This window comes from Sphaeramia orbicularis, unplaced genomic scaffold, assembly GCF_902148855.1.
Source record: "Sphaeramia orbicularis unplaced genomic scaffold, fSphaOr1.1, whole genome shotgun sequence".
NCBI classification, from domain to species: domain Eukaryota; kingdom Metazoa; phylum Chordata; class Actinopteri; order Kurtiformes; family Apogonidae; genus Sphaeramia; species Sphaeramia orbicularis.
In genome coordinates, this window is record NW_021941714.1 from 222 (window position 1) to 72,310 (window position 72,089).

At 38.8% G+C, this 72,089-nt stretch overlaps 1 protein-coding gene across 1 annotated transcript; it reads right to left on the reverse strand.

Moving 5' to 3' along the window:
* Positions 1-15,384: 15,384 nt before the first annotated feature.
* Positions 15,385-31,277, reverse strand: LOC115416869 (opsin-5-like; the record flags this gene model as incomplete). The annotated part of the gene is made up of 2 exons (XM_030130749.1): positions 31,131-31,277; positions 15,385-15,678 (listed from the first exon to the last, which is right to left on the reverse strand). Coding segments are annotated over exons 1-2 (367 nt in total), but the record flags the coding sequence as incomplete, so codon positions are not given.
* Positions 31,278-72,089: the final 40,812 nt, after the last annotated feature.

Sequence of the window (72,089 nt, forward strand, 5' to 3'; positions counted from 1 at the left end):
TCACACTAGAGTGTGAGAGCAGTGAAAATTCAACTGAAAATTCTCTGAATAAATCGCCCTCCCGGCCAAACCATACATCGCAAATGAATGATATTTTCCAAAAACGTAGCCATGGTTCCTGGGCTTCATATGAACCCATGTTTGAAGACCTAGCTCTTTTTAAAGAGAAATGACAGGCACTAGTTTGGAGGCTCATCCCTTCTTTCCTCCATTAACTCTCCATTGTAGCGGATTCCTTCTTGTCTTGGTCAGTTGACTGTTTTTAAACTGCTCTAACTCAGTCATTTTTCACAGTACGGAAAAAAAATCTACATCTGTGCATTCCCCAGGGCCTTCTGATGCCCACGGTCATTTCGGTTTTCACCTATCTTTTACGGTTTTCCCGTAATTAGCAATTTTCCGGGACCTGTTCTGAGTGAGTCACTCAGTCTATTCCTGCTGCTCTGTGTGTCTCTCTCTCTCTGTGTGTGTCAGTGCAGCGCCGTTGCTGCGGCAACAGCCCCTCTGCTCTGTGTCCCAGGTGTGTCCAATAAACTGAATCAGTCTGACATGTTTCTCCTCCCATAGCAACCCTGGAGAGTCCATAGCAACGCTGGGTGTGTGAGACAGTACTGATACCACTACTATTACTTTTACTACTATGATAACTACTACTACTACTAAAAATACAACCACTACTACTGAAAGTACTACTACTATTACTAAAAATATGACTACTATTACTACTACTACTCATAAAAATACTACTACTACTACTACAAATACTACTACTACTATGAAAACTACTTTTACTACTACTACTACTAAAAATACTACTACTAGTATTACTAAAAATACTACTACTACTACAACTACTACTACCACTACTACTAAAAATACTACTTCTCTTACTACTTCTCCTTCTACTTCTCCTCCTTTTACTGATAGAATAAACTGATTCAAACTGATTCTTTCTCATACACACACACACACACACACACACACAGAGTATAGAACACAGACAGTTGAAGCTCAGGTGTCAGGTGATCAGCATCAGCCAATCAGGTCACACATGACTACAACTAATGGGGAGAGGAAAAAATCAGCCAGAAAAGTCCACTTTTTTCCAGACGCTACTACTTCGCCATACTTTGACCTACAGACTTCATTTAAACTTTAAAACGCAGGCTTTTTTGTCCTCTCCGCATGAATGTACTTGGTATGAGGATGGGGTTTACGGTTTTCAATAGGTGAGTCTTCAAAAACCCCTGGGTTGAGTGAAAATTGTCCAAATTTCCTGAGTTAGAGTGTGTGATGTCATCACGCTAGAGTGGAAGAGCAGAGAAAATTCAACTGAAAATTCTCTGAATAAATCGCCCTCCTGGCCAAATGATACATCGCAGGTGAATGATCTTTTCCAAAAACATAGCCATGGTTCCTGGGCTTCATATGAACCCATGTTTGAAGACCTAGCTCTTTTTAAAGTGAAATGGAAGGCACTAGTTTGGAGGCTCATCCCTTCTTTCTCCCATTAACTCTCCATTGTAGCGGATTCCTTCTTGTCTTGGTCAGTTGACTGTTTTAAAACTGCCCTAACACGGTCATTTTTCACAGTACGAGAAAAAAACCTATATCTTTGTGTTCCCTAGGTCTCTCTGACTCTCACGGTCATTTCAGTTTTCTCCTATCTTTTACAGTTTTCCAGTAATTAGCAGTTTCTTGGGACCTGTTCTGCTCCAGTCTCAGCCTATTCCTTCTGCTCTGTTTCAGTTTCATTCTGTGTGTGTGTCAGTGCAGCGCCGTCGCTGTGGAAGCTACTACTACTAGTATTAAAAATACCACTACTTCTATTACTACTACTACAAATACTAGTATTACTTTTACTTCTACTACTTCTCCTTCTCCTCTTATTACTGATAGAATCAGTTTCAATCAGTTCTCTCTCTCTCTCTCTCACACACACACACACACATACACACTCACACACACATACACACACACACAGCTCTTCAGTTCTCAGCTGCAGACAGAATATAGAACACAGACAGTTGAAGCTCAGGTGTCAGGTGATCAGCATCAGCCAAACAGGTCACACATGACAGTATCTAATGAATACAGTCTCCTGTCATGTCTGCTGTGTTTCTCCAACATTTCTCAGTGTCATTCTCCAGCTACATGCTACTTCAGCCTGAACATGGACTCTAACTGGTGTGCCCCCCCCACCACCACCCCCGACCCCCGAGCCCCTCTCACGATTTCCGCGTGTGGAAATTGTCTAGTTAGGGGCTCGGGCATCGACACGAGCACCTCTCCCCCATTGCAAAGCAATGGGAGAGAGGTGCTCGTGGCGAAGCCACGAGCACCTATAGTTCTTCCGCTCGTTTATTAGGGGCTCGGGCATCGACACGAGCACCTCTCCCCCATTGCAAAGCAATGGGAGAGAGGTGCTCGTGGCGAAGCCACGAGCACCTATTGTTCTTCCGCGCGTTTATTATTATTAATATTATTCTTCATCTTCCGCCACTTTTCGCCGATTAATTCAGCCCGAACCGCTGGAAATAGACCAACACATGTTATTACAAAAATGTGCGTCCTGCTCGGGAATCGTGTGCTATGTTATAGGCGTTCCATTCCGATGCACGGATTTCGTTAAAATTGCGAAAAACCAGTCAAATTTCTCCATCCGAAATGAATGGGGCCATTTTCAAGTGGCTACCATTCCCAAACGATTTGTCCTAAAAATATTCTGTCAACGCAGAAATGTTCAGCTTGGCCCAAAGATTATCTGTGTCATCACGTGGTAACGATATCACTTACGGTTTTCGCACAAATATGCGAAGAAAAACCCCATTCATTTTAATGGGAGTGACAAAAAACTTGCCTTTTTTCCAACCACTACTACTTCGCCATACTTTCACCTAGAGACTTCATTTAAACTTTAAAACGCAGGCATTTTTGTCCTCTCCACACGAATGTACTTGCTATGAGGATGAGGTTTACGGTTTTCAATAGGTGAGTCTTCAAAAACCCCCAGGTTGACTCAAAATCCTCATTTCTAGAGTGTGTGGTCCCCATGGTAACGGCAGCTAGAGTGAGAAAGGAGTGAAAAATTCACCTGAAAATTCTCTGAATAAATCGCCCTCCCGGCCAAACGATACATCGCAGGCGAATGATATTTTCCAAAAACGTAGCCATGGTTCCTGGGCTTCATATGAACCCATGTTTGAAGACCTAGCTCTTTTTAAAGTGAAATGACAGGCACTAGTTTGGAGGCAATTCCCTTCTTTCCCCCATTAACTCTCCATTATAGCAGATTCCTTCTTGTCTTGCTCGGTTGGCTGTTTTTAAACTGCCCTAACTCAGTCATTTTTCACAGTACGGAAAAAAATCTACATCTGTGCATTCCCCAGGGCCTTCTGATGCCCACGGTCATTTCGGTTTTCACCTATCTTTTACGGTTTTCCCATAATTAGCAGTTTTCCGGGACCTGTTCTGAGTGAGTCACTCAGTCTATTCCTGCTGCTCTGTGTGTCTCTCTCTCTCTGTGTGTGTCAGTGCAGCGCCGTTGCTGCGGCAACAGCCCCTCTGCTCTGTGTCCCAGGTGTGTCCAATAAACCCAATCAGTCTGACATGTTTCTCCTCCCATAGCAACCCTGGAGAGTCCATAGCAACGCTGTGTGTCTGTTAAAGTACAGATACTACTACTAATACTACTACTGCTGTTAATACTATGATTACTACTACTATTAAAAATGCTACTACTGCTACTACTACTACTACTAAAAAATATTACTACTACTACTACAATTGCTACTACTACTAATACTACTACTACAACTAAAAATACTACTAATGTTACTACTACTACTAGAAATTCTACTACTACTACTACTGCTGCTACTACAACTACTACAAAAAATACTACTACTACTACTACTACTACTACTACTACTAAAAAATACTATTACTACTATTACAGGTGCTACTACTAAAAATACTACTACTACAAAAAATACTACTACTATTACTACTACAACTAAAAATACTACTACTACTACTACTGAAATTACTACTACTACTACCACTACTGCTACTAAAAATACTACTATTACTGTTACTTGTACTCCTTCTCCTCCTATTACTTTTAAACTGATTCAAACTGATTCCCTCTCATGCACAAACACACTCACACACTGACACACACACACACAAACACACACTCAAAAACTAACACACACTCACACACACACACACACACACACACACACACACACACACACACAGAGTATAGAACACAGACAGTTGAAGCTCAGGTGTCAGGTGATCAGCATCAGCCAATCAGGTCACACATGACTACAACTAATGGGGAGAGGAAAAAATCAGCCAGAAAAGTCCACTTTTTTCCAGACACTACTACTTCGCCATACTTTGACCTACAGACTTCATTGAAACTTTAAAACGCAGGCCTTTTTGTCCTCTCCGCACGAATGTACTTGGTATGAGGATGGGGTTTACGGTTTTCAATAGGTGAGTCTTCAAAAACCCCTGGGTTGAGTGAAAATTGTCCAAATTTCCTGAGTTAGAGTGTGTGATGTCATCACGCTAGAGTGGAAGAGCAGTGCAAATTCAACTGAAAATTCTCTGAATAAATCGCTTTCCTGGCCAAACGATACATCGCAGGCAAATGATCTTTTCCAAAAACGTAGCCATGGTTCCTGGGCTTCATATGAACCCATGTTTGAAGACCTAGCTCTTTTTAAAGTGAAATGACAGGCACTAGTTTGGAGGCTCATCCCTTCTTTCCTCCATTAACTCTCCATTGTAGTGGATTCCTTCTTGTCTTGGTCAGTTGACTGTTTTAAAACTGCCCTAACACGGTCATTTTTCACAGTACTGGAAAAAAAACCTATATCTTTGTGTTCCCCAGGTCTCTCTGACTCTCACGGTCATTTCAGTTTTCTCCTATCTTTTACAGTTTTCCAGTAATTAGTAGTTTCTTGGGACCTTTTCTGCTCCAGTCTCAGCCTATTCCTTCTGCTCTGTGTGTCAGTTTCATTCTGTGTGTGTCAGTGCAGCGCCGTCGCTGTGGAAGCTACTACTACTAGTATTAAAAATACCACTACTTCTATTACTACTACTACAAATACTAGTATTACTTTTACTTCTACTACTTCTCCTTCTCCTCTTATTACTGATAGAATCCGTTTCAATCAGTTCTCTCTCTCTCTCTCACACACACACACACACACATACACACTCACACACACATACACACACTCACAGCTCTTCAGTTCTCAGCTGCAGACAGAATATAGAACACAGACAGTTAAAGCTCAGGTGTCAGGTGATCAGCATCAGCCAAACAGGTCACACATGACAGTATCTAATGAATACAGTCTCCTGTCATGTCTGCTGTGTTTCTCCAACATTTCTCAGTGTCATTCTCCAGCTACATGCTACTTCAGCCTGAACATGGACTCTAACTGGTGTGCCCCCCCCACCACCACCCCCGACCCCCGAGCCCCTCTCACGATTTCCGCGTGTGGAAATTGTCTAGTTAGGGGCTCGGGCATCGACACGAGCACCTCTCCCCCATTGCAAAGCAATGGGAGAGAGGTGCTCGTGGCGAAGCCACGAGCACCTATAGTTCTTCCGCTCGTTTATTTTTATTATTATTATTTTTCATCTTACGGCCACATTTTCGCCGATTAATAGGGCCCGAACCGCTGGAAAGACCCCTGCACAATATACATTAAAACGTGCGGTTTCATCGGGAATAGTGTGCTATGTTATTTTCATAGAGATTCGTGAATGTTTCGCAGAGTTATTCGCGAAAAACACGCGAAAAAAGTCCCATAGAAATGAATGGGGAGATGAAAAAATCAGCCAGAAAAGTCCACTTTTTTCCAGACACTACTACTTCACCATACTTTCACCTACAGACTTCATTTAAACTTTAAAACGCAGGCATTTTTGTCCTCTCCGCACGAATGTACTTTGTATGAGGATGGGGTTTACGGTTTTCAATAGGTGAGTCTTCAAAAACCCCTGGGTTGAGTGAAAATTCTCAAAATTTCCTGAGTTAGAGTGGGTGATGTCATCACACTAGAGTGTGAGAGCAGTGAAAATTCACCTGAAAATTCTCTGAATAAATCGCCCTCCCGGCCAAACCATACATCGCAAGTGAATGATATTTTCCAAAAACGTAGCCATGGTTCCTGGGCTTCATATGAACCCATGTTTGAAGACCTAGCTCTTTTTAAAGAGAAATGAAAGGCACTAGTTTGGAGGCTCATCCCTTCTTTCCTCCATTAACTCTCCATTGTAGCGGATTCCTTCTTGTCTTGGTCAGTTGACTGTTTTTACACTGCTCTAACTCAGTCATTTCTCATAGTACGTGAAAAAAATCTACATCTGTGTGTTCCCCAGGTCCTTCTGACGCTCACGGTCATTTCGGTTTTCACCTATCTTGTACGGTTTTCCCATAATTAGCAGTTTTCCGGGACCTGTTCTGAGTGACTCACTCAGTCTATTCCTGCTGCTCTGTGTGTCTCTCTCTCTCTGTGTGTGTCAGTGCAGCACCGTTGCTGCGGCAACAGCCCCTCTGCTCTGTGTCCCAGGTGTGTCCAATAAACTGAATCAGTCTGACATGTTTCTCCTCCCATAGCAACCCTGGAGAGTCCATAGCAACGCTGGGTGTGTGAGACAGTACTGATACTACTACTATTACTATTACTACTATGATAACTACTACTACTACTAAAAATACAACCAGTACTACTGAAAGTACTACTACTATTACTAAAAATACGACTACTATTACTACTACTACTAATAAAAATACTACTACTACTACAAATACTACTACTACTATGAAAACTACTTCTACTACTACTACTACTAAAAATACTACTACTAGTATTACTAAAAATACTACTACTACTACTACAACTACTACTACCACTACTACTAAAAATACTACTTCTATTACTACTTCTCCTTCTACTTCTCCTCCTTTTACTGATAGAATAAACTGATTCAAACTGATTCTCTCTCATACACACACACACACACACACACACACACACAGAGTATAGAACACAGACAGTTGAAGCTCAGGTGTCAGGTGATCAGCATCAGCCAATCAGGTCACACATGACTACACCTAATGGGGAGAGGAAAAAATCAGCCAGAAAAGTCCACTTTTTTCCAGACACTACTACTTCGCCATACTTTGACCAAGAGACTTCATTGAAACTTTAAAACGCAGGCATTTTTGTCCTCTCCGCACGACTGTACTTGTTATGAGGATGGGGTTTACGGTTTTCAATAGGTGAGTCTTCAAAAACCCCTGGGTTGAGTGAAAATTGTCCAAATTTCCTGAGTTAGAGTGTGTGATGTCATCACACTAGAGTGGAAGAGCAGTGAAAATTCAACTGAAAATTCTGTAAATAAATCGCCTTCCCGGCAAAACCATACATCGCAGGCGAATGATATTTTCCAAAAACGTAGCCATGGTTCCTGGGCTTCATATGAACCCATGTTTGAAGACCTAGCTCTTTTTAAAGTGAAATGACAGGCACTAGTTTGGAGGCTCATCCCTTCTTTCTCCCATTGACTCTCCATTGTAGCAGATTCCTTCTTTTCTAGGTCAGTTGACTGTTTTTAAACTGCCCTAACTCAGTCATTTTTCACAGTACGAGAAAAAAACCTACATCTGTATGTTCCCCAGGTCTCTTTGACGCTCACGGTCATTTCAGTTTTCTCCTATCTTTTACGGTTTTCCTTTAATTTACAGTTTCTCGGGACCTGTTCTGCTCCAGTCTCAGCCTATTCCTGCTGCTCTGTGTCAGTTTCATTCTGTGTGTGTGTCAGTGCAGCGCCGTCGCTGTGGCAACTACTACTGATACAACTACTAAAAATACTACTACTACTAAAAATACTACTACAACTAAAAATACTACTACTACTTCTATTACTACTACTAATGGTGACGTCCGTCAGCTGCCAAACTTTGACACACAGATTGTCCATATAAAGTGAATGGGGGTTCAGAACACAGAATTCCCCTCCGACCATGAAGTCTTTGGTAACGTCGAACCGACATACCCCCCCGACCCCCGAGCCCCTCTCACGATTTCCGCGTGTGGAAATTGTCTAGTTTTTCATCTTCATCTTCCGGACACATTTTCGCCGATTAATAGGGCCCGAACCGCTGGAAAGACCCCTGCACAATATACATTAAAACGTGCGGTTTCATCGGGAATAGTGTGCTATGTTATTTTCATAGAGATTCGTGAATGTTTCGCAGAGTTATTCGCGAAAAACATGCGAAAAAAGTCCCATAGAAATGAATGGGGAGATGAAAAAATCTGCCAGAAAAGTCCACTTTTTTCCAGACACTACTACTTCACCATACTTTCACCTACAGACTTCATTCAAACTTTAAAACGCAGGCATTTTTGTCCTCTCCGCACGAATGTACTTGGTATGAGATGGTTTTACGGTTTTCAATAGGTGAGTCTTCAAAAACCCCTGGGTTGAGTGAAAATTCTCAAAATTTCCTGAGTTAGAGTGGGTGATGTCATCACGCTAGAGTGTGAGAGCAGCAAAAATTCAACTGAAAATTCTCTGAATAAATCGCCCTCCCGGCCAAACGATACATCGCAAGTGAATGATATTTTCCAAAAACGTAGCCATGGTTCCTGGGCTTCATATGAACCCATGTTTGAAGACATAGCTCTTTTTAAAGAGAAATGACAGGCACTAGTTTGGAGGCTCATCCCTTCTTTCCTCCATTAACTCTCCATTGTAGCGGATTCCTTCTTGTCTTGGTCAGTTGACTGTTTTTACACTGCTCTAACTCAGTCATTTCTCATAGTACGTGAAAAAAACCTACATCTGTGTGTTCCCCAGGTCCTTCTGACGCTCACGGTCATTTCGGTTTTCACCTATCTTGTACTGGTTTTCCCATAATTAGCAGTTTTCCGGGACCTGTTCTGAGTGCCTCACTCAGTCTATTCCTGCTGCTCTGTGTGTCTCTCTCTCTCTGTGTGTGTCAGTGCAGCGCCGTTGCTGCGGCAACAGCCCCTCTGCTCTGTGTCCCAGGTGTGTCCAATAAACCTGAATCAGTCTGACATGTTTCTCCTCCCATAGCAACCCTGGAGAGTCCATAGCAACGCTGGGTGTGTGAGACAGTACTGATACCTACTACTATTACTATTACTACTATGATAACTACTACTACTACTAAAAATACAACCACTACTACTGAAAGTACTACTACTATTACTAAAAATACGACTACTATTACTACTACTACTCATAAAAATACTACTACTACTACAAATACTACTACTACTATGAAAACTACTTTTACTACTACTACTACTAAAAATACTACTACTAGTATTACTAAAAATACTACTACTACTACAACTACTACTACCACTACTACTAAAAATACTACTTCTATTACTACTTCTCCTTCTACTTCTCCTCCTTTTACTGATAGAATAAACTGATTCAAACTGATTCTCTCTCATACACACACACACACACACACACACACACACACAGAGTATAGAACACAGACAGTTGAAGCTCAGGTGTCAGGTGATCAGCATCAGCCAATCAGGTCACACATGACAATATCTAATGAATACAGTCTCCTGTCATGTCTGCTGTGTTTCTCCAACATTTCTCAGTGTCATTGTCCAGCTACATGCTGCTTCAGCCTGAACATGGACTCAAACTGGCATGCCCCCCCCCCACCACCCCCGACCCCCGAGCCCCTCTCACGATTTCCGCGTGTGGAAATTGTCTAGTTATTAATATTATTCTTCATCTTCCGCCACTTTTCGCCGATTAATTCAGCCCGAACCGCTGGAAATAGACCAACACATGTTATTACAAAAATGTGCGTCCTGCTCGGGAATCGTGTGCTATGTTATAGGCGTTCCATTCCGATGCACGGATTTCGTTAAAATTGCGAAAAACCAGTCAAATTTCTCCATCCGAAATGAATGGGGCCATTTTCAAGTGGCTACCATTCCCAAACGATTTGTCCTAAAAATATTCTGTCAACGCAGAAATGTTCAGCTTGGCCCAAAGATTATCTGTGTCATCACGTGGTAACGATATCACTTACGGTTTTCGCACAAATATGCGAAGAAAAACCCCATTCATTTTTAATGGGAGTGACAAAAAACTTGCCTTTTTTCCAACCACTACTACTTCGCCATACTTTCACCTAGAGACTTCATTTAAACTTTAAAACGCAGGCATTTTTGTCCTCTCCACACGAATGTACTTGCTATGAGGATGAGGTTTACGGTTTTCAATAGGTGAGTCTTCAAAAACCCCCAGGTTGACTCAAAATCCTCATTTCTAGAGTGTGTGGTCCCCATGGTAACGGCAGCTAGAGTGAGAAAGGAGTGAAAAATTCACCTGAAAATTCTCTGAATAAATCGCCCTCCCGGCCAAACGATACATCGCAGGCGAATGATATTTTCCAAAAACGTAGCCATGGTTCCTGGGCTTCATATGAACCCATGTTTGAAGACCTAGCTCTTTTTAAAGTGAAATGACAGGCACTAGTTTGGAGGCAAGTCCCTTCTTTCCCCCATTAACTCTCCATTATAGCAGATTCCTTCTTGTCTTGCTCGGTTGGCTGTTTTTAAACTGCCCTAACTCAGTCATTTTTCACAGTACGGAAAAAAAATCTACATCTGTGCATTCCCCAGGGCCTTCTGATGCCCACGGTCATTTCGGTTTTCACCTATCTTTTACGGTTTTCCCATAATTAGCAGTTTTCCGGGACCTGTTCTGAGTGAGTCACTCAGTCTATTCCTGCTGCTCTGTGTGTCTCTCTCTCTCTGTGTGTGTCAGTGCAGCGCCGTTGCTGCGGCAACAGCCCCTCTGCTCTGTGTCCCAGGTGTGTCCAATAAACTGAATCAGTCTGACATGTTTCTCCTCCCATAGCAACCCTGGAGAGTCCATAGCAACGCTGTGTGTCTGTTAAAGTACAGATACTACTACTAATACTACTACTGCTGTTAATACTATGATTACTACTACTATTAAAAATGCTACTACTGCTACTACTACTACTACTAAAAAATATTACTACTACTACTACAATTGCTACTACTACTAATACTACTACTACAACTAAAAATACTACTAATGTTACTACTACTACTAGAAATTCTACTACTACTACTACTGCTGCTACTACAACTACTACAAAAAATACTACTACTACTACTACTACTACTACTACTACTACTACTACTAAAAAATACTATTACTACTATTACAGGTGCTACTACTAAAAATACTACTACTACAAAAAATACTACTACTATTACTACTACAACTAAAAATACTACTACTACTACTACTGAAATTACTACTACTACTACCACTACTGCTACTAAAAATACTACTATTACTGTTACTTGTACTCCTTCTCCTCCTATTACTTTTAAACTGTTTCAAACTGATTCCCTCTCATGCACAAACACACTCACACACTGACACACACAAACACACACTCAAAAACTAACACACACTCACACACACACACACACACACACACACACACACACACACACACACACACAGAGTATAGAACACAGACAGTTGAAGCTCAGGTGTCAGGTGATCAGCATCAGCCAATCAGGTCACACATGACTACAACTAATGGGGAGAGGAAAAAATCAGCCAGAAAAGTCCACTTTTTTCCAGACACTACTACTTCGCCATACTTTGACCTACAGACTTCATTGAAACTTTAAAACGCAGGCCTTTTTGTCCTCTCCGCACGAATGTACTTGGTATGAGGATGGGGTTTACGGTTTTCAATAGGTGAGTCTTCAAAAACCCCTGGGTTGAGTGAAAATTGTCCAAATTTCCTGAGTTAGAGTGTGTGATGTCATCACACTAGAGTGGAAGAGCAGAGAAAATTCAACTGAAAATTCTCTGAATAAATCGCTTTCCTGGCCAAACGATACATCGCAGGCAATGATCATTTTCCAAAAACGTAGCCATGGTTCCTGGGCTTCATATGAACCCATGTTTGAAGACCTAGCTCTTTTTAAAGTGAAATGACAGGCACTAGTTTGGAGGCTCATCCCTTCTTTCCTCCCATTAACTCTCCATTGTAGCGGATTCCTTCTTGTCTTGGTCAGTTGACTGTTTTAAAACTGCCCTAACTCAGTCATTTTTCACAGTACTGGAAAAAAAACCTACATCTGTGTGTTCCCCAGGTCCTTCTGACGCTCACGGTCATTTCAGTTTTCTCCTATCTTTTACGGTTTTCCTTTAATTAGCAGTTTCTCGGGACCTGTTCTGCTCCAGTCTCAGCCTATTCCTGCTGCTCTGTGTGTCAGTTTCATTCTGTGTGTGTCAGTGCAGCGCCGTCGCTGTGGAAGCTACTACTACTAGTATTAAAAATACCACTACTTCTATTACTACTACTACAAATACTAGTATTACTTTTACTTCTACTACTTCTCCTTCTCCTCTTATTACTGATAGAATCCGTTTCAATCAGTTCTCTCTCTCTCTCTCACACACACACACACACATACACACTCACACACACATACACACACTCACAGCTCTTCAGTTCTCAGCTGCAGACAGAATATAGAACACAGACAGTTAAAGCTCAGGTGTCAGGTGATCAGCATCAGCCAATCAGGTCACACATGACAGTATCTAATGAATTCAGTCTCCTGTCATGTCTGCTGTGTTTCTCCAACATTTCTCAGTGTCATTCTCCAGCTACATACTACTTCAGCCTGAACATGGACTCTAACTGGTGTGCCCCCCCCCACCACCACCCCCGACCCCCGAGCCCCTCTCACGATTTCCGCGTGTGGAAATTGTCTAGTTTATTTTTGCATTACTGGGTAATTCAGGTAATTCAGTGGTACTTTCTCAGTGCACATAACACGAAAACAAGAGTTAGTGTGTGTTCATCTAAAATGCCTTAAGTAAATATTGTCACTGGAAAGTCCTTTTGTAAACACTGGTGCTTGTGTTGTGGAGCAGCCAGTTGCACTTTTAGGCTGTTTTCAGACTGGGTATCTGAGTTTGTAACCCAATACCCAAAAGTCCACTTAATTTTATCAATGTGAATGCAAACAGTCCATGCGTGAGTACTGTACCCGAGTCCAGCTGAGAAGGTAGTCCTGGGTACAGACTGAGTGGATTCCAGCACAGAACATTGCAGCAATCTGTACCCGAGACCGTAAGTTACCTAATCACCACGAGACCACAGTACCCATATTGACCAAACTGCTGGGTGATATATCAGGGACAACAAAGGTCGCTCTTCTTCTCTTTGCCTCAAACAGGCTAACAGATAGAAATGTCTCGCTCGGTTGATGACGTAAGGGTTTGTCACTTCTCCGTTTGCTGGATAGCTACAGAATTCCTTCCACACCACCACCTACTGTGTCGACCCTGTAACACCCACTTGTACTCGGTACGTGCTTGTGAACACAGCATCTGTGGGAAAGGTGTGATCGTATCCACGTACAGCACAGATCCGGATACCCAGTCTACAAACACCCTTAGAAATCAGTGGAGGACTGATGTAATTTTATTGCCTGTGTTGTAATAGATTTTAGTGGCCACAACATCTGTTGTTAAAGTCACCTGAACTGTACCTTATGAAACTATGCATAATTGGACAGTCAAATGTATTTGCCCTACAGAAGAGACACATCTAAACATCTCTAGATATATATATACATATATACTATAACTGACTCTAAATGTCAGTTATAGTATCTACTTATGTTAAAAGTATGCATCACTGTAGAAGAATCTAGAAGGGTTAAAGAAGAAGCAATGATTGTTTGGTCTGCAAGAAAAATTAATTAGCGCATGACAGTCGAGATCAAAATTTTATTTCATTTTTAACACTAGTCATTTGCACAGTCTAAACAATGACCTTTGTTAGAATAAAAATCATATTTCTGATAGATAATACAGGGGTGTGATTCTTCTGGATAAATCCGGAAATCTGGCTTTTCCGACCTGAAAATGAGGCTCTCGTGAATCATGCTTCGCTGGAGCCTATCCCAGCTACTTATGGGCGAAGGTGGGGAACACCCTGGACGAGTCACCAGTTCATCGCAGGGCTGACACAGAGACAAACAGGCAATCACTCCCACATTCACACCTATTGGCAATTTAGCTTAACCGATTAACCCGGTGGTTCCCAACCTTATTTGTCTTGTGACCACATTTTAACATCACAAATTTCTGATGACCCTAGACATTCAAAACAGAGACTTTTTTTGGCTAAAATTAATTTGGTTTTGATCATGTTATAGTTTGCTATACAATGTTGCAAATAAACATTAATTTTAGACGACGTTTAGTCTATATAATGTATATTATTATGGACGGAGGCAGAAAAGTCAGGTGTAGATTACTGCACAAAGTGAGAATTTGATTTTCCTTGGTCAGGATATGTACAGTCAGTCCAGCTTGGATTTACAAGGCTGACAATTAATACTGAACAAACAATAACTCAAACTATGAATTATGAAAGAGCTGCAGCATCTGAAACTGACCACAGTGAACATTTGACAGATAAACAGAACCACAGTGCTTCAGTTTCAGCTTCAGAGTTTGTCATGTCTTTTATGTATTATGATTGTCTCTCTCAACTCACCATATATTTTTATTTGTAAGTTTGTTTGTTTTTTTGTTTTGTTTTTTTTATCAATCACTAGAAATTTCAGACGACCCCATTTGAATTCCAGGTGACCCCGCGTGGGGTCCTGACCCCAAGGTTGAAAAACACTGGATTAACCTATCAGTGCATGTCTTTGGGTGTTGGGAGGAAGCTGGAGTACCCAGAGAGAACCCACGCAGACATGGAGAGGACATGCAAACTCCACACAGAAAGGTCCCACCCCCATCGACTGGTGCTGAAATCGAACCCAGGACCTTCTTGTTGTGAGGCATGAGTGTGAATGAATCATGCATATCATGCAAATTCTATTTGCAGGGGGGCTACACGGGGTGGATGTTGGTAAGCAGACCACCCACCGGTGCCTCTGATTCATGTCTTCATGTCTAGTAGTCTATTCATTTGTCACGATGAAAGCGGAGCTCCACCAAAGAGCCTGCAGTCGTTGCGGAAGGTTATCTGATGTGTTCTAAGAATTTTGGACATGTGGTGCGCCGTATATTTTCCTGCTTTTTGTCCTTTGTCAATCGCATCTATGATAATACGGATCAGATGAAAGTTACATTTCTTGTGATGTCTGCTTATAGCTTTACTTTAGATGATAGGACTCTGACATTTGCTGTCTTATGTTACAGGAATTACTGCGATCTGTTAATAATCCTACCTGATTCTACAGATTACACTACCTGTCCTGGGAGGACTTCCTGTTACCAGGTACCTGACCATCCCCATCACAGCCAGAGTCATGATGCTGGTAACGCTGAAGATCATGCCCATCAGGCCATAGTAGAGGCAAGATGTGTCACCTCCAATCCAGGCGTGGTTAAAAGCTGAGGCAATAGACAGAGGGTACATACTCAGGGCCATGCCGATGTCCGTTACCGCCAAGTTCACTGTCAGCAGCTCTGGAGCTTTGAGCAGCATGAGACGACGGGCGGCATGTACCAGAACTGCTGCGTTACCAAAGACAGACACAACTGCTGCAAGAAACAGAGAGGAGGCAGGATAGAGAAGTTAGGCACTGACATTTGAAAACAGCACTTTTGTAATTACCTTTTTCAACCTTTGACAATTGAAAATGTCAGAAAGCAGCAGAAGCGACAGCAAAGTAAACCACCACGGCTCAGGGAGGAATTTATCAGTGGGTAGTCAACAAACCAGTGAGGGACGTCACATGGTTTGATGAACAGAACATCAACTACTCAGTGACCCTGTTTTTAGAAAGGTTGAGAAAGGAAAAACTAAAATCTTAATTCCATCAAACCTATTTTAACTGACAAAATATGTAAAAAAAAAAAAAAAAAAAAAAAGACACTTGTACGTTGTAAATATAAACATTTAGATTTTGATGCTTGTTGGGACAGGGACATATTGACTACTGTATTAGATCTTCTTCCCTCTTTATTACTCCATTCAGTCATTTGGAAACTGAGGACAGTAAGTGTTGCACATTTTCTCTATTTTTACTGTTTACAAGTTCATCTCAAATGGATTGAAAGGATAAAAAAAACACCAGTGCCACATGGCTGACCTGCATTCAGTAGACTCATCCTGCATGAGCTCTGACTGTGTGGCTTCAGAAACACTGACTGTCCAGTCATGAGTCCACAAATGTCTCAAAAATGTATATTTTTGAGACATTTGTGAACTGAGTCAGACAAAGACCACCACAGACTGCTGACATGCTCAAAACAGGATGAATGGATAAAAATATTACCTCCAAAAGTGCAATAATTAATGTCGTCAGTTCCCAAATGATAGAATAGAATAGAATAGAATAGAATAGAATAGAATAGAATAGAATAGAATAGAATAGAATAGAATAGAATAGAATAGAATAGTCTTTATTGTCACTGTAACATGAAACATGTACAATGAAATTAAAAAAGTGTCAAACAATAACAAAAATAATACAATAATAAAAGCAACACAGACACAAACACCACAATAGTAAATAGATGATTATAGAATCAAACACACACAGCCATTCATTCTATCATTGCATAAATGATCAATAAATGCAGAGTATAGAAGGTGATGTAACATAGTTTGTTACATAATTTTTGAGTGAGCAAGCACCAGAATTACATAGCTTTATATTCATAAATTGCAAAAAGGTTTAAGTGTATTAACAAATCACATATTTAAATTGTATTGTAAAAGCAATAATGCATGTCACACATGAGTGAAAACCACCCTGGGCAGGTCCGCACTTCATTGGAGGATTAATTTATAGTGATAGACAACTGTTCACTCACACGTCACAGCCACTGTCTGTTTGATTGTCCAGATTTTCTACCAGTTCTCTTTTCATTTATTCATTCATTTATTTATTTGTTTATTTTGAGCATTTACAGAATACATGCAAGTTAAAAAAATTCCAAAATCATTCATTTACACTCAAAAAGGAGTGGGACGAAGAAAAACGTATTTAATCCCACCCCCATTCTCATCATCAAATAACTTAACATAACGTTTTAAATGCTCACTCTTGTCCTCAGACTTCAAGGCAGAACAATGAACAAAACAGGCCTATACCAAATTAGAAAAATAAAAATAAAACTCATTCGACAATATTTATATTTTATCACTAAAATATGTCTGAAAAATAGAAACAAAGTACATTCCAGGTGGTGTTATCACAGGTAACAGTTAACTGTCAATTTACATTATAATAATTACATACCAACAATGTAAGTCCTTTATACTTCAAATGTTTTATGTATAGTGTGTTTGCTCTTGAATTTAGTTTTATTCTTACATTCTAGTTTTACTGTTTGTTGTGCTGCTGTTGCACTACAGTTTACCAGTTTGGGATCAATAAAGTTTGCCTATCTATCTATCTATCTATCTATCTATCTATCTATCTATCTATCTATCTATCTATCTATCTATCTATCTATCTATCTATCTATCTATCTATCTATCTATCTATCTATCTATCTATCTATCTATCTATCTATCTATCTATCTATCTATCTGTCTGTCTGTCTGTCTGTCTGTCTATCTGTCTGTCTGTCTGTCTGTCTGTCTGTCTATTTCCTGCATTTCTTTGAACTGTGAAGAAGCCAGAGTAACCAGAGAGAACTCACGCTGACACCGGGAGAACATGGCTGTCCTGCTGTGAGGCAGTCATGCTAAGAGCAACACCATCATGCTGCCAATTTCAGCTTGTGTCAGTCTGATGCAAGGGGTAGGTGTAAAAGACATTAACAGTAGCAACACGCGATCAGTTCCCATCTTCCATCTTCCAAAGACTACATCTGAAAATCTTTGCAAATGTAGGTCAGGTTCATGCTTGATGTCCCTTCACTTCTGTGCATGATCAAATAAAGCTCACATGTACAAATAATGCTGTTTTTCATTTCGCTGCAGATTTGCAGCTCTTCAAAAGGTCATTATCTGAGATGTAGTAGCATAAGGTAATAACACAACACTACAAATTTTCAGGTGGTTATACACAAAAGAAAGCATAATTGTGTTTGCTATATTCCATTTGTGCAGTTACATCCTTCTAAACCTCATACACTGGATCTTTAAACATAGATCAAACCACCTTTACAAAGACTTGCATATTCTCAAATGTTTTATTTTGAATTCTGATTGGTGGATTTTTTTTTAGCTTGAATTGTTGTAGCAATTAAGCTGTGGACCTTTATCATACGTGTTTTTTTAATTCCACCACCAGAGGATATAAACATCAAAAAATGTATATATTACAATTCGTTGCATTCAGTTGAAATGATCTTGAGTCACCTTTCGTCTCTTACGGCATCCTTAATATCACAGTGAGGCATTACATTTAAAGCAAAACTGCATTTCTAATCTCAATTAAACACTTGTGAAGAGGACAGTGTATACAGGGTGGGGAAGCAAAATTTACCATATTTTGAGGCAGGGATTGAAAGACAGTGTATGACCAATTAGTTTATTGAAAGTCATGAGAATTTATTTGCCACAAGAAAATTGACATAATAGAAAATGTTTTTATTCTATGTGTCCTCCTTCTTTCTCAATAACTGCCTTCACACGCTTCCTGAAACTTGTGCAAGTGTTCCTCAAATATTCGGGTGACAGCTTCTCCCATTCTTCTTTAATAGTATCTTTAAGAAAGTCGACATTGCTGTGTGATGTTCTATTGGTAGCATGTTCTAAAACGCCCCAAATAGCAGAATCCAGAGGGTTTAGATCTGGGCTAGAAGGCGGCCATAAACATAATTCCCAAAAATTGCTAAAGCTGGATTTGTTGCTGTTGTCAACAAGTGTTTTGGTGTTCTTGTGTAAGATTTTAACTTCAAATCATATTTTACTGCATTTCTAACGGTCTTGTTGTCTACCTCAAGTTCAATTGCCATTTTTCTCATGGATTTGGTTGGATCCTTTAGGATTTTGGATTTGAGAGCTTTAATAAAAGCTTTGGTACGTTTTTGTTGCTTCCTCCACTTCCAGACTTTCTCGTACTAGTTTTGCTCATAGTCATTCTCTTCTTTACATTATAAACAGTCTTTATGGACACTCCAACTATTTTTGAAATCTCCTTTGGTGTGACGAGTGCATTCAGCAAATCACACACTCTTTGACGTTGCTTTCCTGATTACTCATATGGGCAAAAGTTTGTGAAAAGGTATGGATAATAGTGTTAGGTATGATTATGACATCAATATATGTTTGGTTTCAAAACAATTGACGTAGTGCCTGCTGAGAAAAAACAACTAAATGTTCATTGTAAATTTTGCTTCCCCACCCTATATATCACACACTTTCATTCTTAGCAAACCAAGAAAAGCACCTTTATATCAAATGGTCCCTTTTCAACATGAACTACCATAAACGTTTATTTTAATATTTTTATCCCCTCTGGTAAAAACTGAACAGTTATGACTATTCTCCCTTCTGTGTGACAACGTGCAATCTATCCATTCCCATGCTCTTTGAATGTTTGCTCCTCATAACATACTGTGAACTGCTGATCTTGGTGTATTCTTTTTGCGTTTCCCTTGTGTTTCCTCAGGCAGATATATGCTGCATGTGACACATTATATAGCCTTGCAATATTACACTTGATGAAGTGTATTCATTTGCTGGTCAGATAGATCTACATCATTTAACACTAAAAAAAAAAAAAAAAAAACGGTGTACAATTTGACCGCATTAATATTGTCTTTAAAATGAATATGAATGTTCCATCTGTTCAGCATGTTTTGTACAGGATGTACAGACAAGATACAAATACACAATATCTGAAGATCTAAGTATGAAAACAATATATTCAGCATCATGAAGGAAAATGTACTTCCATTTTACACAGTCTTTTCTTTTGAGTGAATGTGAAGTGGAGGACATGTGATTGTCTGCGTGCAACATTAATGGAACACAGCATGCAAGCAAAACCAATGTATTATATCACTTCAGTCCAGAAATATCCAACACAGATGTACAATTTCCTCAAGGTAAAGTGCTTCAATGTTGGAAAATTAATCACAAATTTAAAGCAAATATTTCCCCATCAGAAAGATTAGACTAGTTAATGCCAGGTTCAACCTACTTTACATAATATGTCCCTCTTACATAAGCTTATGAGAATTTGATTGATTTGATGCTGACATGTATTGTGTTCATTTCAAAATAGTCCTTTTAATCTGTTAAAAAGCATCTGTGGTTTCGTCCCTCTGTAGCTCTAATCTTTTCTCCCAAAGTAACCTTGACACCAAGTTAACCCATGTTCATATTCCATTAAGATGTGTTCAGGGTTATTTCGATCGTGAATGAGCTCACCGAGTACATAAATTTCAACCATAATAGGTGAGGTGAGGGATAATTATATGTGAAAAATGTTGTTGTACTTACTTATTTTATTTATCTGTATTATAAAAGGGAAGTGTATGTTTGTGTGTGTGTTTCTCGGACATCATACAAAATCTAGAAAGAGCTAACAGCTGCAGTTTGGCACACATATGTAGTTGTGGTCAAGGAAGAGACTAGTGAAAACAGCAAGTTGATAGGAGCAATATTTTGGGAGATATTAGTAATTTTGGAATACAGTAGTCTTACAATCACATTGTTATGCTCAGAATGTTTTTTGGCAGCGGCCGCTGAACAAACAGTACAGCATGTGTGAAAATACAACAAATATCCATGGCGGGGGACCGGAATGCTGCCCCTCAGGGTCGGGATGTGGATTTTAACCCTATAATGCCAAATGTATCATATTAATACATGAGTTTTGAAGCCCTCTACATGATCAGTTTGATATTGTTTTTCTTGAAAAACCTGATGTATACAATTAGATACATGCAAAACATAGATAATCCACCAGGGGGGAGAAATCCATTCACCAGAGGCCTTTCCAGTGACACTACAAGATTGTAATTCATGAGGAAGGAGGCAGAACTTTGCCAATTTTGAAAAGGAATTATCAATTTATTAGACATGTTTGTGTTATATTATGTTTTTGTTTATTCAAAATTAATAATATTTGAGCCTTGAGACCCAATGTATCAAATATGATGCAAAACTGAAAATCATACATGGAAATTGATATTTGTAAAAACATTTTTTTGGTTGTTCAGAAGGACCAATAAAGGCTCCAGTTTTAAAGAACTGGAATTTTCTGTCAATGATTTAATGGTTCAGACTTAACAGGGTTAACAACATTCTCTATTTTCACATCCCACCCTCAGTATTGACAATGATGTCGTCACCCAAAATTTGGAAAGAGGTGACTGCTACAGTATGGCATACTTATGTATTTTTGGTCAAGTAAGTGACTAGTGAAAACGCCAAGTTGATAGGACCAATATTTTGGGAGATATTAGTAATTTTGGAATACATTAGCCTTACAGTCATGTTGCTATACCCATGACAGTTGACGGGAAGCTCAGTACCACCGGGAAGCATGATGGGAAATGAAGGTAAAAACAGGAATGACGCATTCACTAACTTCAGTCCCTAGATATCAGTATTAATATATAATAGCTGTTTAAATTTTAAAGAATGACTTACCAAACATTTTTTATGTTGGTACTTATAAAATATAGACTAACATTGTCATACCCGCAGCCAGACGTTACTCTGGTCTCGTCTGTCTTTTATGTTTTGTTTGTCGTTTCCTGTTTTATTTTGTTAAGTTTCCCCTCATGTGTCTTGTCTGTCGTCTTTACTTCCTGTTCTCTGTTCTCCCTGACCTCTTACCTGATTACCTGTCTCCGCCCTGATTGGCTCCACCTGTGTCTAGTTGTCTTCCCTCCCTTTTGTGTATTTAAACCCTGTCTCTTCCCTCAGTCAGTCGCCAGTTTGTAACTCTCGTAGTTCTTACCAGCGTCTTGACCTCATTTGTTCGTTTTGTCTGCCTGTTGTGACCCTTTTTGGATTCCTCGGTTTTTTGCCTACTGCCTGCTCCCTGTCGGTTTTTGTCTGCCTCATCTGGTTTCCTGGTTTCGATCTTCTCGCCCTGACTTACTGGTACGTGAGTATTTGTCTAGCCCTTATGTCCTGTTGCCTGAGTGATAGCCTGCCTGTGCATGACCTGTTTCCGTCCCTGACCTCCCTTTGCTTTTCCCCAGTCGGGGAAAATACCCCAAACGCCGCTCGGGGAGACGGGCTGCCGCCCTCGAACCGGAGGACGAATCAGAGGAGGATATCTCCCACCTTTATCCTCAAGATTCTGTCATTATTATTCTTTCACCTGTGTGTGAATAATAAATCTTTTGAACCTTATTTTTGTGTCCGAGTTACTGCATTTGGATTCAGTGTTTGTACTAGCCGCATTACAAACATCTTTTCCCAAAAGTCAACTCTACCCAGCATGAAAACTACCACATCTAGAATCTGTTGTTTCCCATGGGTCAACGTGCTAGTTCTTAATTTAATTTACTGTAATAATATTCAAGGCAACAGCTACCTACACTGAACCTCCTGTACACCTCTACTGACTCACATAGTGTATACATGCACCTTTAGACTACCAAACACACTACGCACTTAAAGGAGTTAAATGTAGTATTTCTACTTTAACCCATAAAGACCCAGCACTACTTTTGTGGCAGTTTTCAAATTAATTTTGATCTATTTTTAACCTTAAGTGATTTATCACTATTTATTCCAATATTATGCTATGTATTTTTCATTTGTAAGTGAAAATGATGTATTTTCCCATATTTAATTCACTGATCATGTAGATGTTCATAAAAGATCAGAGAGATCAGTTGAGGGTTATTTTATCACAAAACAGAGAAAACTGAAGAAAATGTGACTTTTTCAGTAAAATCTATCATTAACTGAAAATAAACTAAGTGTTTCCATCTAGTGTTATTGATCCAACTCCATGGGTTTTACTGGTGAATCAAAGTTGTAGAAGATGACAGTGTTTCCATGTTCACTATGGAGCCTCTCAACGTCCAAATGGGTCATATCTGATGACCATGAAAGATGATAAACTATATTTTGCACCAATTATTTCCATGTATTAATAGGATTAGTGGATTAACAGTTATTTAACATTTTAGATCAGTTAATGGTTTTGGTCACCACTGGATGTTTTAGTCTTTATGGGTTAAAAATGTTCAATATGACCTCAAAAATATGACCTCCTCGTCTAGCTGGAGCTGGAGTCTAGGCTTCAGGTCAGGAGACAATCACAACATTGAACAGGTAATAATAATGTTATATTCCCATAAATCAAGGGTTAGCAACCTTTGCACTCTAAAGAGCCATTTTAAGACAGAAATAGAAAAACAAAACTGGAGCCAAAAGACACCCTTATATATTTCCTCAAAATGGTAACTGTTTAAGAAGCTCTTTAGGATTAGTTTGTACAGAATATGTGGGGAATAAATGAAAATTTCAGTGCATTTACAGAATCACAACGAAATTACAGAACTAAGGAAAAACAGTGACATTTGTCATTATTTTCTTTAAAAAAAATCATGTGGCACATATACATATATATATATATATATATATATATATATATATATATATTTATTTATTTAAAATACATTTGGAGTATAGTCTACATTTTTAGAACTGCATAACATCAGAATCACTTTACGGTTGTGACAATAATAGCAAAATGTGTAAAAAAAAAAAAAATAAAAAAAAAATAAAATAAAATAACATAAGTAGGTGTTATTCATTTCCTTTTGCTTTTTGACATAGCTACATTGAGCCACTGGAAAAGGGCCCAATAGCCATATATGGCCCGGAGCCACAGGTTTCCTACCCCTGCCATAGATACTCGATTGACTGAGATCTGATCATTTTTCTTTAGACCACTTTTGATAAGTATTAACTAGGGATGCACCGATACCGATACGAGTATCGGCATCGGCTCCGATACTCAGTGTGTGTACTCGTACTTGTAAAGACATCCGATACAAATGCACCGATACCACTTACGTCCGTGTGACATTCACAGTTCAGTGCAGCAGGTACGCGGCGGTGGAATAATGTGTGGGGAGTGTGAAGAGTGTGGAGATTTTTCAAAATAAATGACGGTGATAAAAGTAACGCTGACTGCAAGTAACGTCAAAGACACAGAAAGATACGGATGCAGCGTTCTGTCTGTCCTCTGCATACATTCCATCCATTTACCAGGTGCTGGCGGATGCGTAAACAGAATGAGAATACCAGCAGGCGTATGTAGCGGTGTGGACCCCCGCCAGCGGAAATGAAAATGAAACTTATCGCTCATTCATCTTTTCTCTACCTGCTGAAGCTAAGCTTTTAAACCTTACCAGCGAAAACGCTGCAATATTAGTATCACATTAGTGTTACTTCTGTTGTCTCCATGTTTGTTATTACTGACTTTCTTCTTCTTCTTCTCAAAAAACTTTACTCTTCTTCATGGTATTTGTCCAGTATGGTTAATTCAGAGCAGCGCCCCCTGGTGGATTAATTGAGAAACGCTCATTCCAACACATTAAATGTCAGTAGCAGCACTTGTTTCCAGTCAGACTAATGATAATGACAATAAAGCACATTTACAAAAGGAACTAACAACTGGAATGGGATTATTAAGTACTCGTATCGGTACTTGGTATCAGCAAGTACTCAAATGTAAGTACTCTTACTCAGTGATGTGCAGTCAGAGGAGGCAGGGGAGGCAGAGCCTCCCTTGTCAATCTTGAAAAGAAAAAAAAGTTAACTATAAAATATAATAAATGTTGATAGTTGTCAGCTGGTATGTCCTATAAACTCATTTTCCATTCGAATCCAATATTGTTATTTATTTATTTTTTGTCAATTAGAATAGCAGAATTTCCACATGCTTCGTTCAAATACAGGGAGGAGATGCGCCGTGAGGCAGCGCTGTGCTGTGCCTCAGGAGAACTGTCTCCTCCCCTCATGAACTCTGCTGGTCCGCTGTCCCTCTGTATATCGCAGTTAAAATGCTTTCAAACACTCTGATTATATGCTCTATCCTTCCATAATCTGGATAACGTATGGAATGTATTTCCGTAATGTGTTTAGGCTCGCAGTTTAATCATAAAACCGCAGTGAAAAAGTCACTAGGGGAGGCAAACAGTACCCCTGCCTCATGATAGATGGCGCCAGTGAGTCCACAGATTCATGCGCTTATAATCTTCTTCGTTCTTTTTTATACACTTTAATTCACCTCATCAAAAATGGAGGATTACATTTCTGAGCTGAGAATGGATGGATTTCATGTACAAATAAAGGTAAGACTATAAACTTTTTTTTAATTTTTACTTTGAAATGGCTCTTTTTGAAGGTTTCCTGTTGAGTTCCTGCCAGTCTACCTATGCTGACTTGATGCAGAGCCCATATACCCAGGCCATTCCTTTTGCTCACTCTCTCTATTCCAGTTTCTCAGGCCACCATATATTTGTAGATCTGGCTCTGAAAGAGTCAGTGCCTCCCCAGCCATGAACCCCACTGCACGTCACTGCTCGTACTTGGTCTGGAAAAAAGTGGTATCGGTGCATCCCTAGTATTAACCACTATACACTGAGAAGGAACAAGATCTGGAGATGCTCTGACCCAGTGATATATCCATCATAATTTCTCACTTGTCAGAGTTGCTCAGATAACTACTCTTGCTCATTTTTTTCGCGTTTTTAACATATCAACTTTGAGCACTAAATGTTCACTTGCTCCTTAACATACCCCACCCACTGGTAAGTCTCATTCTAATGAGATAATCAAAAGTAATTCCACAGTGGTCCTAATGTGATGGCTAATTCAGTAACACACAGGCTGTCTTTAATTTATCTGTCACATCTGAGCATGTGCAGGTCGTGTTCTTTACCCTTTTATGGCCTTGAGGATTTTTTTTTCCCTGGAATTATTTCACACATTAATATTTTTCTTACAGCTATGTAAGTCACACAGGATGTGAAAATGTCGTAATAAATAAGCTACGTTTTAATTCTTCACAGTCAAAAAAACAAAGTCTATTTTTCCCAGGTTTCTCAGCGCCAACAAAAGCAGCAACCAATCAGTTTACGAATCGAACGTCACGTGATCGTAGCAAAGATGGCGTCCTTCCGGTGTTTAGCATGAAAGACGAAACTAATAATGAAGTAAAAAGACAACAAAACAACTCTATTCTCAGCAAAGTAAGGAGTTTAGGTAATGTGTTCGTCATGATTTGCGCACAGTTTGACCCGTGTGTGACTTTTTTTTTTTACTTGGATGTGGACCGAAGGGAACAGACAGTTATGACAGGTGATGTTGAATCATTTTACTATTTCTCCCTGGTGTGAATATTTTAGAGTTTTTAACCGAACTGTCAGAACTATCACAAACTCACATTGTTGCTTGTGTGTCATTTTCCATCTTGCTCCAGTGTGAAAAGGCTTTTAGTGTGTTTTGTTTCCTATGGAGCTCTGGGCTATTTGATTGGCCTGTGACGGTTAATGTTGGCGCGTGAGAGCATCTAACTTTCTGGTGGATTGTGTTTTCTTACTCTTGGCTTTTGATAGATATCTAATAGCATACGAAAACACTGGAAAGTTCTCTCATTGAAATTTCATCTGTAATTTCAGTCTGTATTATCCCATGCAATAATATGTTGCAACAGTGGAATGAGATTGTAAAACTCTAGTTTTAATTATTAAGACTGAATTCAAACCTTTATTATGTGCTTGATTTTCTCACATGTACTCCTAGTGTTTGCATCACTGTGTGGTCATTTTCATCCATTAATCACTAATTTATTTACTTTTTCTCATTTACCAGGGTGCTGCCAGGGATTTGGGCCCTAAAATTTAGGGCTTGCCGCTTCAGTGCTGCAAACCCTAAAAATACAACACATCAGGTATGGATCAAAATTCTGCTTGCAATAGATTTTACGATTTCATGCACGATTGATGAGACATGTGCAAGTTTTGCTCTTTTATAGGGCCCCTGTCAGTCATGGGGCCCTGAGAATCATCATCACTTTTCTTCCCCCTCATAATACCCCTGCACATGCGCTCATTATATTGTGAAAAATTGGGTAACAGATCATCTCTACAGAAGCATCCATGTACATAAACACATCAGTTTCTGCTCTCATAGTTGGGCAATAATATATCTGAGGAAGAAACATTAATTCTGAAATGCAGCAGCTGTCTTGTGAAGGACAGTGCATCGACTGACTGGATCTGTAGTGAAAGGTATTATCTTTGGTACAGTGGGGATAACAGTACAGTACTGTAATTGAATTACACTCATGGTAGATGAGATGTGCACTGAGCATGAGCTGGGAACGAAAATGGGATTAAATAAATAGGTTAAAATAATCCCTTTCTGAAAACTTTTGTACATTAACAAAGTTTATTTTGTAAGGACAACTTCACAGATAAGGCACACAGTCAAAGAGCTTACTGGTAACTGGTTGGCTTACTGGTATGTACTAGCAGATCTGGTAGTGGTAGAGGTGTACTAAGTGCTACATCTAAATGATTTCAGATCAAATATTTAATCATTTAATCAGAATAAGATATATTTGGATGAGATAAATCATTCACTTTTTTTGAAAATGTTTTATAAGTGGTTGCTTTGCTCATACTATCTGACTACCTCTGCTGCTTCAACTTATTGCAATAGCTATGTAAGTTTGAGAGTAAACCTTTTAATTGTTTAGTGTATTTGATGGGTGTGCACCCTTGTTCACCATGCTTTTTGCTTTTCTATCTTGTTTTTGTTTTCAAAAAAGATAAGTCAATTTAGAAGAATGTGGACAAACCACACACAACTGTGAAACTGAGCCACTGTTTTTAACACATCAGTAGATGAACATGCAGGAACCACACATTGCAGACTAGGAGCATTGGGTTGCTATGTCAGGTGCCCTGGGTGTAAATGGCGGTTTAAATGTTTTGCTCAAGGCCACATCAGCCATTAATTTCTCTGTTGGTCTGTGGAATTGAACTGACAGCTGAAAAGAAATCATCCTTGCACTGGGGTCATGCTGATGTTCTCTTTATTGTTTAATATGTGGGGCTGGCCAAGGGAAGGTTAACATCTAGATCTAAAAATAAATTTGAAATCACCTTTTGAAGACTTGTATATCTTGGAAGTAAATTACTTCTGGTGCCCAGCACAAGTTTTACTTTTTAGAAAAATGTTTTAAAAATACTTAGATGGCATTATATTGAGCATAAATTTATGTTTGCATTCTTTGTCCGTCAGTGCAATTCAAAGCATAACTTTGATCCTCTTCTATTAGACCTATATTACACTTATGATAAGTTTTAAGGTCAGTTTAAAAACCTTTTGCTACTCTTCTTACAGTGGTTACAATCATTTAACAAACTGAGAAATATATGTTGAAATGTAATAAATTAGTTTATTAAGGTATTTGACTTTGTAGATATTATTATTGCAGTGTATATGTCAGGGTAGAGACTGCGATCTGGTAGGATCGGCGATTCTACCAGTAGAGACTCCGATCGTAGTCTCTACTGGTAGAAACTCTGATCCTACCAAACATTTAATAGGAGTTTCTACCAGTAGAAACTCCGATCCTACTGGTAGAAACTCCGATCGGAGTCTCTACTGATAGAAACTCCGATCTTACCAATAGAATTGCCAATGCAAAGTTAATGTTGAAATTCCAAGGGTTTTGAGAAAATTGTTGTCATTTTATATTTCACAAATGGTTTTAATATTTGGTGCTTTCCATAAATTATTTATACATTATGTGAGCGTGCTGAGACTAACTAAAAAGTCCAGATGTGGTCATTGTACACATATAGTTTGAATATTTTGTGCTTTATATGAGGTTGCTGAAAATAACTACATTAATAAATGAAAACAAACATAAAATATCATGTAAGGCCCAAATGACCAACATATTTATTGTAATCAAATGAAAGTATGATATAAACAAATATACACATTATATACAGGGTACTGAAACACATCCCAGGTGCATTTTTGTTGTCATTGTATATTTCACAAATAGAAGGCAATATTTTATGAAAATTCATAAGAACATGTGCATTTAATATCACAGTATAGTATTTATTAAATGTTTGGTAGGATCAGAGTTTCTACCAGTAGAGACTCCGATCAGAGTTTCTACTGGCAGGATCGGAGTTTCTACCAGTAGAGACTCTGATCGGAGTTTCTACTGGTAGAGACTACGATCGGAGTCTCTACTGGTAGAATCGCCGATCCTACCAGATCGCAGTCTCTACCCTGACATATATACTAATAAATACGCTGAATTGAAACTTGGAATTATTCTCCCTTGTCCATCCATTACCATGATGCAGGGGTCAGCAACCCTGGTCCTCAAGAGCTACTATCCTGCATGTTTTAGATGTTTCCCTCTTTCAGCACACCTGATGGTCGTTTTCCGGCTTCTGCAGAGCTTGTGATAGGCTTATCATTTGAATCAGATGTGTTTGAAGAGGGATACATCTAAAACATGCAAGATCGTGGCTCTCGAGGACCAGGGTGCTGACCCCTGCCATAATGGTTGTGTCATCCGTTACCGAAACACTTAGCAAAACCCCTGCTATTTTATGCCCTTATATATTGAAAAATACTAAGTGTTTACTGTTGTGCAAACTAGACACCCTAGAGTTCCAACAGAAAGGATTTTACAGTTTTATGAAAATTGGAATTGCATTTTAAGGCAGGTTTTATAAAGTGGTCAAAAACTGATGTCCATCCCTTACTTAGGGATTTTTTTTTTTTTTTTTTTACAATTTTTATGTCTGAAAATTAGGTAAAAATGTTTTTCAATCACACATCTAAAAGTGCTCATTATTCCCTGCAAAATGAGGTATCATTCATCTTTCTATCATAAATAGTTGAAAAAGGGCAAACAAAAATGTAGTAAGGCTGTGCATCCATTGCCACTTGGCCAGCCCCATATGTGTTAACCAACTACGCTAGTTAGCTAGTTGATGCTAGCATCTTAAAGCTTCTTAAAAATAAAATAGCAGCTACCTCTTTTAATCTGTATTTATTATGTTTGATGTGTTTTTCTTAGTTGCACACTGATAACATTGTACTGGCAGTTAAGAAATACACCAGAATGGCAGGTAGAACATTGTATTTCCATGTTTGAGGTGTGGTATACATATTATCAATATGTTTACAAGTTAATTTTCATTCATTGAAACCACATACACACAACATATGGCTTTTGCATTAGAAGCGAATGCAGTTGATATAGAGCCATATTGTTATCTGTCATCTCAAATATAGTTTGTTCATGTAACTCGATTCGTGTTTTTCACGTAACAAAATCGCAAATTTGACATTATTTGTTCTGCCTCCTTCTACAACTACCATATCAACCCTTTGGGCATTCAGAAGTCATACTTGGCAGGTGATGTATCATACATTTGTATTCTGTGGACTTAACATTTGTTGTTTTGAGCAAAATGTTATGCATTGAAAGTCATGTTAGCATAAGGATATCAAGTGTGGCTAATTTGGTGCTGAATGAACTCTCCAGTAACATTAAACAAAATAACTGTACTTTCCCTCTAGATCTTCACATGGTGATCTAAAGTGTGCGCCAGATGATCTAAATACAGAGTGCGGACTCTCAACCAAGGAATGAACCCATACAGTGAACAAGGAGGTACTGTGCCCACATGTACATTGTGCTTCTGTGTTGGTATACAGAAAGAGCAGTTTATTCATCAGTTAATTAATGATTAAAGATGAAATATGAAATAAAGTGAAAAAACACATTCTTTATAGACTGAAGATTCAAGAAAAATGCATTAAAACAGAAAAATGCCTCTTGTTAATGATGTCAATGAATCAACATGAAGGTGCAATTTGAAAGTTTAGCAGATTCAGGCATGTTCACACATTTCCGTAGTTCCTATTGCATTTTACGTCAACACCAGCAGCCATTTGTAATGTCTTGAGTCCCAAATGAAATGTATATAACCATAAATTTAAGGCTAATGGGAAATTTAACCAACACAAGAAAGAAGAAAAGCAATGCACTTACCTATAATTAAGAGGTACACTCCTGCCCAAAAATCAACTGTAGGTGAGAGTTTTGACATGTATTTTTCATCCATGTTGGTCCTATGCTTTCTCAAATTCCCTAAATAGATTAAAAATTAAACACCTAACAGCTACTTGAGTCTTAACCCTAACTGTACCTGTAGAAACACTGAGCATGTTATTTTCTGATGCTTCTGTCCCTCCTCATATGTGAATCTGAGTGTGATGATGGATCTGACACTTCGTATACACGCTTGAAATCCCACCACACAAATAATTTACTGTTCAGTACACAATGGGAACAAACCATCGACCCACCTGAATCTCTCACCCCCTCCACCTCCCTTATTCACGCCCATACAAAAGACACGCAAATATACACACACAACTAATGCTGATTGTAATTGCTAGTACTTTAAAAGAGTGGATCTATGAAAGCCCTGGGTATTACAGAAAATGATGCAATCAGTTCTCACAATGTGTGAAAAAGGTATTTCATTGATTATCCCTTTTCTAACTAGCAGGAAAAAATGTATTTTAAAATGAAGAAGTGGATCAAATGTTGAGGACTAAATTGTGCTGTACTGTAAGCACAGTGTATGTAATTTAATTATGAAAAATGAGCAAAGATGGAATCGTCTTTGTGTAGCTTAAAGATTGAATTGACAACAGAATAGGATTATCGTGTTGTCAGAGGGGATTAATGGTGCACACCAGGCCACACCATCTTTCCTGGAATATAAACAATGTGCATATGTTGTGTATTTTAAGTTGAAGCCTTAGTTGGGGCTTTACATTATGAAGTGCAACCTGATGACATGTAATAACATCCGCCTGCCTGCTGCTTATCTGGATCCAGGTAGCAGGGGCAGCAGTCTAAATGTCCATTTATGCTGACTTTATGTACATAAATACTGTAGGTACGTCCATTTGAAGTGCCACAAAGCATCACTGCCTTTAGATTTCCATGTATCCTTTGCATTGGAATGAGCGTTTGTCAATCAGTCCACCAGAGGGTGCCACTCTTAATTAACACACTGGCCAAATACAACAAAGAAGAGTTTGGTTTTTTGAGAACAGAAGTAGAAAGTCAGTAATACCAAACATGGCGATGTCAGAGGAGGTTTTGCGAAAGTTGTCATAAATGTGTTGTTGTGTAGTGTGTAAAGCTGGATACATAGTCATGCATACCTCTGCGTCATGTAGGTATGCCGTATCTGACGATAGGGCTATGTGCTCTCACACTCGAGTATACTGTAGTGGTGTCGTTTGAGAAACTGTTGTAGTTTCTCCTCCAAATTGGAAGGGGGCAGTAGTTCTGGTATTGGCTGGTTATAATGATGAAACTCCACTGGGTGAAGGTGTTTCCATGGGTTCAATATCTTCCGGCAGGCATTTCCTGTTTTAGAACAACAATAGCAGTGTCTTCCCGAGCTCGTAGAAGTCAACGAAGATATTATTGTTCTTTTAAAAGTATTACAGCATAAGCCACGGAGAAGGAGGCACTGTAGGAGATGGACCATGCTACTACTGAAGGAAAATAAGTTAACCGATGGGGAACACCAAAATGTAATAATTATTGATTATTCTAATCAAATAAAAGCACAATTTGTTAAATTATGTGGGTTTATTAATGTGCATAACCACACAGGTTTTTCAGGAGCAGAAGGTAACAGACAAGAACAAAAGTGAAATAAATAATGAACAAAACAAATGAACTATATACTGTGAACCCCACAACATTTGTTGCTGTATAGTTCTGGCGTCATGTGATAATAAATTGGCCAACTACGAGGTGGTGTCTCTGCGTTGCTGAGCTGCGTAGTTGCAGTCTGGAAGTGGGGCACATCAAGGCTGCATGGGCCAACGTGGAGCTGTCCGAAGTGACTGTGTAGGTAGTGACACGTGACGTCCCATAAATCCAGCCTAAAATGTGTAGTTTTTCACCAACTCACATAATTGCTCTTTGAAAAGTTCCACCATTTCTGGAAATTATTCTCTTTAAATCTCAACACTGCCCCCATCGGTTCCCAGTGGTACTGCTCCATATTCTCCGTTTGGCTTCAAATCGGCAAGATCCTGGAGGATGTACAGAACACTTCGTTCGTATACATATACATATTTAACATTGAGCATGCCCAGACTTCATCTCCCCAGCCACCTCTGTAGGTCTTCTGCAGGTAAACCAAGACATTCTCAGGTTAACCAAAAGATGTAAGCTCCCAGCGTATCTTGGATCTGCTCCGGGGTTCTCCTCAGTTGCCTCGTCTTGATATAGCTCTACTCTGACTTCCTCCCACATGGCCAAACTTCTGTCACATTCCCTTACTTTGTCATGATAATACAATACTTTTTTATTCAATACCAAAAGCTTGTAACCATAGGCAGGATGCGATTTGTCAAAAAAAACAGAGTTTTTTTTTTGGGGGGGTGGGGGGGGGGCAGCACTTATATACGTGGGAGTGCGGTGTATAACTAATGTAACGCTGGCGTGTAACGAAAGTGACACTTTCAACGTCCAACTCCTGGGTTCTATTTCTCTATTATACAAGAAATTTAACAACTTCTAACCTGTATCCACTGTACCCCCTCCACTGCTCTGTGGGCCCCCCCACAAATGCCCCCCCTTTACGGCGACCCAGTGCATGGGACGTTCGCGAATTCTGAGACTGCTGACAGTTTGGTTTAGGTGAACGTTAGTGCCAGTAATTTAGGATATAGGTGTAAGAAAACTCAGTCACAACCTGCCTGTTATTTTAGTTGGATGGTTGCTGCCCCCCCCCCCCCCCGAGGGATGAAATTCATTGAGCAGAAGTAGGAATGTAAAAACCAGAGGGGGGTTGATCTCCCCCACACCCCCCAAAAAAATCGCACCCTGACCATAGGTAAAGGGTAGGAATGTAGATCAACAGCTAAACTGAGATTTTGCCTGTTGGCTCAGCTCCTTCTCCACCACAACAGGCCAGTACAGCATCCATCTTTTGTTCCACTCTTCCCTCAGTTATGAACAGGACCCTGAGATACTTAAACTCCTCTACTTGGGCACCAACCTTACCATCCACCCTGTGAAGTCACTCCTCTCGGCTCCAACTGAGATCCATGGCCTTAGATTTGGACATATAATTAGCAAACCAGCTTCATACTCAATCAGGAGATTACAGTTTGATTGAAACCAGCATGACCACATGTGCAAAAAGCGAAAGTGTGATTCTGAGTCTAACAATTTGCCTTGAAATTCAGTCACCAGGGGCAGCTATGGAGGTTTCCAACGAGCACCGGAAACAACTCTGACTTCCTGCCAGCGCCAAGCTCTGGCTCCAGTCGTACAGTCACTGAATAGCCTGTAGTGAGCCACAGACCCCATACTCACAAAGACCCCCACACACACACATACTCATACACAGTATACGCTAAGGGACATGGTCTCCAAATCCACAAAGCACATGTCTGTGCTGTGTGTTTTGCAGCACTCAAGATATAAATGATACATAGTTTATAAAAGTACTTTGAATCATGCTTTTTCTTGAGTTAATGTCATCATCATCATTTCTTTTCCTCCCTTGGACAATGCTCCTCCAGTGCTTTCTGTCTCAGATTAATCGCGGGTAGTTCAGCCTCGACTGTCCTGAGGCAGGTTGATTTTGGCTGCCTTTGCTTTCTCTTGTGGTAGAGTGCAACTTAAGGAGACCAGTATTGCTCCATTGCAAATATCACCATCTGATCTGAAGTGCTGTGCTACTGCAGCTTGTCTTCTTTTCAGTTCCACAGTGGGTGTTTGTTCGGCCAGAATATTCCACAGAATCTTCTTTAAACCATCTATCATGAAAGTTTCGATCTTATCCATGTCTCCTTTAACTACTCGCCAGCACTCTGAGCCATACAGACAGACTTAACATTGCTGATGTAGATTCTAATCTTGTTTTTAGCCTTTATTGTTTTTCCTTCAGACTTGAGTGCAGCAGTCTTTCCCTTATTTTGTCCTTTTTCCTTCTAATGAAGCTGCCAAAGTAGGTAAAATCCTCTACAACTCATCTAGTTCACCAGAAACTGTAATTAGATCTTTGGTACAGTATTGACATACATCATGCATGGCTTGGTCTTTCCAATATTGAGTCTGGTTTTCTTGCCATGTCTGCGTAGTCTATCCACTGAGACAATGTAAGCACACAAAATTATTAAAATGTGTGTTTTAGATTCAAAGATTCCAGATTGTACTGTAAAGAAACAGGTTTCCCTGTACAATGAAAATCTTACTTTGCTGTCCATATTGAGTGCAAAGAAAATTTAAGATGTATAAAATAGAAAAAGAATAATTTAAGTAGGAAATTAAAACAAAAAAACAACAAAGTGGCATTTAAGAATGGCACGCAAAAGACAATGAGCATAAAAATATATAAACTACTATTACTAAGAGAAAAATGAATATTTTTAGGGCTGTCAAAATTATTACATTAATGATGACAATAACATAATAATGATTAATCCATCATCATGCTTAATCTGATTAAAAACTTTAATGCAGTTAACCCATCTGCAGTGCAGAATGACTCTGAACGCCTCTGGCAATCCATTTCGGGCAGTTTGTCCAAGTAAAGTTACCGTTGCACATGAACAAATGGACAGTTGATCTGATAGTGACGGGCAGCAGAACCAAGCCATAAAGATGGAAGACGCTAAACAGCACATTGACCCTCTGGATGGAATTATGAGGACAAAAAAACTCAAGAAGGAACAGCCCTTTCAAGTTGTTTTGTTGAAATTGTTAAATGTGTTTAATAAACCTGTTCAGGGCATACTGTATATACCTTTCTTTCTTGAGTCTGTTTGCTCATGCAGAATGAAACGCTATTAATATAGATTAAAAATGAATGATATTTAATTGTGATTTATCGAAAACAATCCACAGCAACCTGTGATTAATGTGATTAAAAATTTTAATTGTTTGAGAGCACTATTATTATTTATAAATACAGATTGTCCATTTTTGGTCTTTTTCTTTTTTTTTTTTTTTTTGTCATAAAAAAAAATTCTATTGGTCAGTCTTCACATTGGCCCTATGGTTTTAGAAACATTAACCAATGACGTGTTTGAAAATGTCTTGGACTACATCTTTAACTCCATTATTTAGAGCATCGTTTTCCAGTTTACTGAAAAGTCACTGTTTTGGACATAAGAGGTTTCCGCCCTGACAGTGACAATATGGTATGTACACTATTAATATTTTGTTTTTGTTTGATTTGGCTATTTTGGCCTATTCAGAAGAAATGTGTTTCTGCAAACACATGGAAAACCTCAACGGAGCTTTTTTTTTTTTTTTTTTGACACCCTAGAGATATCTCACCCCTTGATCCAGCTTAATGTAGCCTGAAGCATGTCGTTATATAACACCTTCTCCACTTTTACCTAAGTGATCTTTGCACCTCTTTACGTGTGAAAACATCAGATGTATGTGCGAGGAATAAAAATAATAATGTCCTGTATACTCATATGCTTCGTTGTTTCTGGGAAGTGTGACTCTAGTCTGTGCATCAGCAGAGGAGACACGAGAAGGAAAATAACACATTGCACAGTACAGAACACAGTCTGTTCAAAGTTCATGACCATTCTACAAAGAATTCTCCACACATGTCTGGACTTTTTTTTGCACCATGTGTTGTGCGGTTGTTATCTAGAATGTCATAAAAGCTTAATGAAACATATCAGATCTAGCCAGTGGAGTGGGTTTACCCCGTTAAAGGTCATATTTGAAGTGGAAAAGTTTTAGGGACAGGTCACGATTTTCCAGTCTATAAACAGTAGCTACAAAAAATGTATTTGTTCAGATTATTCTACCGTCTCTACATATATTGTGCTTTGTTTTTACCAGCGGCTGGTCGCATGGTCCGTCAGACATGTGAGGAACGCCCCTCGTGGTTATATGTGTATGTGATTCGTTGAGAACATTATGTGACTCAGCTGTTACTGACAGCAACCAAGTTAGTTAATGCTTGTTTATATTCTAGATTCATTTGCAGTGGCTTGTGTTTATTTGTGATACAAAGTTAAGGTTACTTCATAAATTGCTTGATTGAATTTGTGCTTACTTAAAGATGGTGTAATGAATGAGTCTGAAGCTGTGGTAAAATCATCCTGTAAAAATTACATAAATATAAAAACATGCATCTGAAAGTCGCAGAGGTGATGTCATCATAACTGTTTCTCTGACCGATCTATTCAGAGACGCCAATGATGTTTGTGCAGCTTCCACACAAGCACATATAGTGAGTTTTTGACCTTGTATAATAAATACCTTTTCACCTCCTTAAAGATTAAGGTACCATGTGCCAAAGTTGCAGCTGCTCTAGTGTCTTTGACTTGTATTACTTGCCACAAAAAGTGTCATCTACTTCGCTGTTACACTGCAAAAATCTAAATCTTACCAAGTGTATTTTTCTCATTTCTAGTCAAAATATCTCATCACACTTAAAATAAGACATAATCACCTAAAGAGTAACTTTTCAGTGAGATATAAGAACTTATTTTTACACAATAGATCTTGAAAATCTTATTTCAAGAAATCTTACCAAGATAATTTTCACTTGTTCCATTGGCAGATTTATTTTTGCTAAATTCAAGTTTTTTTTGTGCTTAATTCAGCATGTACTGAATACAAATTAAATAATGAGAAGTAATGCTGAAATAATAAACACAATAAATACATTCATATAGTAAAACTGACACTCCTGACCTTATTTCATTTCGATATTTTTAAAATTTGGAGGTACCCCCTAAGATTTGGTAACATTTTAATAATTATATTATTTTTATATTATTTTATTTATTTTATATTAGTCAAGATGAATTTATTTGAGTAATTAAGTAATTATTTTTTGTTGATGAAAGCTTCATTTATTCATTAAGGACCAATTAATTTATTTTGTTATCAGTGAAAGAGGGCACTTTTCAGTTTATATTTATCACACAAAATGTTCTCATAAGATTTGTTATTTTTAATGTATTACAGTTAAATATATGTTGTTTGCAAAGTTTGAAAGTAAAAACAGACACCTTTGGCACAGGAACTAATTTGTCTAATTTTTCAATACTTGGCTAAAAATATTCAGTGTATATTATATAGTGAAATATAGTGTAATATTTCAGGGGGTACTCCACTGTAAAAAGGTTGTGAAGCGCTGACATACCGCATAGTATGCGACAACGCATGAAAAAATATAGTACATCTAAAAATAGGTTAGATGTTAGTTACGAGTTGATTATTTAAAACGATTACATTTTGCTGTTTATTCTTGGATCTCCACGTGCACGATGGATGTTTGTCGGTGTGCTGTAAAATTAATGTTTGGAGACATTTGGTGCATGATTGTTAAGGAGACATTTTAAAGTGAAAAAAGGGAGAGGACGGGGAAAACGATGTGAGGTTGGAGTCGATGGTATGTAGTGAGTAACAGTTGTGTTGCGGAGTGGTACATGAAGGATTCACATGGGTTTCTTTCTGCACAATTCGCTGTCAAAAGAGAGACCATTAAATGCATAACAGCCATGAAAAGAGAATCTGTAATGGTGCACAGAAAGCTCATTAACCTTACTCCTCTGTGTATACCATCACTTGTTAGATAATCTCATAAGCCAATCTCACACAACAGAGCATCTATAATAGCTTGCTATAATCTTAATAAAATAAGAAGAATGTCATGCAGATCCCTTTTCTTATGGGGGTCATGTGACATCTATATAGTTTTGCTATATGTGAAGAAAATAGCATGTCATTTACACTCTCTGTAGTTTTCACTCCTCTGGTTTCAAGTTAGATAAGGAAGTCTATACTTAGTAGTGTCAAAATATTTAAAAAGGTGTCATTGGAGTTCGACCAAAAAAGGGCAATTAAACATAGGAGTATTAACATCTTTTTTAAGACAATAAAACTTCAAGCAGAAACATCTTCTCCATCAAGTGTGAAAATGAAGCTTATTGAGGTATAAAGTTGCTATATTATGTGATTATATTTGAGTTTTCTGTTTAACCACATTTTAGTCTAAACCAGGGTAGGCAACCTGTGGCTCTGGGCCCTTTTCTAGTGGCTCCATGTGGCTTTGTCAAAAACATATGGAAATGAATAACACTAAGGCTATTTTTTTTTTTTTTTTCCAAACACATTTTTTCTATTATTGTCGTACCATAAGGTCACTCTGATGTTATGCGCTGAAAAATTGTAGACTATACTCCAAATGAATCTAAAAATAGAAGCAGTAAAAGTAGTAATAGTCGAGTGCTTTTATTTTACAACACTGACGGTCGGTAATTCATCTGTATTCACCATTCAAAGAAAATAGAGCCCAACCGATTGGATCAGTTGGCCGATTAATCGGGCCAATTATAGCGTATCACCGATTAAGCAACATCGGGCAATATGTAACCGATTTATTAACTTTTTTGCTGCGGAGTTTCTGTCGCGTGCTGCTCCTGTGTGTGTGTGTGCTGCCAGGAGAGTTAGAGGAACATTAAAGCGTGTCAGTTTCACGTTTCACTTCCACTCAGACAATCACGCTTTCAGCCCCCCCCACCACACATACACACACACACACACACACAATCACGGACCGCTACCCCCCCGTGCTCTGACAAGGATGGACTGCTATGTTCTTATTCACATATCGGCCAATATATCGTTATCGGCCATATCGGATATCGGCCAATATGTTGGATATCGGCTCTTTTAGCCCCCAATATTGGTAGTGGAATCATCCCCAAAAATCCATATCAGTCGGGCTCTAAAGGAAAGCATTCACATAGGCTACCAGTACATTTTTGCTGCACAAGCACAATAATGGTATTTTCTTTAGTGTAGTTCTGTAAATGCACCAAAAACTTAGATTTATTCTCAACATATTCCATGCAAAACTATTTCTAAAGAGCTTCTTAAACAGTCACCACTTGAGGTAAAACTTATAAGGATTGTTTTGGCTCTAGACAATTTTGTGTTTTCTCTTTCTGTTCTTAAATGGCTCTTTAGATAGTAGAGTAGACCCATGGTCTAAACTGTGACAAAAAGAAGACTTGATGACATCATAATTACCATTTGACAGTGGAAACATAGTATTAATCCACTGGTTTTTTGGTTGCTGTGGATTTGTTCTGGTTCACACTTTCCTCTGTGGTTGATAGTTTTGATATCATTACATCATTTAACTCCTTTAATATGTGTTTAAAGTAGAAAAGTTAAATCCAATCATGAGTCAATCGGATGCACATGTACGTACCACACTTTGTTTTTTTTGTATTTTTTTTTTTTTTCCTTTTCAGGCAGCTTTATCTTATCAGCATTTTACAATCATGTATATAACTTCTAGATTTGGTAAAAAAAAAAAAAAAAAAAAAAAAAAAAAAGACATACTCATACAGGGGAGCAATGACAGAAATAGCAGAAATATACACAGTAACCTAGTATAGAGTTAATGGGAAATAACAAGTATATTTCCCATTCCATGCTTTCCTGCAGAGACCCTTTCCCCTTATAAGATTAACCTGAACATTTGAAGTGTATAGCATGAAACCAGGGTTTACATGGGCCTATATGCAGGTTACTCTTATCAAGTAAATCAGCTCTTAATGGTGTTACAAAATCAACCCAGTTTTCCAATAATTGGTGAATTTGTCTGAATCAAGTCTGACAGAAAAAGCCACTTCTCCATCCCATAGATGTCACCTATAACCCTATCCAGTCTTCTATTTTTGGTGCATCTTTTTTAGTCACTTCCCAGTGATGGCTTTTTTACCTGCCACCGACAATATTCTGAATAAGTATTTTATCCCGTGAATTTTTTTATATACCACACTTTCAACCGATCATGCTAACACTGTCCAATAACAACTCCAGTAATAGGTTACTTCGCTTCACACTGTAACTCTAGGCATTGGACAGGGAGAGATTTTTTCATAGAAAACACTGGAAATCCCCGTATTCTGGGTCACTTAGCGTGGCTCTAGTCATCAATTTAAGAACTCCACCAAGCTTTTAGCAAGTGACAACAGTTATTGTTCACGAGGAAGAAAATGCAAGAAACTGAACACTGGAAAATGGCTCAGGAACCCTTGTTTCAACTGTATATTGTACTTTTAATGTGTATACACCATGAAAAAAAACAAACACATAACACATGTGCTTTACTTTGTTTCAGTTTATAATTTTTATAGACCAAGGTATGGATGAGAGAATAATTAATAAATCTGTACATATTCACAATATTGTTAACCTCATAGCGTAATTGCCTTAGTCATACCTACACAGACAAAGTACTGGGACACTTTGATTCAGGTGTTTCTTTTCTACAGGGGTCCTGGCTCCACCTTCTTCCCCCCTTTCCCCCAGTCTCTCTTTTCCTCTTTCTCTTTCTCTCTTCTCTGCCTCTTTTCCATCTTTCTCTTCTCTTTCTTCTCTTTCTCTTTCTCTTTCTCTTTCTTTACCCTCTCTCTTAACCCCCAACGGGTCAAGGCAGACAACCATCCTCCAGGAGTCGGGGTCTGCTCGTGGTTTTATCCTGTTAAAAGGATATTTTTCCTCACCACTGTCACCAATCACAAGATTTGCTCCTGGAGGATTCTATTGTGTTTCTGTAAATTGGCTTTAGAGTCTGGGTATCGACCAGCTCTATATTAAAGTGTTATGAGATAACTTTGTTTATGATTTGTACTATATAAGTAAAATGTGATTGGAGTGATTGATTTGATGGGCTACAAAACATAATAACAAATGTTATAATTATAACTGATTGGATTTCTATACCACTTTTTTGGACACTCTAAGACGCTTTACATTATTGACCTGTTAGTCATTCTCCGCTCTCACATTCCCCCTCTGGGGTAAACTACACCTGTAGCCACAGCTGCCTGGGACAGGCTGACAGAAGGTGTCCGACCACCACCAAACGTCATACGCATTCTACACCAGTGTGAGTGGCACTGGAGACACAAGGACTGACTAGGGCAGAGCGGGATTTGAGCCATGGCCGCCCTTATGCATTGTGTAGATATTGTTGATAAATATAATATTGTTGTTAATATTGATGTTTATGTCTCAAACCAGTATGACAGGGACATCTTACGCTGTAGCCATGATGTGTCCTAATATTTTTGTCCATATAGTTTATAACCATCAATATTTCCTTAGAAGTTTATTGGTAGAAGATGGAAAAGAAAGTAGATGGGTTAGTTATGGTAGAATTGTTTACAGTCAGAGCATGAAAAATAGTTTAGAAATTTAGTGGTAGAACATTTAAAATCATAGTCACGGGATTTAAAAAAAAAAAAAAAAAGAAATGAAGTAAAAACCACCTCTGAGGCGTTTGGAAGCAAAGATAAAAATTTAAACAAAACTAACCAATGAAATCCATGATTTTTATCCAATATCAAAACTATATAATGATATTTCTCATTATTGAGTTGTAGCCCAGACCCCTGTTTAGAAAAGAAACACCTTAACTCAATGTGTCCAGATACTTTTGTCCATTTAGATACACTATATGGAACTTAGGCAATTATGCTATGAGGCAACAAGTTCCAGTTCTTGCACATTATTGATGACACAGTAAACCGTACAACAGTCTGAGGCTTTCTATCTACATGAGGTGAGCATATCAATTCTGTCTTCGACTCTTCTTCCGTGAAACGCCGTTTCTATCGATTGAGCCTGAGACACACGCATCTGCATTTCCTGTTGTGTTGAACACTCTGTGTCAAAAGGAATTTCCACAAGAGGGATAGATTAACATTTGTCACAGCTGTGGTGAGAAAGATGATGCAGAGTCAGTTCTAACAGCATGGTTTTAAACTGAACAGGGTTTAAATAATTCACATTTTCCAAGAAGCCTTGACATGATGTATTCATTAACAATCAACGAAACCCAAGTGAGCCTGTTCATTATTTAGTGATCTGCCATCTCAGATTTGAACCTGACAGGGGAAATGTCTGGTACGAGATCTGTAGTGATCTCATTTTGCAGATATTAAATTAACATGGAGTGTTTTTTCAGAACCTTTAAACATAAATTTACAATAAAGGTGCTTAAAAAAGACTTTAAGTAAAATGAAATTACTGATGTGCTGTTATTAAGACATGGAGAGTCAGACAATACCGTAGAGGGCAGTGTTGGTCATGTCATCAGTGTTACGTCTGAAGAACATACATGGGTAAGGACTTTACACATTGCTCGTTCCAGTTCCTTTTACATCAGAGGTGTCAAATTCATTTTAGTTTAGGGGCCACATTCAGATCAATATGATCTCAAGGGGGTTGGAGCAGTAAAATGATAATCTAATAATATATAAATAATGTCAACTCCAAACTTTTCTCTGTGTTTTAGATTGAAAAACTTAAAATTACATTCTGAAAATGTTTACATCTACAAACAACTTGAAATGTCTGAAGAAAAATACGTGCGTTAGAACAATATTATGTCTGTCTATCATTTACACATTTGAATTACCAACTTACAGTACTTTTCAGAAATTTGAAAAGACATGAATACAGCAGGAAAATATAACAAAAAATAACAACAATGTGAGCAAAATAAAGAATACAAGAACAAAAAATGCACAAAAATGAACAAAAATTTGAGAAACATGAAACAAAATGAACAGAAATAATTTTTAAAAAATTAACAAAAAGCCAACAATAGGACCAAATTAAGTAATAACAAGAACAAAACATGTACAAAAATGAACAAAAATTTGAGAAAAATGAACAAAATGACAATAAACAAAAAATAATAATAAAACAGCCACAAATATGACCAAATAAAGCAATAACAAGAATAAAACATGCACAAAAATTTGAGAAAAATGAACAGAAATAAACAAAAAAATAATAAAAAGCCAATAAATATGACCAAATTAAGCAATAACAAGAATAAACCATGCAACAAAATTTGAGAAAAATGAACAGAAATAAAACCAAAAAATAATATATAAAAGCCACAAATATACCAAATTAAGGCAATAATAAGAACAAAACATGAACAATAAAAAAAAAAAAAAAAACCCAAACAAAAAACTTAAACATTAATAAAATGATGTTAAAATTGCATTTAACTTTTCTTAAGATAGTTCATGTTCATATTTTGTTCAGGTTATTCACATTTTGTCTGAAAGGATGGTTTGTAAATGCAATATTGTCATTTAACTTTCCTTTTTACATTAAAAACAAAGATAAAAATTTATAGGTGTCATAATTTATAGATTATTATGATAGTATTTTACTGGTTTGACCCACAAGAGATCACATCGGTCTGAATGTGGAACCTCAACTAAAATGATTTTAAACATTTTTGATTGCTAATATGTTTCAATGTAATTTTTGCATTTCAACAAGATTCATCCCATGGGCTGGATAGGAGTGTTTGGCGGCCCGGTTTTGGCCTACGGGTCATATGTTGACACTTGTGCCTTACAATAAGATAACAGGGGGTGTAATGTTGGGCAGCTGTTCACATCCAAGTTATTCCTCAGTGAATTACACTTACAGGGCATTATTTTGGATCAGTGTTAGAAAAAATGTACATATGAATTAAATCACAATGTAAGTGTAAGATAAAAACTGATGGTTGTTGTTTTTGTCCTTAAATCTCACATCCTAATCACCAATATTTGAGCCGATCAGGTTCAAGATCCCAATGTCTATTAAATAACCACAACAATCACCTCGGCGCTCCCATGCTGGCGCTGTAAACGAGCTCGTGGTTGAAACATATTGGTGTTAGCGTCCTATAACCACTAATGCAGATAAAGTTACAGTATTTATTTTTCACATAAATACCATGCTCATTCTCTTTGGAAAAAAAAAAAATCCCAGAATGCTCAGGAGAGGCATGATAATTTAGTTTCCATGTGAGAAAGTAAAAAACAACTTGACAGCAACGATGTTTTAACAGGGCAAGTGAATTTGGCACCACCAAAAGGCGCTTTCCTGTATTTCTTTTTCGGCAGGGTACATACAACTCAGCTTAATCAGGGCTGCTGTGCACAAAGGGGGTATTTGTTTAATCATTTTGGCTCTGACAGAGGTTTGTAACAGACAAGCTGAACACAGCCGCGCTTATGTGGTGTCAATGTACATATGTGTCGTAGAACATGCGTGTGTCTGTTTCTACTCTGTATGTATGAAGCTTTCACTCGTAGTCTGCTGCTTATCTGTCAATATTTATTGGAGAAAAATCAGCGTTCTGAAAAGAACATGGAATACCTAATATCTGCTAAAAATCTGCACCTGTTTTTCTGAGACGATGAGCTCGTTTAGGTACATGATCATAAAATTGCATAACTGGGAGTAAGATGATTTTTTTTTTTCATCTTCTGGTTGTGTTTTTGGGTACTATTTATCCTATTATTGTGTATCTGTTTTTATCTGTCTTGTTATATCTTATATCTTTATATTTTTTTTAGTTTTATCATATTTTGTATTTTTACACTGGAAAAAAATCTAAATCTTACCAAGTATATTTTTCTCACTTCTAGTCAAAATATGCCATCACACTTAAAATAAGACATAATCACCTAAAGAGTAACTTTTCAGTGAGATATAAGAGCTTTCTTTTAGACAATAGATCTTGAAAATCTTGTTTCAAGAAATCTTACTAAGATAATTTTCACTTTTATACTATATGATAATTTTTTTGCTTAATTCATGTGTTGTGTCGACAGTGCCTTCCACCTGTCGCCACAACAGAGGTAACACAACTAATTTGTTTGACTATTTACATTGGCGCCACACACCTATTATATCCTCCTGAGTTTTTTTTATTTTTTTCATATTGCAGTATATATTGCAGAGTTAAAAAAAAATTGCAATGTCAGTTTTTTCCAATATCATGCAACCCTAAAATAAATCATATTAATTTACATACATGCAGGAAGACATCAGAGCATTGGGGAAAAATCCAGATGTGTTAATCCGATTTCTCATAATAAAATTACTGCTGTTGTCTGATAAAGTGTATCAGATTATCCTGTTTACATGGTCACTTGAATAATCTGATCCAGAAATCAGATAATGATCGGAGTATTGGTGTGTGTGTTAACAGGCTCAATATCTCAAAAGGAAAGTACAATAAATGTGAAGCAGTTACAGATTATTTTTTGCTATTGATTTGTTTTGAAACTGTGCTCTGGGCAAATCAATGCATTGTGTAATTTGTAATGAAACGCTCCACCAGACTCCATCCATCCATACATGTACCCACTCACCCACCCACCAGCTCATCCCAGGGCTGACGAATACAGACTAATAACCATTCACTCTCACATTTACACCTAAAGGCCATTTACAGTGAGTAGTTAACCTATTAAGGTGCATGTCTTTGGATGATGGGAGGAAGGTGGAGTACCAATGCAGTAGGGATATGCCAAAAAACTGATCCATATAAAAATTGCAGTTCTCATTTTCTACGATTCAGAATCGATTTAAAATGTCCCAAAATTGATTTTAAAAAATAAAACAAATCCACTGGCAGTCTGCACACCATTAGCGCAATTAGCGGTTAGCGATTTGCGCGATTAGCAGCAAGCACATTGACACGTCATCAAATGGCGTTAAATAACACGCGAGAGGATGAAAATGTGTACGTGTAGCACGCCCAAATGCAATAAACTGGTGTCACAGCGCGATTTCATGAGATCAGTTTGTCAGCAGGCATCATCTAGAGCACAGGTTTCAAACATGCTGCCCCGGGGCTAAATTCGGCCCGCCAAAGGTTTCAATCCGGCCCGTGGGATGAATTTGTAAAATGCAAAAATTACACTGAAGATATTAACGATCAAAGATGTTGGAATCATTTTAGGTCAATTCAATCTAAAGTGGATCAGACCAGTAAAATACTATCATAATAACCTATAAATAATGAAAACTGCTAATTTTCTCTTTGAGTGTAAAAAAAAAAAGAAGTTACATTTCACAAAAATGTTTGCATCTACAGACTAGCCTTTTAGAAAAAATGTAAATAACCTGAAATGTCTTAACAGATGTATGTGGAATTTTAAAAATCTTCCTGTTATTAAATGTTTTGTGTATTTGTAGATAAACTGTGATCTGTACGTTGTGATACACATGTATAAATGATAAACTAAGGCGTAATATTGTTAACATTGCACTTTCAATTTTCAGGTTGTTCGTGTTATTTTCAAGTACAGTTTGTGGATTTAAACATTTTCATCACAGAATTTTACTTTTTTCTCTCAAAAGTTCTTACACTATTATATATGTAAGGGTAGAGACTGCGATCTGGTAGGATTCTACCAGTAGAAACTCCGATCAGAGTCTCTACTGGTAGAAACTCCGATCCTGCCAGTAGAAGGGTTAGGGTTAGGGTTAGGGTTAGGGTTGGGTTCGGATCGGAGTTTCCACCAGTAGAGACTCTGATCGGAGTTTCTACTGGTAGAGACGATCGGAGTCTCTACTGGTAGAATCGCCGATCCTACCAGATCGCAGTCTCTACCCTGACATATATATTATTTTATTGGACTGGCCCACTTTGTATCAAATTGGGCTGAATGTGGCCCCTGAACCAAAATGAGTTTGACACCCCTGAACTACAGCTTAAGGACACAGTGCTGAGTCAGCCACCAGCGGCAAACCAACGCACACTGCTGTGCCTCACCAAACTCCCTGCTAAGCATGGATAAATGTTTAAAACAATAAATGTGAAAAGGACATTTTAATGTCTGCATTCGTCATTCTGTCTTGCAAATCAGACTGGAGTAGATCATGAGGATCCTTTGCACACCTACAGATTGAAGCAGAAATCTTTATGAATCAAATCATTTTGAATCGAATCGTAGCACAAGAAATCGAAATCGAATCGAATCGTGAGATAGTAAAAGATTCCCACCCCTACTATGCAGACCTATGCAGGAAAACACACAAACTGGAATGGAATCCACCGTCTGGCCGTGGGGCGATGGTGCTAACCACTGTGCCGCCCACCAGGCACCATATTTAACCTTGTCTTCTGTACTTTTTCACTATTTCACAAGGCAAGGAAATGAGTAAATCCTCACATTTAAGCAGCTGGAGATTAGATTTGTCTCTCAGTTAACCAATTAGGTACTGACTAATGGTTTTAGTTCAAGTTAAAGAAATGTATGAATGAGGCGTTTGTCTTTTGAAATGGTTTTGTTTATGGACCTTGTAGTTTCCAGCTGCTCCTTCACTTGAAGTAAAGCAGCTGCTGTATATGTGTCACACAAATCTCCAAAGCCAACAATGACTCAGGATCTCTTTTCCCTTTGAATAGTTGTTTGATCAGCTAATGAGTATAGTACGGTGTGGCATTTACAACAAGATGTACAGTAGGTGTAAAAATACACAAATGCAGAAAGATACGGTTTTGATCTACTTTAGTTTTTAGACAGTGTTGGATATTTGCTGGCCCAAATCTCATCTGTAGTGTCTGATGTACTGCAGTTCTACTTCTTATGTAAATATGTACATAGCCTATAGCAATGGTTCCCAACCTTTTTGGCTCATGACCCCATTTTAACATCACAAATTTCTGGTGACCCCAGACATTCAAAATGGAGAAATTTTTTTATGTTGCAAGTAAACGTTAATTTTAGACGACATTTAGTCTATATGTATATTATTATGGACGGAGGCAGAAAAGCCAGGTGTAGATTACTGCATAAAGTGAGAATTTTATTTTCCTTGGTCAGGATATGTACAGTCAGTCCAGCTTGTATTTACAAGGCTGACAATTAATACTGAACATACAAAACTCAAACTATGAATTATGAAAGAGCTGCAGCATCTGAAACCGACCACAATGAACATTTGAAAGATAAACAGAACCACAGTGCTTCAGTTTCATCTTCACAGTTTGTCATGTCTTTTATGGATTGTGATTGTCTCTCTCAACTCACCATATATTTTTATTAGCAAGTTTTTCTTTTTTTTTTTTTTTTTTTTTAATTTTTATCAATTGTTGGAAATGTCAGGCGACCCCCATTTTAATTTCAGGCGACCAACCGCAAGGTTGATTAACACTGGCCTATATAGTTTTATTACTTACTACTAATATTATTATTGGGGTTTTTTGTATTGTTTGTCTTTTGTACTTTATGCATGCACATTTTTTTCTTGTGCTTTATTCTGTTGCTGCGTAGATCCTTGAATTTTCCCATTGCAAGATCAAGTTTCACTTTATCTAATCTAATCTAATCTAATCTAAAACTTTAAAAGCATTTATAAAAACTATAAGGTTCATAAACGAGCTATTGAACTGTTACATTATTTTGTGTGAGTTATTATTACAGTTGTAAGATAATTCCATGCAAGTTTATTTATTAAAATAAAGTCTGAAATGCATGACAAATGAATATGGATAAAATGTCATCGGTAAATTACACACTACCAGTATGTGCAAGATGGTGCTGTCAATAAAATTGTAACATTTAGGCTGCAAGTTAAGAACATAATGTGAATTTTAATAAATGTAAATGACATTTGAATGTCAATGTCGCTGATTACACAGATGTAAAAATGGTACAAAATAATAATAGAAAACAGGAAATAATGAGCTGTCACTGACATGTTCTGCACTCTTTGAACTGAAATCTTAAGCCACTTTTACAAAGAAATCCTGGAAAAAAAGGCAAGATGATGATCCCAACTTTTTTCTACCATTGACTGATTTGCACAGCCAAGCTAGAGTAACAGAGGTTAGACCGTCTGGACTTTTACACAGCGGACCTGCATTCTGGAATCAAAGGGGCGGTGACACAACGCAGCGTATAGTGCGCATATGGAGACACTGGCATGGATTCTGGGTGGCTGCCGGTCCCGCGGCTTCGTGCTGCGGGTGAAAATGCCATGTGGCCGTGGCACTCGTGACATCTCTGGCACACAGAATCCACACCAGTGCCTCCATATGTGTCTGCTGTTTCTGAGGTATGGGGGTCGCCGTCATCAAAGTGACCTTGGTTGCACAATGAGAGGTGTTCTTTTTACTTAACGTTCCAGAATCATGATTCCACCTTTACCATGACTCTGTTACTACCTCCAGAGGTGTTAAAATGCCACGATAAAGGTGGGACTAAATGATCCCACCATTTCGTGCCAAAACATTCCCGTAACAGAAGTGCTGTGTAAAAGGGGATTTAGTAACAGTCTAAGTGGACCCAGTACCAAGTTATTTTGTAATGAACAACACCGTAAAGAAAGAAGTGTTAATTGATATATATATATATATTTTTTAATAACACTGAACACAACTGTGCAAACTCACTGTTACTGCAGGCAGTCCCTCACTCTGTTCTCCTGATCTTATTGTGTATGATCTGCATTGTTTCTGCACTGAATATGTTGTTACATGATCTAAACTTGTTTTCATTTGTCATAACTTTACCAGGCTCCAAAACATGTCACACAAACTTGCAGAATCCTGCAGGACCCGTTTCATGTGTTGTTTTCCGAACATGAATTGCTACCTTCGGGTAGACACTACAGAGCCATCCACTGCAAAAGCAACCGCTTTAAAATATCATTCCTCCCCTTCTCAATCTCTCTTAATAAATCTCGACCACTTACTTTGTAACTGCGAAATGGCTGGTTACTATTTATTTATTTATCACATTTATCTCTATTTATCAATGGTGGTATCTCATCGTATATTGGTAATATTTTTAATCACTTTGACTTTTTTTTTTTTTTTTTTACTTTGACTTTAATTCTTGTGATGTTACATATTTTGGTATGGCTTTAGGGTTGTGCAATAGTTTTGTTTATTTATCTACTGGTGCTGTATCCTGTTCCATGTTTCAGTGTGCCATGTATTTCTGTCACGTGTCTGTAGTGTTATCTATTATGTGTCCGCACTGAGATGTCTTCTTGTTTGTACTGTGTTCTCTATATGGCGTTGCAGCCTCCATGCACTATTGCCTACAACAAATTTCCCCCCGGGGGCAACAAAGCATATCTTATCTTATCTTGCAGGTTGATTCATCAAATAATTTTCGCTCACATCATAAATGGACTTTATGAAACCTGCTAGCATAGCAACATGAATGCTACATCTTGTGATATGGTGTGACTGATTTGACAATTACAGACTCAACAAGTGTCTGTGAGGACAGAGATGGAGAAAGACAAATCAAAAAACTTATACTGAGAGCTTAAACTTAGCACCAACCACAAGCTGTATTTTGAGTGTTTGATGTGTCGAGCTCCCTAAAAGCCCCATGGAGAGCACCAGCAAGACACTCTTCTACTTCTATTCCTCCGCAAGGAAACACAATATCTACCGTTGGCCTAATCTGGTAGAATTTCATAAACATACTTTGAGCCCTGACACACACTTCTGCCATTCAGTCATCTTTAAAGGGTTTTTGAGGCAAAAGCACCAATAAACATGAATAAATGGTTAAAATTTCCATATTGATGGATTCAGTATCACCTCATGCAGCGAGTGAAAATGAAGAAAACACTCCTCCAGAAAAGCTAAAAGCAGTCACCTTCAAGCAAAACAGGAATGAAATTTACAAAGAAACTTCTCAAAGCTTCAAATGAAAACGTCTGCTTTATTTTAAGGTGTTGATGAAATTCTGTAATTGCATGTTCAGCAGAAGTCATATTTCGTCATCTATGATCCTTTGAGATAAATTTAGGGATGCATTTTGATGCCATGTATGATCTCTGACCACTTGGGGTCAAATATCTCCGTGGATGTAAGTGGGGGCTTGTCACAGGGTGTCAGGCTTTGTTCACACTGCAGGCAAAAGTGTCCCAAATCTGGCTTTTTTTTTTTTTTTTACCTGTATGTGAGCCATATCTGTTTTTTTTTTTTTTTTTATGACAGTCTGAACAGCACAAATCAAATTTTTTTATTTATTTTTTCAAATCACACTCAGGCCACTTTCATATATAGTCGTAATGATGACACAATCAGTCTGAACAATCATGGCACCTTTCATCACACTTTTACAGGATTAAAAAGAGACAAATGCCATAATTCTGCCCTGGAGGAGGCGGGACCCAGCAAGTTCCATATTTACTTCTATAAACACAGTGTACCACATGGCCACAGGCTTTTCACACATGAGTCTGATGGCAGTCGCATTTAAATTACTAATGCAAAAAAACTGGATTTCAGAAAAAAAACAAAAAAAAAACAGAATTAAGCATTAAGATCGGCTGTGTGAACGTAGCCTTGATCTGCAACATGTACACATTACACACGAGTATCAGTATTGACTGACCCAAGGCATTGTTGAAGGGAATTCATTAATATGTAAATAATGTAAAAATATTCTGTCTGCCATGATGACACTTGTGTGCTTGGCAGGATCAACACAGGGAGACACTCAACTGTCCCACTCTTAATCAAAATTTCCTCGCTTTTCATCAGTTCATTTGTCTCTTATGTAATGTAGGCTATTTGTGTGCTTCTATGAAACTGGTCCCTAAAAAGGACGTGGGGGCTAAAAATTCAAACCAGATGTAGACTAATGTTATGAAGCAAGTTTGGAAGCACTTTGGGTCTATTTTAAAAGATAAAAGAGAAAGAATATTTCAGATTAAACACATTTTTATATTATACAAAAATCTGCATGTAACACAGTAAAAAGGACATGAAAATTACGTGCTGCTATTTTTTCGAATATAATTTTATTCTCTCACAGGTACATTTTGGGAATTGAACTAATTATCCAAGGCAGAGTGTTTCACAAAAATGACCGCTGTTGCAAAATTACTTATGATTTGTTTGTGTTTGACAGGGCAGGTTCTGCATGTAACACGAGCGGACACGATGGGTTACACATGAAACCTGGAATGAGACTGCCGATTCATGAAAAACCTGCATGTCTGTATTAGAAAAACTAGTAGATCATCAAATTTAACACTGTCTTTATTTATAGTGGCATATAAGACCATTTACAGTCATGTTTTTCCAGATCAAATGCACTGACACCTAGGTAGCTTTTCATATCCCAGTTTTGGTCCTATTTTTGGCCCCAATATTTTATTAAGAATTCATTAATTATGGGATGGCTCAGAGCAAGAGTATACTCTTTTTTGCATTTTTCTGAGGTCATCATTAGGTACATCTTGGGGGGGGGGGGGGGGATATGTCTAAATTTCTCTTTTATTGTTGGGTCTTAAAAGCTGGAAAGTGCCAGGTACCAAAATTAACCCAGTTTCATAGAAGCACCCATTTTGATTAATGGTCCTAACATTTAACCAGTAGTCATATTGTACATGTCACACAAAAGAAAGCTCAAATACAGTACCCAGCAGTCATAATTTTATACCTGAGATTTTGTTTTGTGTCGTTTTTACTGTATTCAACTGTATTTCGTTGTATTGCACGGATCACTGTTATTTATTTATTAAGCGGGGACTGCAGATAAAAATTAGTCCTGACGCTAACTCCGGCGTATTTACATTTTTATACTGAAATGGAATGTATAAATGTGTTCATTAATGTGCAATGTCCTGCCTAAATAAAGATATTTATATTTATACTGTCACACCACTGACAAACCTTAACCTACCAGAAACAGTTTTTAATTTGTCGTACATTAATGACCTACAGTGTAAAATATCCGCTCACTACCTGATGGCATATTGCCAGCGCAGTGTCCACTTTCACTGTATGCCGCCAGTCTTTGAGCAAAAGAGAAAACCTAAGAGGAACCTGATCCCTGTTGACACAAAGTTTAAATGACTATATTCCACAAACACGGAGGCGGTGGGCCTTCTCTTGGGACTTGTACAAGCCCGCAGCTCCTGTGTACAGTTTAAATAGCTGGTGGATGATTAGAAGGATCAAATGACCAAGGGATAAAACCACAAAGGGGTGCTCTGCTCAGTGTGAAAACATTAAGGTGCTCATTATGATTACTTACGACCTGTTGACTCACTAAAATTGCTGTGAAATTGGCCATACGGTTGAGGAATGCTGTGCCCAGACAGACAGTAATTGCATTTCCTGTTAGTCTCCGAGTTCCTCTCCCTCATTCTATGTGGGTGTGAGACTGAACAGTTCTTTTAGCTGTCTTCGATTATAGATATTACTGAACTCGCTGTTAGCAAAGACAGTCAGAAGACATAAAGCTACACTACACACATTACACTAGAGTGACACATTAAGGGAAAATCCTGAGAGAGTGTTTTTTACTTTGATTTTGCCATCATCCTTAAAAGTTTTACCCAAACCCCACAAACTGACCTGACACTATTAGGGTTTAACTCAACTTTACATGATTTTGTAACAGCCCAGAGCCAAGGGAGCCATCTCCAAAACGTGACTAGAGAGCAGAGTATGGTATGGTGGTACATGTGAACATATGGCGTACATAATGCTGATTTAAAATGCAACTCTCCTAAGACTGCACCTAGGCCTCTTAATGGTATTGAGTCGAGAGAACAAGCTCGCTCCTCTGCGTCCTGTTCGATAAAACTGAGGTTTGGACGTATGCCATCGCTGGGGCTTGGCAGGATGCAGTGACTCGCTGAGGTTTGAAACCCCATTAAAAATTGTCACTTTATTTTAAGCAGCTGCCACACTTGTGAGTCCCACATCCTTCTGGAAAACCAATCAGCGCCCTAAAGCTGAGCGGGGATTGGCCGAACAAGATTCATACTGTGATTGTCTGAGTTGTTAAAGTTAGTTTCCCCTAGATGACTTGAGGGTAATGAAGGCTTTTAATTTTCTTGTCACCTAAATCTGTCCAGTGAGGTGTGTCATGAAGTGCTGGGAGGATTTTTTTTTTTTTTTTTTTAACTGCGAACTTGTTTAAGCTACATTGTTAGTCTGTGAATGAACCAATGACTTTTCTAAAGCTGAAACTGTAAAATCTGAAGGCTTTTACACACTGAGAGCACAATGAAATAACAACATAAAACTGCAAAATGATCATTTATAAATAATTTGCATCTAAGGTATTCGTACTGGCAGTAATGTGAAATTGAATGGTAGAAGAAAATCCCCACAATGCTTTGCAAACCCTGGCACTCATGGCAAACAGTGCAGCCAAAGTAATGAAAAAAGTAATAATCACTGGAAATAATCATACAAAAAGTTTTAATAAGTCCTCTAGCATACCTTTTATGTAATTGGATCACTGAATTGTTGATGAAGCAGTTCCTGAAAACACTCAACAGACCTTAAAATGACAATTTATGAGTCACAGCACAGTAATTTCCATGTCCCAGCAGCAGATTTTCTGAGCTTCCCCTCTCATTTGATATCAGCGATCAGCAGAAGTCTCTTTAGGGAGGCCTACATGGAAATAGCTGCTGTGTAAACATACTTTCCTGGAAGTTTGCACATTGGTCAAATTTCACTGTGTCCTGCAAATTCTGACTAAATTTGCAGGACGGAGAAGGCAAATCCTTAATCAGATTTGACAGCATTGTAGTTCATAATGTAGCAAGCAACAAGGGACAGCCATGTAGCATTGCAACAAGTGGTGTCCCATTTCAGGTAGTGGTGAGAGTTGAGGACATAAATGGATAGTATGATTGGACCGGCGTGGGAATGGGCCTGTGTCTTGTAAATTTACCTGTCAATGTGATGTATCTCACTAAAGTTTCTATTTTTATACATTTCTGCTTCACTTACAGGACATACTACGTAACAGAGGATGGACAAAAAGAATAAGTAAATCAAAGGAGGTGACCAGTAGGTGTTGTGGATCTTATGGAAGACATCGTGTGAGACATTTCAGTGATGTGTTTGGATACATGGTGGTAAGAAGGTAAGAAGTCACTACCAACTGGATTTATATATTAAGGCTTGATGTTTTACAACTTGTCGAAGAAACTTGTTTTAATGAGTTTCTCCAGAGGGATTCATCATAACTGGTGTAGTTCTCCTTCATATGCAGATTGGAAGGACAGTAATAGTTAAAAAAAAAAGAGAAAAATTTAAAATTCCCACAATCATTCTGTTAAAATCTCTGCAGTACATAAAGTATAAGCTGTCCATAGTTGCTTTTCCATTGACCCTCAAATTGCGTAAATATAACTTGTGCATAAAAACGTACTGAATGGAAAACGACTATTTCGCCAAAACTCGTTTTTCGATTAAAAGTTTATGCACTGACGAGGTGTTTTTTGGACGTAGCGCAAATGGTATATCAAAACTGCAATGGAAAGACCTTTGTCCGCAACTAGAGTCATGTGAATACAAAAAAACACATGTTGACGGATGTTACAACAAGCGAAGAGAGTTTTAAAAGAAACATGGTGCAGTATGTGTGAACACACCAGGAAACTGAATCATTTTTTAAAATTTAGTACAGAATAGAGGAATAATATACATTAATAATGAATATATCTGTAAATCAACACGATATTACGTTTGTCGCCATGTTTATGGCATGACTTTTCATGTCATCTCATGATGATGAATAAACAAATCATCGCATTTGTGATTTAATGGAAAAACCGACATTATACACTTCTCTTTTTTTGACATTTAGTAAATATTGGTAAAGTTTTGTGCATAGGTCCAATGGAAAAGCGGCCACTGTCTTGTCTTTTCTCTGTCTCTGTCTCTTTGTACAGACATACACACAGTACATACACAAAGTTACACAACACACTCTCATGTATGGGGAACGGTTTTGTCTCGCTTGCTGTTGGCAATTTAGTCCTTATAGCATGCAGATGGTTGGTGTCACTCCAAGGTAAACCTCAGCTCTGCCAGACAGAGTGCACACTACCTGCCAGCAGCCTCTGCTCTATCATGGTCTAGTAGCATCCACCAACCCTATGCCTCACAGTGGGCGTCTGCTTTGCAAATCCATACACACAGTCTAGTTCCTGTTGTGTTTCTGTCCTCAAATGGCTAGAGATGAGTATAAACAAGCCCAGAAACCCCGCTGTTTATTGTTACAGGTATGTGCAGTCAAGGCCCTAGCAACAGGGGGAAAACGCCACTGTTTTTTTATATCCAGTTCTGAAGTGTGCTCCGAGACACACGGAACAGGATGAATAACACATTTAGGAGGAAAGAAAAGACAAAAAGCAAAATAATCAACACTGAAGCAGAAAGATGGAGGGGGTGTGCGGAGGATTTTTTTTGGCAGAATTTTGCAAACAGCAGCAGAAAATTACAAGCTCCAAAAAGTTAGTAGAAACATGTTGTTTCAATGTTTTCGATAAAAAAATATTTTAGAAGTGCAAGAAATGAAGGGGGGAGGGAAAAGTTGTGTTTTTGTCTATGAAAGTTAAAATGTTTGACTAGGCTGAGTTCCAGCATGGAGGACAGCCAGCTGTAGTTCCCCCTGTTCTGGTGGGCCATGAGGCAGAGGTCAGCTAAGTCTGCTGAAATCAAATCCAGTGTCTCCCACCCGCAACAACAATGTGGCAGAATGTCCCGAGGCTAATGACATGGTTACGCTGTTGTGTTCTGGGGTAATTCTAACAAAAAGTTTGAGCCTTGCCCTCGCTTGTCTCTCCAGATTACATAGACATGTAAGGCCTGTCTAAGCAAAAGCCAGGTGCCTTATCCTATCACCTTGTGTGGCACAGAAACAGCTGAATTAGCAGAACCTTGGCTAACATTTGTCTGGTATATAAATGAGATCTCATATCCAGTTTCGTCTTTGAGACCTGTTCGATGTCTCTGTCAAACTGCGCTGTTGTATTCACACCTGATGACAAAAGCAGATACAATTTGAGGGCGAAATGTTTTTAAATGGTGATGTTTATGCAAAAGACAAATTAAAAAAATCAGTTACATATCAGTGATATGTACTTTGTGCTGCATTTAACTTCGTGCGAGTTGCACAATACCTGCATACTACAGTAGTATTGAACTGCATGAAATGTTACACTGCTACAAGACCTTGCTTAATCAGACTGAGCCATGGTTTCCAGATGGTATTTAGATATGTAATGCTAACAAATGAGGCTTTGCTATTATAGTAACATGCTCCTAATGTTATTCTAGCAGCTAAATCTCTCTCTTTCTAGTGGTTAGAGCAGCTTAGATGGTTTCCTCGGGCATGGACTAAGCATGTTTGGGTATGCACATTCTCTTCTTAGCATGTAATTGTAATATTATTGCCATGAAGTCCTTGAATTTAGCAAACAACACAGTACTGGTCTGTATCTTGAGGATAGTCTTTTGCATTTGATCTTGGAGACTCATGCTGCTCTGTCTAGAATGTTCTTTGAAACTGCAGACGCTACTATTGTACGCTGTGACTGCTGTTGTGTATATGAACTCTGGCTGCTTAATGGATTTTGTAAATTAAATCCATATAGATCCGTCTGTATCATCTTTATGCTTATCTTCTTTTTCCACATTTCCCACACCTTTCAGTTCGACTTCAAGGAATGCATTTTTTGTTGTCCCGCCCCTGTGTTCCTGACAGGTAGTGACTGCATGAGAGGACAGTTTGTCCTGCAGAGCTATGCAGGCTGCAGGGGCCCATGTTTGGCTTGGATGCCAATGAATAACATTGTATGGAGAGAGGAAATTAAAAATGCAGGGTTGTAATTTACTGGAGAGTGGAACTGATTTAAAAGCTCTTTTTTTTTTTTTCACCGCTTTGCTTGAAGTTTTCCAAATGCCACAGCTGAGTGTGAACTGAGCTTCGTTGTACTGGCAATAACAAGTAACAGGCAAATCTGCCAGTTCTCTACCTTCCTCCCTCTTCCTTGCACTTGGCAAAGACAGCACCATGCTAAGGTAAGCCTTCATGGAATCCAAATGCTAGACATGCCTAACTGATTTCACATCTCAAATAAAATGCAGCTTTATACTATCATGACAGATGCAAAGGCATTTCCCCCTGCACACCATGTATGCACTACTTGCTAGCTTGCCAGAGTGTTGACTGATATTATCCTTTACTTGTGCAACATTCTCAGATTACTTGCTTGCCTGTGGTCGCTGTGGGTGGTTCCCTGGTGTGATACAGGTAACAACAGATTAATAGAGTCATGAATCTAGCTTTACAAGGTAGTTGTAAATAATTTTGGAAAACCTCTCCTGGTCTTTCTCTTAAAGTTAAAATGGCATATTTTATGCATGGACTGTTTCTCTACTGTATTTCTTCTGTGCAGAGAGCTGTCCTGACACTGACTAACACTAATGAAAGAGTTACAAATTAGGAAGCATACCTCACTCAGGCGAGCTGCTGAGTTAAAGGAAACTGCTCTTGGATTTTTTTTACGGCTTTCTCCCTTTATAAACCTCAAATTTGCTGCTGGGTAACTCAACCACTTCCTCCCTTCCTGTGAGATCAGGCAGTCAAGCAGGGTGAAGCCAAGCAGTGCAGGGGCTGCTGTGGCTTGCAAACAGCTGGCACAGTTCTCACTATACCTTTGGCACCTGTGGGTGGGCGTCAACACTGTTGGCTAAACAAACAAGGCCATCGTCCAGCTCCTACCGCAGCCATGAACAGCGTATGGAATTAGGGTGCCACCTTCAGCAGTGGAGGCTAAGTGGTGACACAGTTACTTACATGTATCTTTCATCTGCGGTGTCAAAACTGAGTCATTTCTATTAGAAAAAGATGATGTTACTCCTCAGGTTGTTGTATCTGTTGTTGTAGTCTCACTAATATGGCAGGTTCCAGTGCTCTCCTGCAGATGGCGGTGTTGCCCTGGTCTTGTTAAGAGTAAACCACTATGTGTGAGGCCTTTTTCCTAATTGATGACTTTTAACAAGCCTATGCAAATGTCTCTCTCTGTCTCCGTCTCTCATTCTGTCTTGGCCTCAAGCCTGCCATCAAAGACTAGATGTTGAAAATATAGTGCCGCTTAGGAAAGAGGTGACTTGTGAGTGTGGGGAATTTTTAGCTGAGTTTTAGCCAGCTTTTAGAGCCTATTCACCCACGTGAGTGTATGGTAAGGCATCACCTTCCAGGCTGGGGAGGTAAATGAGATGGATGAAGTACCCACTGATCTGTTTGCCTAAAACAACACAAACTGGAATTTGCCTCCGTGATGGTTACATGGAAGACTTTAGGGCTGTAGCGCCGCACACCATTACCACCAGCGGAATTTTCCTAAAACAAGACAAGAGTCAAGTAGCCAGATAGACAGAAATAAAATGAGCGAGGAGTGAAGGGGACCCTCCAGAGAGGAGTGAAACTTTCCACAGGTTGGCCATGTTTATGTGGAGCTGGCAGGGCCTGTGCTGAGGAAAGGATGCTGTGGAAGTCAGACTTGTTGCTGAGCAAGGTTCTTGTTCTCCTCTGATCTGTACAAACGCCGCTTCGCTGGCTATCTTTCCATCTCCTTCCTCTTGCAATATCTACCTCCCAGCTTCTGGTCACTTATTTACCCTTTTGTCCTCCTTTCTTGCTTTTTTCCACATAATAAATGTGCTGATATTTGTCCAGGAAATAAAAAGGCATTAAAAAGGACCTGGAGTACCCAGTTTTCACTCTCTGCAGCCCCCCAACCACCATTACCACCATCCCACTACTACCTCCTCCATGATGACACAGCCTTTTTTTTTAAAACTTGATGGGAGCCCAGAACAATAGTGGATGAAGCTGAATCACACACATTTTTGCTAGAGTAATAGTTTTCAGGCAGGAGATTTGAAAACAAGCACATTTCATGGTTACTAAAATAGATCAGTCAGGGAAAATAAACACGACTGATTTGTTTTGTCTGGAAAATGTGCCTATATTGCAACTTAAATAGCATTCCTGTTATAATATATTTATTGAGAGATCAGCTTAAAGATTTCCTTCTGTGTATGATACAATGGGCTTAGTGTAGCCCGTGTCACCATCGCCTCATCTCCATCAGCACACAGACGTTTACTCTTCAGTTCTCAGCCCTTCCCCAGTCTCCAGGATGACAGGCCCACTTGGGACTTCTGTATATGATAAACTATGTGATATGAACCTCCACTGACCTCTCCTCCACCTTCTCTTTCTCCTTCTCCTTTGCCTTTTCACATCTACCTTTTTTCTTCCTCTTCCTCATCCTTAATAAATCCCCCTCTCAGATTTCTCTTTCTGCCCTTCATGGGTCCCCCTCCTCAGCCTCAGCTGCTGGCTCTCTGCCCACAGTCAAGGATGTGAGTGCCCAGCGACGCTGTATGATCCCCGGGGATGGAGAACCGGCAAAGCAGGGGGCTGCTGATGGCGGTCAGAGTTAGAATGAGCTGGGCAGCCGCAGGAGAAACCACAGCGTGTGTTTGTGTGCTGTAGCGTGTGTTGGTGTGAACCCTTGTCTCAGGGGTTAACACACTATGTCCTGCATAATAGCCCAAAAGACCTTAACCCTTTACAGGGCTCTCATAGAAATACTCTGAAATTCCAAAATTCAACTGTAGTGTGTTATTGGAGGATCTAACAAGAATTTTTCAAACATTTTTATTGTTATGTCGAAAATCAAGGTCAATGACGTTACTATATTTGGTTCCTTACCCGTAAGTGGCAAAAAAAAAAAAAAAATACAAGAAGTCTAAAAATATAACAAAAACACATTTAAGGTGAAAAGAATATGTATTTTAGAATGATAGAACATCACTTTTAGAACATTACAACAACATAAGTACTGATACAGATGCATTATGACTTTGAACATCATTACTTACATTAGTCAGGGATCCCGCGGGGTCTTAAAAAGTCTTAAAAGTCTTGAATTTACAAATCTGCATTTAATACCTTAAAAAGTCTTTAAAAGGTATTCAATTAAAAAAAAGGGGAATAAGAAACCAAGAAGTGAACGCACTGGAGATACACACAGGAAAATATATGTACGGATAGATTGTTTTGTTCTTTTCTGAAAAGAAAGAGATATAGAAAAACAACATTGTAAAATATTATATATGTGTGTGAATGTAAATCATCATCACATCATCATCTTTATTTGCAGACTTGGGAGTCCATTTAAAAACAAACAAACAACCAATCAACAAACAGAGCAGATTTAAAACTCAGGTTAAAAATACAACAAAACACATCACAATGTAAATGTAATGTGAATTCTCCACTACAAAATCAAATAAAAACTTGAATTAAAAAAAAGGTATTAAATTTGACATGGTAGGTCTTACGTTATGTTGTCTTAAACTTGTTCATTGTATTAAGTTTGAAAAGGTCTGGGAAGTGTCCAAGAAAGTAACATTAGTCTACTCAGTTCCACCCGTTCCAACCCGACAATTTCTATTGAAATTAGGAACCCGTTATCGTTAACTTTGCAGCCCCTGGTGAGAAATGACTAGGAATGATCTAAATGTAGGCGTTGGAGTAAATAAATACTTTTTCCGAAATTCTAGATGTCATAAATTTTTGCCAGTTTGGCCATAAAATAGACTGTGAAATAGGCATTAAATTCTGTTCTAAGTAGTTTTAAAAAGGTCTTAAATTTAACTTGTACAAACGTGTGGAGGCCTGATTAGTACCATTACTTCATGGTACCTAACAAAGCAGTTACACTCACTTTTCATGCTGAGGTGGGCCTTGCAGACCACATTTGACCTAAGATTGTTTTCTCACTGTAACTGTTGCTGTCACTGTCTTGTAAAGCATGCGGAAATGACCAAAATAGTCACTTGCCCGACAAAGGGTTAAATGCACACACACATGCGTTGTGTGTTTGTATCTGTTCAGTAACTCACAAAAACAGGGCTGGGCAGTTCTGGTTCAGCTCTGTTGAAAGCATTAAATGTTCAGTAGCTCTGAGGAGTGAGCTGTTAGCTAGAAGTAGCTGTCATAAAGATTCCCTTGTCTAATAATGAGGTTTGTTAAGTTAGGCCAAACTGGGCCACAGCTGCACACTGTGGTAAGCTTGACCACTAAACCTTATATCTTGAACACAAGAGAGTCAAATGTGAAATCAGAGTTGCTGTTTTTAATGACCATAGAGGAGAAACTCATCAGTTTGATGTCAGAGCTTTGAAATAATGAATGAAAAATTGAATAGGGCTGGTTTATACAAATTCCCCTTTGTTGACGTGTATAAAAGGTGTATTATTTAGGGTCAGTTTTCTTTTTAGGACTAGTACCAAATACTAGTACCAATACTTGAAGACTCACTTAAAGATGAAAAATCATGGTGTCTAGTGTCACAGTTACTTCAACACAAAATATCAGATGGAAATACTATAAACTAACTGTCAAATCAAACACAAAGAGCAATTCATAAAAAGCTAGAAGCACTCGGAGAGCGCAGACCTCCGCCAAGGCTGATCAGTGGCCCCCCCCCGTGGGCCCCCCCACACCAAGGAGGTTATGTTTTTGCCAGGGTTTGTTTGTTTGTCTGTCTGTCTGTCTGTTTGTCTGTCCGTTAGTGTGCAACATAACTCAAAAAGTTATGGACAGATTTTGATGAAATTTTGTGGTCTGCGCCCCCCCCGTGGGCCCCCCCACCTCCGATCACCACCAAAATTTAATCATTTCTTCCTTATCCCATTTCCAACAAACCCTGAAAATTTCATCCAAATCTGTCCATAGCTTTTTGAGTTATGTTGCACACTAACGGACAGACAAACAAACACAGACAGACAACAAACAAACCCTGGCAAAAATAACCTCCTTGGCGGAGGTAAAAAGGTTAGTAAATGAATATTTTTCTCATTTCACTGGTTATTACTTATTCCTCAGATAGTACTGTGGTGTGGACATCGATCAGAAGCATGGAAATTAACTGTACAGAGTTAGTGAGCTGCATCAGAGCCCCTTTTAAATGTATTTAATTGGATTAGTTATGGTGTAAAAATGCTGATTATTGGATCCAATAATCAGCCATACTAAATAATCAGTCTATCCCTAATAGGCGCATGGTTTTTTTGTCAAGTTCACTGTCTTATTGTAAAGTGTCTGCATCACGAGAATTGATAAATATTACTGAACATCAATAAAAACTTGTGCACTAATTGGTGTTTAGAAAATTAGACCTGCCTCCAGAGCTATCAGAAGTTTAGGCATCATACAAGTTGCAGTTCTTCACAAGGATATACATGTCTGAACTTCCAGCAACTCAACAACTCAACTCGTCATTTTTAAAATCATGTCATTCATATGCAAAACTGTGAAATTGGTAGTGATATGGTGGTCAATCAGAGGATCATAACGTAAGCAGGTTTCATTCTGTCAAACTATTTGGTTCATAACGGTCTGACACTAAGCACTTCATAGGCGAATACAGGCAACACTTTTAATTTTCCTGTGTCAACATCCCTGATTTAGGGTTAGTGGTAAAAGAGTAGCAGTGTTTTTTTTTACCTGTTTTATTTGTCCCGACAGGTCTGAACAGGATCTGAATCCCTTATCCTTTATGAAAAGAACAAGAGAGGAAAGTGAGAAAAATGCGGGCACAGAGAGGTTGTACTTGTCATAATACATGTGCGTTTGTGCGTGTGAACTAGTTTAAAGTCATGCTTATTCAAGGCCTGTTAGGAATTTGCATGTACAATATGTGTATGTATGATACATATGCTGCCTGTGAGGCCCCCCGAATGTGGTGAACGCCACCTCCCCCCCTCTTCACACACTTACATACTGTTTGTTTTTACATTTGCATTGTGGGACACCATCGCCTAGCTGCCCGTGCTCCCAACTGTCAAACAACATTATTGGGGTTGCCCCATTTCTCCTCAGCAATGGTACTGAAGACTACTAAAGACGTAGGGATTACGGCTTCCACAGTGAAATGGACAAAGAAGCACACATGCACAGCGGACGGCCAACCAAGACTACATTTTTACCCGATTCCACGGCTTTGCACCACAGCAGAAATAGAGACATGAAGCCATAACAAATGGAAGTCTTATAAAACAAAGAGTCCACTATTTTGAGTACAAACATATCCAAGAAAGACTGTTTCCTTTCTTCAATGACCGAAACAAAGACTCTTTAAAAATGGCTCTTTATGGTTTTGAGTTGCACAGAAAAATTGGATTGGGGTTCAAAGTCGACTCACTGAAGGTCTTCCCAGTACAACAAGAACCATGAAGTTTGAGAAATAGCATATGGCCCGGGACAAGAAAACACACTGCAAGAATGGTTATTGTACTACAAACCTCTTAAAAGTACGAGAAGTGTATCAGTATTGAAAGCGTGTATGATTTCAGCAGGCCACTCAAATTTACACCTAAAAACCTCCTTACATATCTTTCAACGATGTGACATCTGATGAAGTATATTTCCTTCTTTCCACTGATCTGGAAAGCGCATCATATCCTTCCTCACCACTAAGAGCCCGTGGCTGTGATTTAGAGAGGGGACGGCTCGATTAATCTACAACTTTGCTTCTTCAGCCCAGGCCGGGGTCAAACTGATCAAAATGTGTGATTTGTGACAGATCCTTTACCATAAGCGACGAAACAGAGGCGAACTATTTTCAGTGCACGGACTTACGTGTTCTTTGAGTCGATAGATCAACAAAAGCCGCTGTGTTTCGAGATTTTGTTGCTGTGTAGTCAAGCTTTATTTTAGATTCTGGCACGCTTAAGAAATTTCAGTGAAAAATATCCTACTGTGGAGAGTTAAAGTGTCCTACATTACCCCCAGTCAGCCATAAATGATGTCACATCCTATTAGCCCTCCATGGAAGCAGATACATTTCCTTTGTGAATGTGTGTTGGTTCTGTAGCTTAGGTGTGAAGTCGGGGTCCAGACACCTTGAGAGGAGAGAGTGAAAAAGAGAGGTAAGGGAATAGTAGCTTCAGCACAGAAAAAAAAAGGGGGGGGGGGCAGTAAAAGGAGGATAAAGGATGAGAAGTCTGCTAGAGGTTGTAGCTGTAAATCAGCCTGTCTCCAGTCTTAGATTCGCAGAGGACAGAAGTGTGTGATTTATGAAGTCTTTATAACTGAGGGAGGTGGCATTAGGCACAGCAAAGAGTTACAAATGGAGAGACATTAACCTCTACCTGTGGCTGTCAGATTGATACAGTTTTCTCTTTTGCTCAAAGAAAAACTACCATCTGAGGCTGAGGAATGGGCTCTAGGAGTTATAACCCTCTATAAAGATTAGATATTCAGTATGGACAGGGGTAGAAAATGTACTTCTGTCACCACCTGGTTGGAGAAAGTGAACCTTTTATTTCTTCTTCTTGAAAGGGGCCTTTGGACAGGATCTGTAATTCTTTAAAGTCAACTCCTGGGCATATTTTACACTGTAGCAAGTAAGAATCCTCTTGAAAATGAAAAATCTGGGTTCAGAAACAGCCTGTGTGTTCTTAATGATGAAATGAGGCGGCGGTGTAACACCAACAAAAGTGAAAGTGATAAATTCGACAGCTATGCTGTGAAAACACATCAAACCGAAAATCCCTTTTCCAAACATTCCACGTTCGTTTGAGCACCTTTGCATTTATTTGTTTTTTTAATTCGTTCTCATGCATTTTTAGATCCATTACCTATAAATATCCGAACATACACAGGGACGTATCCTTAACGGGGACCAAGAATAACAAGCCGGAAGGCCAAGATAGAGGAGGCTGTGTGTTCATTATGATATGCAACATTCATTTGGCACATTAATTAAGTAGCTCGAGGCAGCAGTGGCAGGATGACGGACAGGCCTAGTCACTGGGGGCACGTCTGATACTTTGCCAAGTCCTGGCCTTGCTGTCCAGCTGCTGATTTATGGACAGAGCCAGAAGTCGGAAAAGTATCCAGGAGTCATATTTTTAGTGGGCGGTAGTGCTATGCACATGTGCAAGGTTTGAGCCCGGCCCCATGGGACGCCATTCATCTCTCATCACTGCCATGTTGATAACATCCTCCTCTATATGATGCACACATCCCATTCAGCTGCACTCACGTGGTAGCGGTCGGAGGAACCTGGTGGTGGTCAGCTTCCTACAAGTAAAGTCACATAAATACACAGCCTGTGTTTAGATGACACTGGGTCTCTGCATACTCTTTTTGTAATCCTTTTGTGAGTTTGTGATTCTCGGATGTTTAACAGGAAGTTATTGAGGAGTGTATAAAGCCGAGTTTCCTTCCTGCGCAGACAGTGGTGTAATTTGGCAGAATTTTCACAGCTCCAGAACTCCCTCTGTTTGCCCCCACCACCACCACCACTACCACCACCACCTCCACCACCACCACCAATATTTCTTCCTTATGCTTCAATTGTATCCATTTTAGTCTACACTTTTACAAAGCAAAGAAAAATGAGAGGCCTTTTCCATGCCAGCTGTCCCTTGATGTATTCTGGTCATCAACTGCACATGTGCAAATAATGCTTTTCTTCACTCATTTGAATATCAGAATGGCTGATTATGAGGGTGGCATGCATGAGCACAACCCTTCAGGGGTAGAAAGTGAAATAGAAAGGACAGAAAGATGAAAGGAAGTTTGAGGTAATAGCTATGGGTCTGGGATTGCATATCACACTTGTAAAGCACATGAAAGTCTCAAAGGATTCAGAATCAACATCAGTAAACAATGTGATAAATGGTTGCAGTTCTCAATAGTTTGGTCATTTTCAATAGGTAAAATCTGTTCATGCATTTTTAAATGTAAATTTTAGCCTTGGATTATTATACAGTTGTCCATGAAGGTGGAAAAAAATATTTTTACCTATTCTCATTAAATGATTGTGATTTATTCTTGATAAAGTGTAACTGGGCCTTGGTATGGAATCATAGCACTCAGTTAAAGGTCATTACTGATGTGTATAATAATAACAAAGGTGTGTGTCTGAAAACAACATTATTCCAACTTTTGATCAACACTGTACTACAGCTTGTTTGTCTCTTGGTTTCTTGCTGTAGTTATATCCTAAAAAACAAGAATTATTATCAATGACTAGGAAAGAATAGGATCAGTATTGGTAGTTTAGATAAGGACATGATTTACCTGAATTAAATTAAATGTGTATTCTCTTCTGTTGTATATTTACCAATGATTATATTGAATTTTTTGTTTGTTTGTTTGTTTTCATGTGGAAACACTGTGCTAATTGTAAATAGGATGAGGCAAAATAAGTCTTAACTTCAGCCTAAACCCTTTTGGTTGCATTGTATATGGATCAATGGATATGTTGTTTTTTTGTTCGTTATTTAAAGTAATTAACGACTGAATAAACTACTACTACTACTACTAGTACTACTACTATTATTATTATGTTTGCATTAATTTAGTTGAGGAAAAGTAGGCTAGATATGTCCAAACACTTTTAATATTTGTTACTCAGGAAAGTGTATTTAGTTTAGAAAGTGCACACCTTTGAAATACACAATGCATTCATGTGAATTAAATGTAGTTAGTGTATATTGTGTGTATTGACTGAATTTGAGAATATGTCATCTTGACTATGTCACATAACTAGTACATATTGTTGAGCTGATGTGTAAAGCCAAATGCAGACTTGCTCCAAAAAACTTAAGAGCGTAGTGCGTGTTTCACAGCACTACATTTATCATACTAGATCAACACTTGGGAGTCATCTGATCTCAACATATAGAGAAAGCAGAATGTTAATGTTGTGGTGATCGAAACATGCTGCATTTTTCATCAGTGTCAGATACCGGCAAGTGACAGGAGGGTGGAAACTGGCAGGAGCACTTGGCTCCATAGCTGCGCAGTAATAACCGGATGAAATGTATTCATGTATGCTGATGTGCTGCTGGTTCTGCTCACAATATGTTGTTAAACCAGATGCCTTTTTGCTTGCACTCTGTTTAACTTTTTCTTCTCTGAAAACCAGAGTTAGTCAGCGTTGACGAACATTGCAAAAGTGGGCATATTTCATGAAGATTTGATAAAGTGATAAGTTTCCACCACAAACAAATTCAAGACAAATGTTAAATACTGCAACTGCACCATATACAGTACTTGCTGCTGAGGATATTTAGTAGTTGCTTTTATTTGAATACCGCACAAAAAATGACTGTTACAGGCTGCTGCAATTTCCTGGTGAAAGTTTGGAAATTGATAAACGCTCTAATTTCTTTGGCATGCAAACGTTGAGCAGAATTATAATAAAATAATTTTGTCCTTACCAATTGAAATAAATCATTTGGAAGTGATATCAGTATATTGCCAAACATGTAATTAAATCCAGCTTTCATATTGACAAATGGAAAAGAAGGAAACTGACTTTATTTCATTTGCCACTGGGATGGTGCCTCTTTAAGAATGAAAACCGCAAATTGCTCTCAACAATTCCTATACCTCTGGAGTTGACCGCTTCAAAATTGGCCCGTTCGGAGATTATAAATATGGCTATTTGATGGCTCTGTTATTATGCCTGAGAGGGGGGAGGAGGGGGAGGGCTTGTGGCTGTAAGGTCGGATGGTTTCTCTTGATGTGGGCAAGAGCTTTGAGCTTCCACACCACACGCTTCTGTGCTCTGCAACAGGAAAAACACAGGAGATCACTTCCAAGTGAAGATGCATGAGCACATACATTCTCCATATGCAGCTGATAGAATGAGTGATACACAAAAAAACAGCTTCTCTATTCACTACACAGCACAGTAAGTGTTGAGGCTCGATGACAACACAGTGACCAGTGGCTGGTAATGGTAGCTCCATAAGTTATACTTGAATGTCAGTGTTTTAGTAGGTTTGCCTCATTCCATATGTGCACACCTAATATCATAGCCTTAAATGTTTCATGTGGGTTTTTTTGAGTCTTTGAACTGAGACAAAGACAAATTTTCATTCTTGCCTTCATTAGAGATGATGAATCCTGCATCTTTATCCACAGTAAATCTTAAAATGACTCACTCTTTCTAGTTGGCCAATAAGGATGTACCATATGTTTGTTGTTTACTACCCTTTTTTTCCTTCTGTTTGTGTATGGTATACAGTACACTTGCATGTGTGGGTATGGGAGTTACATTAGGCCACACCAGCAAGGTCGGCAGGAGCCTTGTATGCATCATAAGTCTTTATTGTCCCTGGTGAGCAGCATTTCCAGTAAACAGGGTTGTTATGGAGGCCAAGTCTCCATTTGTGTTTGTGTGCTACGAGGTCAAGAGTGGAGTCATGGAGTCAAACGGTGAATGGCAAAAAAGTAAATCCCACAGCAGGAATCTTTAACAATCTCGTTTTAACAAGAACCTTGGGTTGTTTTCTCTCTCCTCCTTTTTCCTCTCTATTCCCTTTGCATTTGGCTATCTTGCAAGTCTCCTTCTCCTCTTTCCTCCTTGCTGTGGGTAGTTTCTGCTAGGCTGACTCAGCCCTCTGCACTATTCTTGGGTTCTGACGAACAGTGTTGATGTAGTCTGTCTGATGGCCACACGCCATAAACCAGTCTTTGTTCCTGCTGCCACTTCTGCTGAAGCAATGGCCAGCCGACCTCGTCTCTCTTCCCAAATCTGCTGCTTGACCGACCCGACCAATTGATGAAGCGTATGCAAACCACTTTAAATCAACAAAAGCAGTTTGTCTTTCAGTAAGTGAGAGGAGCAGTGGAGTGAAATGTGATACAGCACCAGAGTGGAGGCTTAACATAAAAATAAAGGTGACCACAAGTATCTTGGTCCAATCTCATTGCCTTTGGGGTCAGGACAATGTGTGAAAATGTTCTTCAGTAGTCAACTGGAGGTGACAAAAACCATTTAGCACATTATACCCCAAGCATACCTAAAGGGAAGCATGCCTTAATCCAGTTTTGCCAGAGGCAGAAAGAGCTTCAGTACTTGAGGGATAGGCCCAAGTTTCCTGAGAGGGCGTTGGATCGAGGAGAGTGGTTTGACTGTCAGGAATGACTCCATATTGAGGTTTTTTATCAGACAAATAAGCATTCTGCAGCATTCATGACCGTAGTCTTAACAGTTAAAACAGGACCATTCGCTTTGCTGTTCTAACTTCTCTCATTTTTATGGTTTCTCTGTCTGCTTCTCACGGGGGCAAAATTGCTTCATTCCTCGAATCCAGTCAAATAAATACGGTAATAAACAGAGGGCGAGAGGAATAGTTCAGCACTTTGCAAACTGCCTGTCTATTCTGTCGTCTATTAAGATGTGAGATAAATTCAAAGCATGTCTGATATTAGCATGTGGCGGCAGGGCTCAAACTCAAACCATCTGTCTCCGTGTAATCACGCAATGCAGAGAAAAAGAGGAGGGTGAAAGGTATAACCGTCGTCACTGTGGAAGGCACACGCTGCTTATTATGGGTGTTGAGAGAAACTAAAAAGAGACTGCGGTGTCCCCGAAAATAGCGTAACCGTCATCATATTATCGCATCTGAGAGGAAATTCGCATCTCTCCGTCTCTCAAAGGGACAAAGGGACCTTTAAACATTCCCGTCCCAGCTTGGTGCAGACGCAAAGCGAATTCTGGGGTCGCGAAGCTCTGAACACAATTGATTGATGGGATGCCTGAGGACAGTGAATAGACAGGATGGAGGAGTGTGAGAGCGGCACAGAGATATGCTGACAGAAAGTGTTGATCTGACAGCACAGAGATCAGGAGGTGTGTATCTGGTCTCTCTCTACTGTATGACCCACTAGTCTAGATGCACACGCACATGCAGACACACACACACACACACACAGATCTGGCTACCATCGCTCATCATTCATCTCAGTAAGCAGACTCCGCTGTTTGATAGTTGACATGGCTGCCATCAGCTGGATATGGAAAAAGCAAAGAGACTGAGAGGTTTGAAATCTTACGCTCCATCGAAAGTATAACCAACTTCAGCAGATTGTGTGGAATGTTTGAAATGGAAGGCAATCCTTAAAATAAGAGCCACAGTCTACTTTTATCAGTTATGTAAGGCTTTACAGATGCCAACCACTAATCTAATGATGAATATCGAGTGCAGACTTTGTCAAAAGCTTTTATGTTGAAGGTGTTGTGATTTTAGCAAATCTCTAGATCATTTTACCTCCTGATGAAATTGAAGGAGCTCGGGTGGCTGGTCATAATAAATTATGTCACATAAATCAATCGACTGAAAAAAAAGACCTGTGGAAGAAAATCTCCATTCACGATGGGAAGAATGAATACATTGTCTGGGCAGTACTGTACTTCACTGTACAGCGTTCCGCGTTAAAGAGACAAATCACCCCAGGCCTTCATGAG